At 31.1% G+C, this 72,089-nt stretch overlaps 7 protein-coding genes across 9 annotated transcripts in view; 5 read left to right on the top strand and 2 right to left on the bottom strand.

Annotated features, from left to right (window-relative positions):
- LOC114186826 (cleavage and polyadenylation specificity factor subunit CG7185) overlaps positions 1–556 on the bottom strand; it is a 4,783-nt gene extending 4,227 nt beyond the window's left edge. The window contains exons 1-2 of one of the 2 annotated variants that reach the window (XM_028074864.1): positions 408–556; positions 1–268 (exon numbers count right to left, since the gene is read on the bottom strand). The exon at positions 1–268 is cut by the window's left edge and continues 2,030 nt beyond it. In XM_028074864.1, the coding sequence (XP_027930665.1) occupies positions 1–251 (251 nt within the window). In that variant the 5' untranslated portion in view covers positions 252–268; positions 408–556. Of the gene's footprint in view, positions 272–407 lie in introns of both variants that reach the window. The other variant, XM_028074865.1, reaches the window with a different exon arrangement.
- Positions 557–8,527: 7,971 nt separating this feature from the next.
- Positions 8,528–9,367, top strand: LOC114187368 (arabinogalactan protein 1-like). The gene has a single exon (XM_028075610.1). The coding sequence runs from the start codon at positions 8,661–8,663 to the stop codon at positions 9,216–9,218; it is 558 nt and encodes a 185-aa protein (XP_027931411.1). The 5' UTR covers positions 8,528–8,660; the 3' UTR covers positions 9,219–9,367.
- A 7,032-nt stretch (positions 9,368–16,399) lies between these two features.
- On the top strand, positions 16,400–18,708 carry LOC114186997 (4-coumarate--CoA ligase-like 1; the record flags this gene model as incomplete). The annotated part of the gene is made up of 6 exons (XM_028075094.1): positions 16,400–16,831; positions 16,940–17,524; positions 17,647–17,839; positions 17,950–18,095; positions 18,254–18,321; positions 18,459–18,708. Coding segments are annotated over 6 exons (1,674 nt in total), but the record flags the coding sequence as incomplete, so codon positions are not given.
- Positions 18,709–30,296: 11,588 nt separating this feature from the next.
- On the top strand, positions 30,297–31,943 carry LOC114188913 (fasciclin-like arabinogalactan protein 1). The gene has a single exon (XM_028077582.1). It carries the CDS (start codon positions 30,399–30,401, stop codon positions 31,653–31,655), a length of 1,257 nt encoding a protein of 418 aa, XP_027933383.1. The 5' UTR covers positions 30,297–30,398; the 3' UTR covers positions 31,656–31,943.
- Positions 31,944–34,897: 2,954 nt separating this feature from the next.
- Positions 34,898–40,249, bottom strand: LOC114186985 (nudix hydrolase 2-like). Of its 2 annotated transcripts, none has more exons than XM_028075080.1 (9): positions 39,539–40,249; positions 38,520–38,711; positions 38,096–38,161; positions 37,591–37,728; positions 37,379–37,456; positions 37,236–37,286; positions 37,098–37,132; positions 36,894–37,002; positions 34,898–36,566 (listed from the first exon to the last, which is right to left on the bottom strand). In XM_028075080.1, exons 1-9 carry the CDS (start codon positions 39,632–39,634, stop codon positions 36,372–36,374), a joined length of 960 nt encoding a protein of 319 aa, XP_027930881.1. In that variant the 5' UTR covers positions 39,635–40,249; the 3' UTR covers positions 34,898–36,371. The 2 variants fall into 2 exon arrangements, with proteins under 2 accessions (XP_027930881.1, XP_027930882.1); XM_028075081.1 differs by lacking the exon at positions 39,539–40,249 and adding an exon at positions 39,352–39,515 and having other exon boundaries at positions 38,520–38,716.
- Positions 40,250–50,002: 9,753 nt separating this feature from the next.
- On the top strand, positions 50,003–62,096 carry LOC114187061 (NAD-dependent protein deacetylase SRT1). The gene is made up of 14 exons (XM_028075183.1): positions 50,003–50,282; positions 51,740–51,769; positions 51,878–51,970; positions 52,896–53,015; positions 53,137–53,237; positions 55,981–56,089; positions 57,217–57,296; positions 57,958–58,036; positions 58,731–58,784; positions 59,716–59,812; positions 60,359–60,441; positions 60,908–60,975; positions 61,188–61,290; positions 61,491–62,096. Exons 1-14 carry the CDS (start codon positions 50,184–50,186, stop codon positions 61,812–61,814), a joined length of 1,440 nt encoding a protein of 479 aa, XP_027930984.1. The 5' UTR covers positions 50,003–50,183; the 3' UTR covers positions 61,815–62,096.
- Positions 62,097–69,057: 6,961 nt separating this feature from the next.
- LOC114186554 (nuclear transcription factor Y subunit B-5-like) overlaps positions 69,058–72,089 on the top strand; it is a 4,786-nt gene continuing 1,754 nt past the window's right edge. The window contains exon 1 of the mRNA XM_028074488.1: positions 69,058–69,231. Coding sequence (XP_027930289.1) covers positions 69,177–69,231 — 55 coding nt within the window. The 5' untranslated portion in view covers positions 69,058–69,176. The remainder of the gene's footprint in view (positions 69,232–72,089) is intronic.

Raw genomic sequence — 72,089 nt, forward strand, 5'->3', positions numbered from 1 at the left:
ACTGGCGGGGGCGGCGGGGGCGGCGGAGGCTTCTTCTCCTCGACATCATCGTTTCGGAAGCCCGAATCCTCATTTTTGCGCAAAGACTGAAGGAACCCTTCTCCGACGTTGACATCGTTGTAAAGATCTTCATAATCATCATCTTCCTCTGCCATGAAACCATCGTCCGCGACTGCGGATATAGCTTCGTTACGGTGAAACTGATCCATGGGATCGCCGCTCTCACCGTACCCTCCCTCGCCTTCATCCATTGTTGTGGTTTTTCCCCCTTCTTAACCAAAAAAGTAAATGAAAAAAAAATCACGATTTTTATTTTAGGGTTTTCATGGACGAGTGAGATCAGGAACGAAGAAACGCATTGGATCAGAAAGCAGAGTATAGAAGGGAAACACAGTGAAAGATCTTACCCGGGCATGTGGTTTTGTGCAGAAGAAGAAAACAGAACACAAACCCTAATATGGGAACTTCTCAACTATTCCAATCCTTTTGTTATGTTTTTCATTGCTCTGTGTAAGTGAGTGCACTTTTACATCAAATTCTGAATTTTCTCATTTTTGTAACATGATTTATTCTATTTAAGAAGGATTGTTTTGAATAAAGATGCAAATTTGGTATGCTGAAATAGAAGGTAATTAAAATGTTTTTTATTTCTACAATTTTGTATTTGATTTAATAGATTTAAAAGCAACTTAGATCTGAAAAGAATTTATGTAGTACTTAGTGTTATCAATGTAATTTTATATAATAAATAAATATATAAAAGAATAAGTCTTATCTTGGATGAAGAGAAGATACATTTTCTTGCAAAGTTATGAAACAAATTTTATAATTGGGACAAGTTACAATTAGCATGAGTGAACCATTTGAACAAATTTGTCAATTCTGATTGAAAAGTAAGGATTAAAACAAATATAAGTTATGTAATTTGTAGCATATTTTACATATTAGATCAATTAAGTCAGATTTTTGTTTTAAAAATAATGAAATTTAAGATGAAAGCTATTACAATAAAGAAATTGTGAAGTAATTGTTATATCATCATGTGTTGGACTTTCCTTCCTCCTGAAGAGCTGATGATAGAAGTTTACATTCATGTACAATCATCTTAAATTTAAATTCAATAATCTATATATTGAAAGACAAAAACAATATAAAATTTACCCTTTGGCCTCAAATTCATTGATATAATATTATTAGAATTTATCATCACATTTAAAATATTATTCATTCTAGAATTTTGATACGTGAAACTATTAAGTATACCAAAAATAATATAATTAAATTGTGTCTAATCATAATCATATGTGAATAATTTAAACAAATCAATACATGTTTAAAATATAGAAGAAAATCGTTTAAGCGATGTAATCTTCCTCAAATGATATTTTCTATTGAAATAAAAGTTGTTTTTTTTATCTCCTTCAAATGATATTTACTCGAGACACTCTTTGAAAACTATCTTTATATTTTACTAGACTTACAACTTTATAAAGGAAAGAGTTTAGGTGGTGAAGAAGGAAAGAGGTTCTTATAAATGGTTTTGGAGTCATGGCTATAAGTGAAAGAGGAGAACCATATACCATCATTGGAATTTATAACATTGAGGATTTCATTTTATGTGACAAAGCAAAGCTTACAAAATCCGAGTGGATGCATAAATTCAGATAATTGAATCTAGGTCATATATGCGTGAATGGATGAGAATTTTTCTATGATATATGAAATTAATATTTGCTAATTTGATTGAATTAAATCTTCTTATAATAATTGTATACGAATGTTTAAGTTATCATTAACTTACCCTTCTTTATTTGTTGGTTGTTGTTAAGACTTTGGCAAGTGTACCAAGTCGCGCAAGTAGTAATCGATAAGGCCGGGATATCGTTTCCCAAGAGACTCGTGTATACTAAATATTTGCGTAATTAGTGACTAATTTAAACTAATGAATATATTCATGATTCGGGTTTTTATATGCAAGAAAGTAAATATTTTATAAACAATTAAAATTTAACTTGGATATTTGAAGACTCTAGAAAATGGTAAAGGCTAGAAATGCAATGGATTGATATTGTTGGAGTTAGACTTCACCTACTTCACTCTCATGTATATTAAGCAATAAAACTCTTCTCCATTAATTACTAATGTCAACCCACAAGTTTACTCAAACTCTAATCCCTTAGTTGAATGAGCCTAGGTTTCCTTATTTAGAGTCAATTCCTTGAATCCCTAAATAAACAAACCCGCTTTACAAATTAGGGTTTAAGACAACTAATGGGTCAAGTTCCATTCCTAGATACAAGTTCCATTAGGTATCTTGTTCCAATTCAAGGTTTCAAGAGATATTTTCCAATACCTAATGATCCAAATATCATGCAATGAATGGGTAAAACAAAGCAAGCTTTAAATGCATAAACAAAGATACTAGAAATCAATGGAAGAAGCATATATATATTCAAACCATTCGAAAATACATAAGAGTTCAGTGGCTACATCTAACCCCAACAAAAATGGGTTTAGCTCTCCATTGTCATGGAGAGCTCAAGCTTACAAAATGGGAATGGAAGAGGGAGGAGACACAAAGAGGAAGATGGAGTTGTTCCCACAAGCCCTAGCAGACCTCCAAGCGCTCCAAGACGTGTTGTTCGAGCTCCAAAGTGTCCAATATCCGTTTCCCCTCGCGAAAACAGAAGAAAAAGAGCCAACTTGCCATATCAGCGAAAACGGGCGCCTGGCGGAAGGGTCTCACCACCAGGCACTAGCCATCAAACAGTGGGCAAATTCCTCATATACCGCCCGGCGGTGGCCAGGTGCCGCCAGGCGGTGACCAGTAGTGGCGCCTGGCTGGCGCTTCTCTGGCGCCTGGCGCTGGCGGCCTGTTGCGCCTAGCGCTGTCTCTGTGTCGCCGGACGCTTCCTGTTGATATTTTGCTCTTCTCCTTGCTATTCCGGGTCACTCATTTATCTGGACTTTTGGAGCAAAGCTTCCAATCTACAAAAAGGATACAAAAAATGGGGATTAGTGGTATATTTGGATCAATGCAACTCACAATGTATTTATTTACAAAAGAAAGGTAAAATTGAGGATTAAGTAGGTTAAAAGCTTTGGAATAGATGATTTTGCTAATGATGTTAGGAACAAGGCAATAAAGGAAAGAATAAAGGAGAGAAAAATAGACACAGAGAATTTAACGTGGTTGGGCTACAATGTGTATGCCTACGTCCACGACTACACTAGGCAAGAGTCCCAGGTAAGGGTTCCAGGTAAGCGTGTCCCGTTAAGAATAACGGCGGTACAGAAAAGGGCAGAAAAGGAGTACTCGTGGTTGGGCAGCTTTCGCTGGAGAGGGAGTGTACCAATGTGGTTGAAGGGACTCACCCTTGAGGGGGAGATTGTTAGGAATCCAAGTGTGAGTCTAAGTCCCACATTGACCAGAAATGAGAAAGTAGAGCACTATATAAGAATAAAGACCCATAAACCCATTGCCTTAAGGTTTTGGGTTGAGAGTGGTGTCAGTGTCTTATGTGGTTAGGCTCAAATCTCATTGGTGTTGTTCTCCCCGGTGAAACCCCCTCTGTAAAACCTAACAAGTGGTATCAGAGCCGATGGTTAATACCGGCTCAGACGAGTACAGTACCAGTATGGTCCTAGTATCGAAAGTCTTCCTGACAGTGTGGGTCAGGTAAGCGTGTCCCGTTACGAATAACGGCGGTACGAGAAGGGGTACTCGTGGTTGGGAATGCTTCCGCTGGAGGGGGAGTGTACCAATGTGGTTGAAGGGACTCACCCTTGAGGGGGAGATTGTTAGGAATTCAAGTGTGAGTCTAAGTCCCACATTGACCAGAATTGAGAAAGTAGAGCACCATATAAGGATCAAGGCCCATAAACCCATTGCCTTAAGGTTTTGGGTTGAGAGTGGTGTCAATGTCTTATGTGGTTAGGCTCAGATCTCATTGGTGTTGTTCTCCCCGGTGAAACCCCCTCTGTAAAACCTGACAAGTGGTATCAGAGCCGATGGTTAATACCGGCTCAGACGAGTGTAGTACCAGTATGGTCCTAGTATCAAAAGTCTTCCTGGCAAGAGTCCCAGGTAAGGGTTCCAGGTAAGCGTGTCCCGTTAAGAATAACGGCGGTACAGAAAAGGGCAGAAAAGGAGTACTCGTGGTTGGGCAGCTTTCGCTGGAGAGGGAGTGTACCAATGTGGTTGAAGGGACTCACCCTTGAGGGGGAGATTGTTAGGAATCCAAGTGTGAGTCTAAGTACCACATTGACCAGAAATGAGAAAGTAGAGCACTATATAAGAATAAAGACCCATAAACCCATTGCCTTAAGGTTTTGGGTTGAGAGTGGTGTCAGTGTCTTATGTGGTTAGGCTCAAATCTCATTGGTGTTGTTCTCCCCAATGAAACCCCCTCTGTAAAACCTGACAAGTGGTATCAGAGCCGATGGTTAAAAACCGGCTCAGACGAGTGCAGGTCCCTGTATCGAAAGTCTTCCTGGCAAGAGTCCCAGTCAAGGGTTCCAGGTAAGCGTGTCCCGTTAAGATGAACGGCGGTACGAGAAGGGGTACTCGTGGTTGGGAATGCTTCCGCTGGAGGGGGAGTGTACCAATGTGGTTGAAGGGACTCACCCTTGAGGGGGAGATTGTTAGGAATTCAAGTGTGAGTCTAAGTCCCACATTGACCAGAATTGAGAAAGTAGAGCACCATATAAGGATCAAGGCCCATAAACCCATTGCCTTAAGGTTTTGGGTTGAGAGTGGTGTCAATGTCTTATGTGGTTAGGCTCAGATCTCATTGGTGTTGTTCTCCCCGGTGAAACCCCCTCTGTAAAACCTAACAAATGAAATATAGCTTGGATAATGGTAAAAATTAACATTATCAGTTGTGTGTGTCTCTTTTGCAATGATCGCTTTTATGGCATGAACAGATGAGTTTCAGGTGGTGATGACGCTAGCTAATAGGTTGAGGGATGTTTTTGGAGTTTTCTTTTTTAGATATGTACATACTTGTATGATGGACATACTCTTGTCTAATATTTTAAAGGATTTTAGTAACTAATGTATTTTGAATAACTTTAAATATGTGACACATAGTAAATTATTGTATTAATTTGCTTACATTTCTTTTTGTCATACGATTGGTTTGCTTAATATTTAACTTGTAGGAACCTAAGAGAGTAGAAATAGTGTATCATTTTGGGTTGTTACAATAAGAATTAAGAAAGAACTTATCCAAAACAAAATTCATACTGATGCTTTCAATTTTTTTCTATCTTATGGATTGAACATTTAAAAGGATGGAAAAGAAATTCAGCTTTGGATTTCATAAAGGAAAATGGAGAAATTAAAATGCTTGTAGAAAAGAAATAGAAATCAAAACGTTTCCCGAATTAAAAATAATTTCTAAAATTTCTAATTGTTACCCAATTTCACTCCTTAACTTCTTTTGTTGTTGGAGTCTAAAGGAAATGTATAGAACTAAAAGTATGTTCACATTATTTAATCATTCAAATTCATCATTTTCTCCTAACTCAAAAATATATCTTCTTTGATTTGCATAGAACTTGTATTTGTTCATAGATTCATAAATGCTCTCATTCCATAAACTTAAACACAAATAACCTATATACTTAAAATTAAAAACATGTATACCCTACAACCATGTATTACATCAACTAATATTTAGACACACATTAAATATAATTACTACTAAGTAATCGGTAACATCCATAAAAATAGAAATTCAAAGATGAATATTATTAGGAATTACAAAAGGTGATATCAAGACATGAATTCACACAATTTAACATTTCATGATATTACATACAATCGTCCATTTTAACTTTTAGAGAAGTTGACAAAATAAAGTCTTACAAAACAAAGATATTTATAGAGCAACTTATACATAACATCATAACTATAGATGTGTAAAAGACTAAACTAGCTTTGTATTTCAACATCCCCATATAACATCAATGTCGCTCTTCCTCAGATCCCACATTCACTTCTACTCTCGTGGAAGCCACATTCATAGCAAAAGATTGTGGATTTGGCTCCATGATGTAGAATTCGCACCAAAAAGTTTTATAGGTGACATGTGAATTTTTCCACAACCTTTGAATTTGGCTATAGGATACAAAATTCAAACTAGTGAGTTCCACCATTTTAGATTTATAAACAAGCAACCACAATTTAATTCATCTAAACTTAACCAAACAGAAAGTTACCCACAAAAGTTTTAGCAATATTATCTCAATTTTACCCCAAGTCAAACATGTATATTTCAATCAAATCATTTAATAGACCTTCGACCATCATTTATACATAAAAGAGATCAAAGTCAACTTCCCTTCCCTTTATTGGTGCTATGTTCAATTGTACTTACACCCTATACCTCTCAAATGTGCTTAAACACATAATGAACTTAGATTAATAATAAGTATACTACTAGAATCACAACATATCAAGGAAGACAGAGAACCCGCCCATAACCACATTCAAACCCCAAAATCTCCTTACATGTAAAATATAATCTGACTCAAGAATATGGCAAAGATGAAATTGACATCAGAAGAGAAATTGTCCACTAAAAAATGTTGCCCTTATTGTGAGGTTTACTGTGATATGCTTGATTCTTGAAAAAAGAGAGGAGAAATAGTCAAAATCGATAAAAAGGAGGAAATGAGCTACATGATGGGAGTCTAAGAGAGAAATAATGAAGGTTCTTCCAAAAATATGAGAGATTAATCAAATTTTTGAAAGAGAGAATAAAGATTTTGAAAGGAAACTAAGTTTAGAGAGAAGAGACTTTTCTTTTTCCAAAGGAGGAAATTGGTTCTTACATAATTATTTCACACACTTATACTGTAATCTAAAGCACAATTCTTATAGCATCACACAATACAATATAAAAAAAAGACTAATAAAAAAAATTAAAGAATAAATTACAACAATGATTTAGATTTTTTTTTTTAACTATACAAACAATTTTATATTCTTTCTATTACTTTCTTAATATTCCTTTGGAAATATTACACAAAGGTCTTTTATATACATTAAATTAGGGGTAGCAATATGGGTCGTCGGGCCAATCCATAGGTCCGCAAAAATAACGTAGGTTGGGTTAGGATAGTGAACTTGCAGGCCTACAATGGCCCGACCCGTCGAAGCCCACAACCCGCACAGACTGACCCACAAACCTGCATAAAAAAAAACTTGCACTTGTGTATATCAGTTACTTTTTTCTGGACTTTTGCATTAATGTTCTAAATTCTTGTATGATTGGAAAAGACAAGTATTATGTATTGTTTAATGTAGTAAAATTTGAAGAATACATCTTGTATGTCAAGGTACGAATATGAATATGATGACAATGTTGAATTATCAATTTATCATCAACTCTCCCAAAGTCTTTGCTTTAATAATTTTGTGAACTTCTTAAAATTCTCAAATTTTTTGAATATTAAAAGTTTTATCATAAGAATTAAAAAAAATTAAAACATTAAAAAAGTGGGCTAGTCCATGGGCCCGCACTTATGCGAGGCGGACCAAACATTTAAGTCCACATTAAAAATGTGCGACGGAGCGAGCTGGCCCACATTATGTGGACCAAATGCGTGTCGGGCCTAAACAGGTCGGGTCGATCTGCATTGTCACCCCTATATTAAATTAACCTATTGAATTGTTAAAAAAACATTGCATTATACTCCTTTAAAGGGGTGATATTGTAATTGCGAAAATAACATGAGAAGTTTATGTAATTTCCCAAAGCTTTAAGAAAAATTAGTGTAATTTAAATTAAATTAAATTATTTAATATTATTTTAAAGTTAAATTAAATTAATTAATTATTATATGTAATTTTTTTAAAATTAATTACTTATCATATATAAAAGAAACACGGTATTATACTTTAAACTCTAAACCATTAATTTTAAATAATATCTCTAGTTATAAGATTTTGAGATGGTTAATAGTAGGCAGAGTAAGCTTTCTACCAATATTTTGAGTATAAGGTTTTTAACATTATCAATTGATTTAAGCATATTTGATTTAAGCATATTTTCTAACTCGAAACAATCAATTGTCTTTCTAAAAAAATGCCTACTTCAACTTCAACAATAACATTTATCAATTTTATACACTAATCAATGCCTTTATGGTGAGAAAAATTTATTTTCAGTGAATTTTTTATTTATTTACATTTTCTCTTTTAACTGATTTTCATTCCCTATTTCACCTGTAGAAAAGCTTTAGGTATTTTTATACAAAAACCCCAAATTCCAAGAAGTGTTTTTCTCTAAAAGAACACTTTTTTACAAACCTAAACAAAGTAATTGCACCATTATTATTATTACAATATTATTCAAATATGGTAAACAATGGTTATCCAAACTTTTCCGTTTGTTTCACTTTGGGAATCTAAACAAACCAACGGCTATTTTACTGGCTAAACCCTATCAAGCCTCTCCCAACGGTCACATCTTTCTCTCACAACGCTCCACCACCACCCTATATATCTTGCCCCAAACACTCCTTCATCCTACACAGTTCCACGTTTTCGATTTCTCACACTACAAACACTCTTCAACGTTGTTGTTGTTGTTGCAAACTTCACAGATTCCTCGTACCACTCCCAAGTGTCATCTAAATCTTCAAACACCATGATGATAAGGTTACTTTCACACGTTGTGTTGCCATTGCTCTTCACATCTTTATGCTTGGTTCACGCAGGCAATGCTCCTGCCCCTTCACCCAAGTCAACACCATCGCCGGCGCCGGCCAAATCACCTTCTTCTGCCACTCCTCCGCTGCATTCTCTGCAATCTCCTGCAAAGTCTCCAACTTTATCACCGCCTTCACAATCTCCGGTGGTTTCTCCATCTGGGTCTTCCGCTTCTCCGCCCCCGGCTGTGGCTCCGGCAACTCAGCCACCATCTTCAGCATCTCAGGCTCCTAGCCCAGCCAAGGACGTCTCTTCGCCGCCGGCTCCATCTCCGGTGGCAGAGGCTCCAACGCCGGAATCTTCCGCTGGAATTCCCTCAAGCTCTGCCCCACCAGCTGGTTCACCCATTACACTGCCATCCAACGGTGCCTCTCCGGAAACTGCTCCGGCGAGTTCTTCAAATGGTTCAATTGGTGATTTATCAGGTGCAAGTTCAAATGCAGCTTCAATGATTTTGGGTGGTGTGGCATTTTGGATGACTTTGAATGTGATCTAAAGGATGGAAATTTGATTATTCTCTTTGTGTTCCCATTTTTGAACGACCATTTGTTGTACTTGAGCAATTTTTTTAGTTCTTAGGTTATTTCATTATTCTGTAATCGATTTTATGCAAGTTAATGAATTTTTACTAACTCTTTTGTTCAATTTGAAAAGGGTTTTTTGGATTCCGCCAAAATTAGAATAGGATTTTACTTTGATCAGAAAATAAAATAAAAGGCATTGGCACAATCAACGGCGGAACTTAGTGTTGATAAAGGAACTTAGTGTTGATAAAGACCCCGGCTCCCCAATTTTTTTTTATTTATATAATTTTATATACATTTATTTTTCAATATTATAGTATTTTTTTTACATTTATTTTTCAATATTATATTTTAAATATTTTTAAATAAAAATAATTATTTTATTAATATTATTTTTTAAGTGATTACTTATTTAATTATTTTTAAACTTAATTATTATAAATAAAAATTATTTATATTTAATTTTACAATTATAATGATAACAATAATGATAATTTTATTATCATAGAAAAGTAAATACAATATTTTTTATTTTTATAAAAATTTTGGAATCACTCTTTTAGTTTTTATTTTGTTCAAAAGTAATAAGTTGATCTTCAAATTTTTTTTAGTCTCAATTTGGTTCCTATTTTGAAAAAAATGATCCGATTTTGTAATTTTTTTTTCATTAAATTTATTGAATATACATCTCGTGCATGAGACTATAAATTAATAGGTGGTCCGTTAACGACTCGATAACGGGTGGGGACAGAATGTCCAAGAAAGCTCGATAACGAACAGAATGTCCAAACAAATTTTTTATTGTTTTTTTAAACAATGACTATGATACCATATTAAAAATGTTTTTTAAGTTTAACGCAAATCCTGTAATACCTCTCTTTTTATCCTCTTCCAAAACAGAAGCTCACTCTTATTCCTCATTCCTTCCACTCTCCTCTGCAACTCCAAACTCTCTTCCATTCCCTCTCTCTGTGCTGCCATCTCACCATTTCCTTTTTCCTACTCAGATTCTGGAAGAACCAACCAGCAGGAACCTCCACAGCTTCCTCCCTCAAACCTTCATCCCCCAAGGTAGGTTTCTTTTAAAATTGGGTTCGATTCCAACTAGAATCCTCTAGTTACTCGCTGATTTCTGAATCTAATCACGAAATTCTTTCTTCTCCATGTCGTTGTAATGAATTCCTCTAGGTTAAGCTAAAACTCTGCTGTCTTGTAAATCTGCTTGAGTCCACCAGTTAAAGTCTTGGCAAAAAGGTAAGGGAAGCTAACTTTGTAACTCATTTTGGTGTGAATTGAGTTTGGGAGTGTTTTGATTGCATGATTGCTTGTTTAATTGATGTTTGAGACTGCTAAAGTATGAAATTGAGTGGGGATGGCCTTGGGCGAGTTTGCATGTGCAAAACAGGGAGGATTTTCTGGTAGTTTCGCCTAGGCGAGTTGGTCTCGCCTGAGCGAAAATACCAGAAGCTCACCTCTGTCATGGTGCGAAATCTCGCCTAGGCGAGCTGAAGTCGCTTGAGCGAGATAGCCTCTCGCCTAGGCGAGCCTGCTTCGCCTGAGCGAGAATTCGTCCAGAACTTCTCTTTGCCACTGTAAGGGCTCTCGCCCAGGCGAGGGTAGCCCGCCTAAGCGAGATAACCTCTCTAGCTTAGGCGAGACCCTCTAGCCTAAGCGAGATCCCCTGCAGAAAACTGTTTTTCTCACTGTTTTGTTTCCTTGATGCTTGATTGGTTGCTTTAAGATGATGAGGGTTGATAATTGTGTGAGATCTTATTGTATGTTAAACTGTATGCAAATTTTGGGTGTGAGTGTGATGTGAATGGATTATGTTATAGTTAGGATTTCAAGGGAAATCCTAAAGTATGTGGTTTAGTGAATGTAAGGGCATGAGGACTCAGATTGGTGACATCCTGATGCTTCCAGTAACCATTAAGACTCAAATAGAGTGTGATGGATTACGTCGGGGGAAGTAGCAGGAGGTCCTGGTCTATGATTCCGATCCATCATAGAGGTGATGGGATTTACCTTGAGAGTGGTTGGGTGAATACCCCTTGTGCCTAAGACTCTGCAGAGTTTAGGAGCCACTTCAAGTGCAAGTCACCAAGAGCTCCAATGCCACTTACATAATCCGGATATCGAGTCTAGAATGAGGTGTGATGTTATGGCCAGGATTAATTGGATTGATTTTAATTGATTATGTATCAAAAGTATATTCTCTGTGGTAGAATAAAAATACCAATTGCATGATTTACTCCGTGTCCAGTTAGCTTACCCTTTTAGTTTCTTTTGTGTTCTGTGTGTCTTCTATTTTCTTTTGCAATGACCGTCTTTAAATGAATGGCGCGAGCAGATAAAAGTGCAGGTGAAGGTACACCTTTCCCGGACCGACGTTGAGTGAGTTCCTAGACGTTTCCCAGTTGTAGTAGCCACTTGTTTCTCTAGTAAATGTTTAGGATGTTTTGTAACCTTCAGTGAGGTGGGCTGTACATATTGATCAGTGTATGCACTTCTTTGGATGACTGTACTGGTTATGCTGACCTATGTCATTAACTGCTTCTAAATTATTGAAATTTTAAATGTTTCGCTTAATAGTTTAAAAACTATAAAAACGGGATGTTACAAATCCACACAACCACAAAATCTCAGACTTGTAAGGTGAGGTTATATACTATGAATTTGCTTTAATATTTTGTTTTATTAATGTAATTGACATAATCCTAGTATAAACTTTGATGAAAAGTTATTATTCTATTTTAAGAAATTTAACAAATATATTTAAATTGTATCAATTTTTAAAAAATCAAAATCAAAATAAAATTAAAAATTATTAGACCAATTTAATATTTTTAAATAAAAAATAAAAAAAAATAATTTAACCAAAATTTGAGCACAATCCGCGAATAAGAAGATCTACCACCGGACACAATTACAACTTTAGTGTATCTCGCAATATTATTGTTGTTTGATTGAACAAGTTCGTTACGAAGAGAATAAATTGGAATGTTCTTTCTGTAAGAAAATTTAGGTTACTACTGTTTCATTTTTTTTCTTCTGAAATTCTCACTACTTATCTTCTTAACAGAACATAAAATAAATCACATTAAAAGAAATTTAGAAGTAGTTTAAAAGTAGATTGTAATACTTAGATATCTTTTCTAAGATGGAGATGAATGGCCATATATTTATCATGTTCTTTAATAAACTACTCAAATTCTTTCTAATTGACATTATTTTTTTAATAAATGGAATTTTTCTATCAATAACAATAAATTTTTATATTTTAAATAAATGCATCCCATTATCTTTATTTTTTTCCCCAAATGTTGTATTATTGATTAAAACTTAACTAAAAATTATAAAATTTTTAAATTAAATGTTTTAGAATATAAAAACTAAAGATTATAAAAATAGGCAAGTGATAATTTCTTTGACATCACTTTGAATATCAAACAATTAAATAAATGCAACTCGTTTTCTTTATTTTTTTTCCCAAATGTTGTATTGATTAGAACTTAACTAAATAAAAATTGTAAAAATTTAAAATTAAATTTTAGAATATAAAAAAATATAAAGATTTTTTAGTGTTAAATGATCAAACAATTAAATAAATGCAACTCATTATCTTTTTTATTTCCAAATATTGATTAAAACTTAACTAAAAATTGTAAAAAATTAAATTTTAGAATATAAAATCGATTTTTGCAAATTGATTTTTTTTTTTTAAAGAATAGGCAAGTGACAATTTCTTTGACCTCGCTTTCTCTCTCATACAAAAGTTTCACTTGAATAATCAAACAATTAAATAAATGCAACTCATTATCTTTATTTTTTTTCCACATGTTATATTGATTAAATCTTAACTAAAAATTGTAAAAATTTAAAATTAAATTTTAGAATATCAAAACTAAAGATTTTTGTAAATTAAAATTTTCTTAAAAAATTGGCAAGTGACAATTCAAAAGTTCCCACACCACTTGAATGATAAACAATTAACATCTATTGTTTTCAGCATCATTACAATGCTTGAGTAATGTTACAAAAACCAAGTAACGTTTTTAAATTTGATGTGGTATTCATCTCGACCTTTTAACTCGGTTAATTTTATTCAATGTAAGTTATGTTGATTAACCTTAAACTACTTATGGATATATTTTAATAACTTCTCAATTTACTTTAAACAAAATTTAGAGACAATCATAGTTATATAAGGAAATAAAATTTCTCATAAATTAAATAAATAACCTGATATATCTTATTGGTAAATTTTTCGTTCTTTATTCACTAACATTTTTACATTTAAAGAAAATTTAAAATTTTACACTACTTCATTTTTATAAAATCCTGCATTGTATTTGACTTTAAAACATAAAACTAATATATATATATATATATATATATATATATATATATATATATATTACATGTAAGTTTTTTTTCAAAAAAAAAAACAAAAAGTCATTATACGTATATTTATCAAGTCATTGAAAGAATAAAAAAGATATATAAATGTAATTAGAAAAAATCTTATAAATATCAATATAATTTACCCAAAATTAATTTTTTTTTTCATTCAACCTCTTGAAACATCTTTTAAGAATCATGACAAAATTTTGAAACATGGTGATTGATGTAATAATACTCTTACATAATTTTTTAACTAATCTTTTGATTTACAAATATATTTAAAATATTTTTTGTTTGTGAATTTTATACCTTTCAACATTATAAAAGAAAAATATAGTGCTCTAAATAACATCTCATTGATATCCTTTTTAACTATTTTATATGTTTAGGTTTTCGCTAAAATAATATTCAATTCTAAATGTAAAGAGTTAGAAAATAATATTTTAGAATTGATAGTAATTTAAAAATAGTGAGACTTTATTATTTTAATTTTAAAAAAATTTATACAAATAAGAATTTTTATAAACGAATTTCATTACTTTAAACTATACTATCTCTCTAAAAATTACTTTTCTAGAGTTTTCTATTTATCTCCAGGTGTTCTTCTTCTCTGCTCATTTGTTTGACGATGGCCTCTATGATCAGAGCATTGAGTTCTACAAGGGTAGTCGATAAAAATTTATAATAGAGTAAGTTGATTTTCTATTATTTTTCTTGGTCCAATCAGTCCTTTTCTTTGTTGCATGCTTTACTTGCTTGCATGTGAGCTTAGAGTCAGCAATATGAGTTTTTGATTGTCAATGATCATGATGGTATGTCGTGACCATTATTGTGATGTTTCCATGTATAGATAGAGAATCATGTGGAGTTAGAGGCATTTTGGTGTTCTTAGATTGTTTGGATTGTCTTTTACAGGTGAGGGAAGCTAATTCTAGCTTTTGCATGTCAATATTGTTAATTTGTTGTTGTCAACTCATAATTTTGATGTGATAAGTTGTGAATTTGTGATTTACTTGTTTTGTGGTGATGAACTGCATGTTTTACTTGATTAGTTGATAAGTTGATATTGAACTCGTGTAGTATGTTGGATTATGCAAAATTTTGTTTATGTCATTTAAAATTTTGAATGGCTCGTTAAAAATGCTGAATTGAGGTTAAGCTTAGGTAGTATGTTGACTTTTGTGCAAATTTAAGGTTTTGTTTGTGAACTTGAATGCCTATATGAGATTCTTTAATTGAGTAATTTGGCTTGACTGGAGTTAAAAACATGAAATTTTAAATGTTTGAAAGTTTACTAAGTGGGGATTAACTCTAGAGGAGTCAAATAGCTCAATCAAAGTTCAAAGATGAAGTTATGTGTATTGATACACCGTCGGGCACAGTTGCAGCAGTGTGTGGTGCCACTAAGACAATGACCATTGACTTGAGGGCATCGGGTGCCACTTTTAGATTGTTGGGCGCACTCAAATCATGGGTTCTAGAGGGTCGTAGTGCCACTTTACCAGCGTCAGATGCCACTAATTTTTTCTGGTCTGCATCATCTTGGGGAAAATGAGAATCTTGTTTCGTTAACCATTAGGTCGAGCTAAAAATTTGACAAGTCTTAGGCACATGAATTGTTACTTTGACCGGTGGAATTTTTTATTTGATGTCTATATTTAGAAAAGTTATTCTCTTATGTGTTGGCATATTTTAGGTTTCTCTTTTGTGAAAATCATGCTTATTTGTGGTTTTAGTTTAATCTTGGAATAAAATATAAGGTATATGGTTTGTTAATGTATTTGTGTGTATAGATGTTTATGTATTGACGCTATGAGTGTCTGAAATTTGTTAAGTTATGATTTGTAGATGAATGAATTTTTGTATGAGATAGTAGTAATAAGGATGAAGTAAAGTGTCACTTGATTCGGGGAAAGGAATTCCATGGGGAAGTTCCATTTGTTGGTTAGTGTATGCATAGATATGGGAATCCAGGGTAAGGTTATCCTGATTCTCTACTAATCATTCAACTCATATAGAGAAGAATGGTTGAGGTGTTCAGAACGGTAGGAGGTCTTGGTTTGAAGAACATTTTGAAGTTTTAGTGGCCTAAATAGGATTAACCCTGTGGGTAAATGTTATCCATCACAAGTGCTAAAACCACCTGAGGTATTATGATATTAGTGCATGTATCTAGACAATTGAGTCGAGAAAAGTTTTATTTTATTGATAATTATCCATCACATTTATTTTAGTTTTTTTATTGATAATTATTAATCTATTTTTCTCACTTTAAGTGAATTGATTATGAACTAAGTTGACGGACATTAGAAATAATAATAATAAAAAACGTAAATAAGGACTATATCATTCCATTAACGACAAAATAAATCAATAAAATTTTTAAACTAAGATACGAAGTATTTTAAACAATTAACAAAACAAAAACTTTTAATATAAAACAAATAGAAATAACCAAATTTATAATATTCTCTTAAAACTTAATTAACTCGTGAGATAAAAGATGAAGATAATTAAAACCCTTTTAGTATGAATTCATTGGATGAAGATGGCCTAGGAGTGATTGTAGGAAGATTGCAGTTGGGGTTTGTCAATGACATGATTCAACAAATTACCAACAAAAAGCCCCCACGCATGGCAAATTTCCAATGTCACTTCACTTGCAACTCATCTAACCTCACTCACCATGCAAACAGTATGATCACAAAATCTCCTTATAATAATCTCGACCTCATGCAACCTTACACACAACTCAAACATGGGAACCTACGTGGAAACTTTCGCAGGTGGGGAGGAACATGTCTTTCGTAGCCAGTACTCACCTGTTCCTATCCCTGACAACGTCACTCTGCCACAATATGTGCTCCAAAATGCTGAACTCTATGCTGAGAAGGTTGCGTTTGTGGATGCTGTGACTGGAAAAGGGGTGACTTACAGTGAGGTGGTGAGGGATGTAGAGAGGTTTTCAAAGGCCTTAAGATCTCTTGGTTTGAGGAAAGGGCATGTTGTGATTGTGTTGCTTCCAAATGTGGTGGAGTATGCCATTGTTGCTTTGGGGATCATGGCTGCTGGTGGGGTCTTTTCTGGGGCAAATCCAACTTCTCATGTCTCCGAGATTAAGAAACAAGCAGAGTCTGCAGATGCCAAGATATTTGTCACAGATAACACCAACTATGAAAAGGTAACTCCTTCAAATAGATCACCTTCTTTTTCATTGTTATAGTGTATAATTCACGTTCATTTTTATACTAACTACTTAAACTACACCATGGTTATAACAAAAACACAGGTGAAGGGTCTAGAGCTACCTGTTATTGTGGTAGATGATGAGGTTGTTGAAGGTGGCATGAAGTGGAAGAAGTTGCTTGAAGAAGCAGAGAGAGGAGGTGATGATGATTTTTGCAAGGAACCTGTTTCACAGAATGATCTGTGCGCCATGCCATTCTCATCAGGAACCACAGGGATGTCAAAGGGTGTGATGCTGACTCACAGAAATCTGGTGGCTAATCTCTGCTCTACACTCTTCAGTGTGACAAGGGAAATGGAGGGCATGGTGACCACACTAGGCCTCATTCCCTTCTTTCACATCTATGGCATCACTGGAATATGCTGTGCCACTCTTAGGAGCAAAGGGAAAGTTGTGGTTATGGGAAGGTTTGAGTTGAAGAAGTTTCTCAATGCCTTGATCACACATGAGGTCACATTTGCACCCATTGTGCCCCCAATCATTCTCAGCTTGGTCAAAAATCCCATAGTTGATGAATTTGACCTCACCAAGCTCAAACTCCAAGCTGTTATGACTGCAGCAGCACCACTTGCACCAGAACTTCTCAATGCCTTTGAACACAAGTTCCCTGGTGTTTCTGTCCAAGAGGTTGGTGCACCAAATCCTACAATAATTTCTTCAACATGTTATCAACTTTTACATTTTGCAGAATAATTTTATGCTATGCATATGTTATTGTTACTTCCTGAAGTGGTAGTTTTGTTTGGTAGGCTTATGGACTTACTGAGCATAGCTGCATCACACTCACTCTTGCAACCAAAGGATTGGGAAGTGTTCATAAAAATTCAGTGGGATTCATCCTCCCAAACTTGGAAGTCAAGTTTGTTGATCCTGACACTGGTCGATCCCTTCCTAGGAACACACCTGGGGAACTTTGTGTGCGAAGCCAATGCGTAATGCAAGGTGAGAATGGACAAATAATCTAATCTACCCAAAAAAAAAAAACAAACCAGTTTTAAGGTTATGATAAATTAGAGTGTGAATGAACATAAAGTATGTGTCTTTTTCATCAGGTTACTATAAACAGGTGGATGAGACTGCACAAACCATTGACGAGAATGGATGGCTTCACACCGGTGACATAGGATTCATAGATGGTGAAGAAAATGTCTTCATTATTGATCGTATCAAGGAGTTGATCAAATACAAAGGCTTCCAAGTAAGTTCTTTATACTTCACACACTTTCAACATGACAACATAACTTGAGTCCATCGACTTTAGATTCTGAACTGAGATTTTTTGGTATTGTTCTCTGCTACACCTTCAAAATACACTGATATTCATACTTTAAAAAATGTAATTTTGGACACATGCAGGTTGCTCCTGCAGAGTTAGAGGCCATATTGCTGAGCCATTCATCAGTTGAAGATGCAGCAGTAGTGCCGTAAGTAACCAAAATCATGGTCTATTGTTAATATAGTTAACATTGTTAATCTCAACACTTGTGTCGGAATTTTAGTTTTGAAGAAAGTGATTGCAATGTTATGTTTTTGTTTTTTTTTTCTGTAATGGTTGTGTTAGAATACCAGATGAAGATGCAGGGGAAATTCCTGGTGCAAGTGTGGTTTTGAGCCCTGGTGCAAAGGAAAGTGAGGAAGATATCATGAACTATGTTGCCAACAATGCTGCACATTACAAGAAAGTGAGAGTGGTGCACTTTGTGGAAAGCATACCAAAGTCACCCTCTGGAAAAATAATGAGGAGGCTCATCAAAGACAAGATGATTCAAAAGATGAAGACAAGTTCCTCCACACAATCTCAGAATGTCTAAAATCAATGCTCAATTCTGTACTTTACTTTGCACTTCATGTCTCCATTCTCATGGTTGCAAACTTGTTAGGTCATCACTCATTTTATTTTGAAAATAAAATTTGAGACTCTAGTAGATGTAAGCTCTTTGAATTCCCATTTACTTGTCTAAAATTACTTATATACAAAGTTTTTGTGTGCTTGAAAAATTAGATTATTTGTTAACTACAATAATTGATTACGATAAAGATCAGTTTGAGAAAGTAAACTGAAAATTGGTTCTACGATAAATTAAATCATTTTTATTTTTAAATTTTTTGATATATTATATGAATAATTATTTAACTGATACGAAAAATTAAAAGAGAAATAAAAAATAATAATCCTACAAACTTATCTTTTCTGAAAGCAGAGATAAGGAAGAGATAAATCTCTTCATTCAATCATGACACCGTTACAAAAAACAAAAGTGAAGATTTTTCATATAAACAAATGAATCTGTACTATTTCTTTTGTCTTTTCAAAATACATTAATATTTCTGATTTTAAAATTTTAACATATATTTAAAAAAATTTAAGATATTAATATAATATATATCTTCAATAAAAAAACAGTAAAAAAATTTAATAAAAAATCTGAACTCAAAACATATTACTCTAAAAAACATGATCAAAACAAATTTACTGGTATTAAATGCTACTGATATACTACGATTAATAAATTAATAAGATAAAAAGAAAAAGTATGTATTTATTTATTTTTATAATTGTCTTTAATCAATGAAATATTAAATTTGTTTTATTTATTTATTTATTTAATTATTATAATTTATTTGTCTGTTTAATTATTTGGTATTTTTGTATATTTGGTAATTAGCCTGTTTAATTATTTCATTTATATATATATATATATATATATATATGTATATATATATATATGTATATATATGTATATATATATATATATACATATATATACATATATATATATACATATATATATATATATATATATATATAATATTATGTAGTTCTTAATTTAAATTTAAAAGATTCGTTTTTTTTTGAAGTAAGTATAATTATTTTTATACTTTTAAAAAGATAATATTATATATAATATTAAAATTTATCATAATAATAATTTATGACAGTAAATGTGGATGTACTTTAATCTTGTTAATAAAATCTGGAAAATAATTATATGATAAGAAAAAATTTAGAATATTTATACTTCTTAATTTATAAAAATATAAATAAATTAATAATCATAAAATATTATAAAAAAAGTATCACAAAATCAATGACCTAATTTAAGTGAATACACAAAAATGAAAAGCCTTATTCCCTAACGCTGAAGCTTTAAAGCAGCATATCACATGCTGCTGTTGTTCCGCCAAATTAGAATATGATTTTGCTCAAGTAACATCCTCGTTAAGTCATTCAGGAAACGTAGAACACAATCTTTTGTGGCATTGTCAAGGAAGCATGTAAGAAAATTATACATTTTCTATGCAAGATCTGTGGATTACAGCACCTAAATCAATGCTCAGTTTTTCAATGTTTTCGGTGGAATTAGTTCATTAACAACTCCATAATGACGTTTGTGTTGTGTCCCTACCATATGCAGAGGAAGAGAAAGTCATAGATGAGACATGTTTTAAATACTGAATCTTCTACTTTTGCCCAAATCTGCATATCAACATCACATACAATACACTAATAACTAGTATCAATTTTATAATATTATTTACCAAACAATGTTTGTAAAAAGAAAGAAAAAAAACTTATATCAAGAGTCGATCATACACTTTTTTGTAACACTCCCGGAGATCTGAGCTTTAACACTCCTAGCAAACCAGCAGATGCTACCAGTTGCGCTGCAGCACAGCTGGTAGTATCTGCTCACAGCTGGTAGCATCTGTTGCAGTGGCGGAACTTGCTCGATATTTATGGGGGTGCCAAAATATAATTAAAATTTATATATTTAATTTATATATTTAATTATGGATCCGTAAGATTATTTAACTTAATAATAATTGAATCAATACTAAAATTTTTAGTTATATTTTGTTTTTAATGTAAATAATCATATCGTCAGCAAAAAAAATTCATCTTTCGTAATATTTTGCAGTCTTATTTTGATAATTTTCATTGTAGAAAATTATCTTTTTGATATAGTTGTAGAAACAAGAAGAGTTAAAATAAGACGAGACAAATTAAAAAATCAATGAAATAGATGTAATTGACTTCCTATTTTTGTCAAAGATTGATTTTTTCTATTTTCTTCTTCACAGTAGCTTCCATTTTATCACTTTTAAATAATTAATTTATTCTTTTATTTCTTCATCAATATACTTATGTTTAAAAAAAATACTAAAAGATAATTTATCATAATCTAAATAAAAATTGTGATATGTAATTAATAAAAGAAAAAGATATGATAATCAAGTCACAATTAAAAACCAGTTATTAAAAAACACTTAGTGCATTGCTTTTTCTTGATATTTATAAAAATGAATATACCAAATGCTCGTGAGATAAAAAATAATATTAATTATTAAACTAATATTTCACTATCAAATGAGAAAAAAAGAATTACTTTTCTCTTCAATAATAGAAGAAAGCATACAAAAATGAGAGCACAAAATAATGAATTTGTGTTCAACTTTCTTTTTTTCTTCATAAACAAAAGAAAACAAAACAAGTAAAAATCTAAAGTGGATACAATATGTGAGAAACTCAAAAAAACAGTGAGAGACAAAATAAAAAATATCTTCATAAATTTATTTATTTTTTATTAAATTTAATTTTATGTTTTATTATTTATTAACATTTAATGTTATATTTTATAAAATAAATAAAAAGATACCTATTTTAATATTTATCAATTCCTAATATATATTTTTATTATTTAAAAAATTCCAAAACATTAAATTTCTTATACATAATTTAAAAAATTAAAAACAAAAAAAAATTCATATAATATAAATAAAAAAAAATCAAAAACATTGGGGGGGCCACGGCTCCCCCCCGTCCCTTCCTGGGTCCGCCCCTGATCTGTTGGTTTGCCAGGGGTGTTAAAGCTCAGGTTTGAGGTTCGATCCTCCCTGGGAAAAATCCACCTGCTAGTTGGTGCTAGAGGTGATGGGTTGGGGTGTATTGGGCTGCGGACCTAACACAACCGGTTTGAGGGTGGCAGGTGGGATGCCTGGTAAGCCCAAGAGGATCCGGGAGTGTTACAAAGAGTCCCAACAAAGTGCACAACTTTTTATTACTCATCTAGTAAATCTTAGTGAACTGTTGCACTTCTAGTACAGTTACACATAAATATCTTTATTACATTTATATTTAAGTATACAGTATCTCGTCACGATCATATATCAATCAACAATCACATGATTATCCGCATTCATGATCAATAAATATATGTTAACAAAATTTAACGCAATTAAAATAAAAAAATTATATTTATTCATTTTATAAGTTTGCATGTCAAACTACATCCAAATCTAAAAATCGACGAATTTCAATTTTATATAAAAGTTTAAAAATTAAAATCACATTTCATCCTCTCTGATAAATACAATTTTACAAAATACAAATTATATAAATAATATGCATTACATAGAATTTCAGTGCAATAAAAAAGAAATTATTTGAAACAAAATATATATTCCAAATGCATCTCCATAGTAATAATTTTAGTTTAGCAGAATGAAAAAAAGAAAATATTTATGTGATGAAAAGAGAAAAGGACTAATTACCAATTAGATCTAGGAGACAATGGCAAATAGGCAATGATTCCACAGTATTGCAATATTTTAATTATCACTTTCCCCATAATTAATAATAACCTTTTCAGGACTCCATCTTTTTTTTTTTAAAAAACTGCAAAACAATGAAGCTATAACATGCTTACCTTTAAGAGGTGATAAGAAAAAAAAAACTTGAGCTTCACACTTCTGCAACAATAATTTAACAACATTCTTAAATGGTTACATTATCATATTATTTTTAACACATGTGTAACTATGATCATATACTTAATCAAACACCCACACACAACTGGGTTGTATTGATTTTTTTTCTATCAACAATAAAATAAATGAAAAATTAAAAAGTATTTGAAGTCCTTTAAAGAAAAAAATTTACATAGCAAAAGATTTCTGAGTAAGTAACACCCATAAACGGATGACTCTACATTTAATGTAAAAGTAATGAATTGTAGTTATCTTTAACAGCTATTTTAAAATTTATATGCTGGTTTTAACGGATTCCACATGAAAAAAAGTTTTTTTTTTTAATTTTATTTTGATTATGACCATAATTAATGTAAAAAATGGGTGTTTTTTTAAGTTTGGTTTGTTTTGGCATTAAACTAATATGCACCAACAAAATAGTTAATTATACAATGTAAAATAAAATATTTATAAATTTCAATCAAATTATCTATTGTAACTTAAACTAATATTACGAATTAGAACAAACTGTTAAGTATTTAAATAAAATTTAATAAAAATTAACTCTTATTTATATTGGAGAAGATAAATTGTTTTTTTTATGTAGATATTCACTTGACATAATAAAGTCTTGTTTTTGTAAGACCCACTTTAATTTTGTCCTAAAATTTAAGGGACTCTCTTAGTCAGTTGGGCCTAAAACTGGCCCATAAGGCATCCCAAAACCCCTAAACCAGGCTAACCCTCTCATGTTCTGCCCATTTTGCAAAAATCAGTCATCTTACTCCTCTTTTCCCCTCAAACAGTGCTCTGCTAGGGCTCGAAGCTCATTCAGATTCAAGTAAGCTCAACCTCATTCTCTGCTCCACCTCTTGAGTATGCTCCTAAAGCTGTTGGGTTCGTTGTCGTAGGTGCCTGTGCTTTCCACTAGCATCTATCCAGGTGAGGGAAGCTAGGATTTTTCATGCTTTTATAAATAATGTGTCTTTTTGTTTCTGTTGGGTGCTCTTGATAATTTGATGTGCTTTTGATGGTGTGAAAATAATCGGTGTATTGTTTCTGGATGGATTTTTGGCTTTGCATGCGTGAGAGCAGGTGAGATCTGTTATGCTCGCCTAAGCGAGTTGTTTCTCGCCCAAACGGGAAGCTCTCGCCTAAGCGAGGAGCTCTTGCCTAAGCAAGAATGACAGTAACTCGCACCCTTTTATTTTCGAGTGCTCGCCTGAGCGAAGGCCTCTTGCTTGAGCGAGATGAGCTAGCTTGAGCGAGAACTCGAAGTACTCTCTGTTTTCAATCTCGCTTAAGCGAAAGTTTTTCGCTTGAGCGAGAGACCTTGTTGCCTGAGCGAGAGCTCCTTAGCTTGAGCGAGATTGACAATTGTTAAATGCTTGTATGCTCCCATAATTGATTTGTTTACTCTTTTAAAGCATGAAATATGATGCCAACGTTTTATACAACGTGTTTGTGTTTTCTTAAATTTTTTTATGTTTAGGATTTTGTGTTTTTACATGTTGAAATCATTAAAAAGCTGTCAGTTTAGCTTAAGCGAGGGATTTTAGCTTAAGCGAGATCAGTCTCGCTTAAGCGATAATTTCTAGCTTAAGCGAGATCAGTCTAGCTTAAGCGAGAATTTCTAGCTTAAGCGAGACCAGCCTAGCTTAAGCGAGATCAGTCTAGCTTAAGCGAGAATTGCTGCAGAATTTTAATTCCTTACTTTAACTTGAACTTGTGGATTGATTCAATTACTTTTAAAAGCATGAATTGGGCGAATGGGTATGAGTAGAATGGTTTAAGGTCTGTGATTGATAAGTTTAACATGACCTTGGCATGTGACTTGTATGAGATGGTTGGTAATCAAAGTGGCATGGTGTCGGTATGAATTACATTTCTATATTCATGAATTGGGAAGGATGATTTGGAATGGATTCAACATGGAGCATGTATGAGGATGGATTATAAAGGTTGGCATGAGATTTATAAGCATGATAAATATTACTGTTTGTTTGAATATGTATAGTATGTGGTCAGTACGTAATTCCTTGGAATTTCTAGGTGAGATTTCAGGGTTGTGCTTCAGTGGTCGGGACGTAATTCCATGGCCCCTGTTAGTGGGTGTCCATGGTGGTGCCCCATCTATATAATTTGGTAAGGGTTCAAGGTAAGGATTGCATACTGAGACTCTAAAGAGTCAGTTAGTCTCACTTAGAGCGGACTGACTCTTGTGGTGAGAGTAGCAGGAGGCCTGAAACTCATTAAGGGCTAACCTTGTGTGTGGGGGATTGATTCATTGTAACACTTGTAACACATAGCTCGGGGGTGAGCAGCTCGGGGGTGAGCAGAGGTATCCACCACAAGTGCAAGCATCCGCTGAATCCGACCAGGTTATATGTATCCGGATGAGTCGAGTCGAGTCTTAGTGTATTGATTGGAAGGTCATAACATGCTTGGATGATGTATGCATATTGGACTGTGAAAGTATATCTGATTGCATGATAAAATCTTTTTGGCTCTAGCTTACCCTTGCTTGTTTGATTGCCTTGTATGTTGTTCTTCTACCTTTGCGATGATCATCAATTTATTGATGGGAGCAGATGCGAGAGGTAGTCGAGGTCAACAGGGAAGAGATGATTCTGCTACACAGTCTACCTGGGCTAGACTTCATGTTTTATTTGGGCTTTTCTTTAGGGTTAAGGCCCATGTATTGTATTACCCCTAAGGCTTTATTTCGAATATTGGCTATTTCTTACTTCTTTTGGGTTGTAGGCTTTGTAATGAGCTTTAGTATTTCCTTTTAAGTACCTTGGATAACTGTAAGGAGTGACTTTATACTCCGCAACTTGGCTTTTTTTATATTATCCGGTGTAAGATTTCATTTAATTACGTTATTATTTAAATGGGATGTTACAGTTTTTGAAAAAACTGAAACTTTTGACTAGTCTTTAACATTTTATTCTTATAAATCTTAAATCTTAAATCAGTATTATTCACTTAAATTATGACTTTTATCTACATGAAGTGACCATATTAAAATGAATCATATTATCTATTACACAAATCTAACCAATGTATATAATAAAAAGTTCACTAATCAATCCAGTTATCATGTTTTTCTACTAAAGATATTTATACCAATCACAATTATAATTGAATAAAATATACATATAAACTAAAAAATAACTTTAAAATGTGTCTTAAAAAATGTTAAACTTATCTTAGTGATGAACTTTATTTTTAATTTCATTAGTCGGTTTGCATTGCAATGAAGAAAATCTATTTCTATAAAAAAAATTAATTACTATTTTTATTTGTAACTATTTAAACCATTTATTCAGTCTAAATTAGTACTTTAGACCAATTATAACATTTACTCTTATGAACTAAATTAATTTAAATCATATAATTTTAAACTTTCAAACATAAATGAAACATTCTGCTTCAACATGAATGATGACTAAGCGTCACATCAAAAGAGACAACATTTTTCCATTGTTGTTACCAAAATCCTGAAATCAACCATGAATTTAATTTGAACAACAAATAGGGATATAAAACATAAACTTTAATAACATAATTAAATTATATATATATATATATATATATTTATATTTCATAGAACTAATTTTATTTATATCATCTCATTATATATTAAATTTTTATAAATAATGATATTTTAACTAACTTTTAATTTACCATTTTAATTATATTTAAATTATTACATCACATCACTACAAAATAAAAAAATAAATAATTAAAGTAATAAATTAAAATATTATTATTCTCTTTTTCTTGAAACAGCTTTTGTCTGTGAACAAAAACAATATTTTGGAATTATTAAGAAGAAAGAACACATCCATGAATAAAACTACAACGCACAATAAGGAAAGGAGATTGTCGGTGGTGCATGTTTTTGCAACATCACATGCTCCACTCCATCACCCTACACGTGGCATCTCCTGCACCGTTAGCCCAGCTAAGCTTAGTACCACTTTCACCCTTCACTATTGCTCTACTTTGACTTTCCAATATTACCCTCCTCATTCGCTTTATCTACGATCGCTGCCATTCTTTATCAACGGCTGATACTCATCCATGAATCGTTGGTCAACGATCAACCGTGGCTTATCTTTTACGGTCATGATTATGCCATAAGCTACAAGTACTCGTAGCCTATCATATTCGCTTTACGAAACACTACGAAAAGTGCAAACTTTCAGCTTTACAGCGAGTGATTATGATTCTGGGTGCTGTTCATATATTGTCCACCTTGTCTCTTATAAATGTCTCTTTTCATTCAAATTTATATTTATTTTGGGTTAATTATTTTCATTATGGAGGTGCTGTTTAAGTTTTGGATGCTAATTAAATCTATCAAATATTGTAAATATATATTTTAGCTTTTCAATTTTAATGGCACCAATTGAGTTAAGAATATCATAGTTTATAATTTTAGATTATTCATCGGTTGAAATTTATTGACATGACATTAGTTTATATGTCGGCATGAAGAATATAAATTGGAGTGATTGAATATGTCTGATTGATGGGGTTAAAATTTCAGGACTAAAATCTTAGGACCAGTTCGCATGAGTGAATTTATAAATTTTATTGATTTGGAGTGATGGATGTTGTGGTTGAATTGTGTTTCAATATTATGATTAAAGAGTAAATTACAAAATGGATTTAAGATATATTATGAAAAGTACATATATCTTTAGTTGAGGAGATTTGGATGGATGAGGAATGTTTTCAACATTATACCTTTTTATGTGAGTGTTGTGTGAACGAGAGAGTGTAATTTTGTGAGAATGTGTTTCTGAGTGGATGATGGTGATTTGTAAAGGTAGTAACACCGATTATGTAACCGGTGTTGTGGGCGTGTAATTGTGATGGTGTAGGGGAGCAACACATTTTATGTGACTAGTATTGTGTGTGTCTATATAATAATAATAAATATATAAAAATATGTATAATAATAATAATTATATATATATATAATATTAATATATTAAATAATATTAATAATACATAATATATATATATATATATATATATATATATATTGTAATGAAATATAACAATAAATAATAAAATTAATATATAGTAATTAATAATATTAATTATTAATAATAATTTCAAATTATAGTAATTATTACAAAAAAATAATATATAATTTATCTTTTTACTAATTTTTTTATTAAAATTTATCAAATAATAGTTTTTAAATTCATATTATTTAATTTTAATTTTTTTTATCACATCAAATTACAAAATTATTCTATTTTTTCATCAAGGGTATTTTGGTAAATTTCAAATTCTATTTATTTTATAATTTATTTTATAATTTATTTTATCTATCACATCAATCAAATCTCTCACTAACTTTTATAAAACTTATTTCCAAATTCACTCATTTTACCTTCTAAATTCACTCAAAAAACACACATATCCATTCATTCAAATCTACACAAATTCATCTGCATACTCTCTCTCAAATCTATCTACACAAAGGAACACAACCTTAATGTTTACCTATTTACCTAAGGTGGGAAATGTGATCCTCAATACAATTATTGTTTGAATGTGTAAAAAATATTTGTAAATTAGTAAGTATGTTGAGTTTATATTATATCTTTGTAATGTTGGAATAATGCAAATGTTACATGAAAGTATATTACTATGAATGAATACTGCCATTTAAGTATATGGTGATTAGAATGATTTAATTGTGATATTAATATGACATGAGTAAATTTAGTTGCATGTTATTTAAAAAGTTATATTATATTCGAGGGTTTGATATGATTTTAGTCTCCGAATTATGATGTGAAATTGAAATTTATTCAAAATTTTGATACATATTTTTTTCTATAAACATATTTAACCCTTTATAGGTATAACTTGACGATAATAAATGGGTTGATGTGAATTAATAATACATACAAATGACATGAGAAATTGAAAAATGTTTGTATATTTGCACGAACTACCTAACTAAAAAAGACAACTTATAATAAATTACACCATTTTGTTACAATATAGTTCATATTTTTGCATCTTGATGAACAATTATTCAATTCTAATTTAAAGTTTGTAATGTGCTAAATTCATTATAATATATATATATATATATATATATATATATATATATATATATATATATATATATATATATATATAAACGAATATTAATGGAATGTGTTGTCTTTATAGATATGATGTGACGTGACGACAATAAATGTAATCAAGTGAATTGATAAGTAAATTAAAAAGACAAATACAAATTTTTAAGAGACTATCTATGGATCATATCTTACTTTCATTGGGGGACATTCTTATAATAAATTAGAATATTTTGTATATATTTGATATTTATGCATATTAATAAACAATGATTTAGTTCTAGTTTAAGGTTTGTGATATGATAAAAATCGTTATAAGATTATTTATATATATGACATGAGAATTTGAAAAGTGTTTATACATTTGCACCAACTATTTGATTAAGAAGGCTAGACAAATTTTTAAGAGACCTTTTATGAGTCATATGTTACTTTTATTAGGAAACATACTTATAATAAAATTCCGTATTTAGTTAGAACATAGTTAATATTTTTGCATCTTGACGAACAATGATTCAATTATAGTTTAAGGTTTGTGATATGCTATTATCATTATAAGATTGATATAAATGTATATAGTATATCTATTTTAAATAAAAAAATATTATATATATAAGTTTTGAAATTGTGAAGTTACACATTTATTTAATATCGCAAAAACGGTTTAATTTTATATTATTACTTATTGTTCTAATTCTTCTACGATATGTTTCACTTTTAAACCTTGTATATGCTTTTACGGTAATTAGATACAAAATATTAATAAGCTTTGTGGAAGTAAATAATTTATTTTAAAATTTAATTACAATATATTTATGTATAAAAATATTAATTAAGGTAAATAGAAATTTAAATAACAAGCTAAAATGTTTTGTCTTTATATTAACACTATTAAAAAAATATTAATGATGAAGAATAATAATCAAAATAAAACATAAAAAGTAATATTATTCTGTCTCCAGCGAATAAAGAAAGACCTGCTGACTGAAGTCGCGTGACATGCTGCCATGGCTTCTTGCTTCACTCCAATCCAACAGAATCTTCTAGAACCTCCCTACGCACACATGCAAATTCACCTTTTCCACATATTAATTTAAAATTAGAAAGCTTTTAGAAACACAATTTATTACTCGTAAAACAATAATCACAAATAAATTCCGCATACGAATATGTTGTTATTTTTTGAACATAAAAAAGGTGAGAGAAAAGAAAAAAGAAAACGTGTAATATATGTATATATTTTCTAATAAAAAATAGATCCTTCCTATCTTTCCTCCAGGCTTTTCTCTTGATGAAAAATATCAGAACCGTTGATTATGTTCTACCTTCTTTATTTGTACTGTACATTAGTCAATCTAGGGATCAGATCTTTCAGTGTTTTGACTGCAGAAAACACATGCTATAGAGAATCGTTATATTTATAATTTCTGAAAAGAAAAAAAAAAAACATTGGTAAAATTAGACAGAGTTTGTTATTACACTTTGTCAAAGAATGGCACAAACCGTAATAATCTGACACTCGATGGCCTATTCTCTCTTCTCTTCTTATTAGTACCTCTGTCACTCTTCTTCACACTTCACTCTTCGCTCTGTTCTCTGACGCCGCCAGATCTCAGATTCTCGCACTCTTCACAATGCACCACCACCTCCGTCCGGCGATGCTGCCGGTTCTCGCGGCGGCGTTCCTCCTCCTCGCCACCCTTGCCCAAGCGCACAACATCACGCGCATCCTCGCCCAGCACCCGGAGTTCTCCACCTTCAACCACTACCTCACCCTCACGCACCTCGCCCCCGAAATCAACGGAAGAACCACCATCACCGTCTGCGCCGTCGACAACGCCGCCATGGACGACCTCCTCTCCAAGCACCCCTCCATCTACACCGTCAAAAACATCCTCTCCCTCCACGTCCTCCTCGACTACTTCGGCGCCAAGAAGCTCCACCAGATCACGAACGGCACAGCCCTCGCCGCCACCATGTACCAGGCCACCGGCACCGCCCCGGGCTCAGCCGGCTTCGTCAACATCACCGACCTCCACGGCGGTAAGGTCGCATTCGGCGCCGAAAACAACGACGGAACCCTGACCTCCACCTTCGTGAAATCCGTGGAAGAAATCCCTTACAACATCTCCGTTATCCAGATCAGCAAGATTCTACCCTCAGCTGCAGCGGAAGCCCCTGCACCCGCCCCCACGCAGCAAAACCTCACCAGCATTATGTCCAAACACGGTTGCAAAATCTTCGCCGACACTCTTTCTAACTATAGCGACGCGCTTTCCACCTTCAACGACAACCTCGACGGCGGATTAACTGTTTTCTGCCCCCTCGACGACGCCTTCAAAGCGTTCCTCCCCAAATTCAAAAACCTAACCGCTTCTGGCAAACTCGCGCTCCTCGAATTCCACGGCGTGCCGGTGTACCAATCCCTTGCTACGCTGAAATCGAACAATGGACTTCAGAACACCTTGGCCACCGACGGAGCTAACAAATACGATTTCACAGTACAAAACGACGGCGAAGAGGTCACTCTCAAGACGAAGCTCACCACGGCGAAGATCACCGACACCTTAATCGATGAACAGCCTCTCGCGGTTTTCGCCATCAATAAGGTGCTTCTCCCTAAGGAGTTGTTCAAGGGTGAGGCGCTTGCTCCGGCGCCTGCGCCGGAGCCTTCTGCCGCCGACGCTCCTGCGCCAGCGAAGAAGGGGAAGAAGAAGAAGAAGGCTGCTGATGCACCTGCTGCGGACGCGAGTTCCGACTCGCCGGCGGACTCACCCGGGGATGCCGCCGATGACACCGCTGACGACAGTAACGGCGCCGTTAGCGGCGGGAGGTATGGTAATGTTATTGTTGCCTTGGGTTTGGTGTTGGGGTTACCGTTAGTGCTGTGATGTGACCTTGTTTTAAAAAAAAAAAGAGGATTTTTAGGATTTTCTTTTTCTCTTTTGTTTTTTAAGGTAGGAAATAAGGGGATTCGAAGCGATTCCCCTTTGTTTTCTATCTTTTTTTTGTGTGTGTGTTTTAATATTTTTATTTGATTATTATTGTATTCCATATTGTTGTAATTTTGGCGATGAGAGAATGGGAAATTGATAGATTGTTATGAATGTTATAACGTAAACATTCGTTTAATTTTGTCCAATGAGTATGATGATATATGGTGGCTTTATTCACGATAATGTAGATGTTTGGAATGATAACGGAGGCTGTTTCTCATGATAAATCAATGTTTGAACTGTTAAATTCTGTTTCTTCAAATAAGATTTGGGATGTCGGTGTGAGTTTGTGTTTTTCTAATGAACGTTTCGGCTATTGATTCAGTTTTTTTAATGTATAATAATCGAATCGTGTTGTTGAGTTCTGGAGGACTTTTTCTCCTTCAAATTTATTTTTTAATGTCTTAATTTGACGTTAAATTCTATTTTTTTTAAACTAATTTGTTACCTTGAGTGTTTTAGTTTTTTTTTTTTAATAAGATTGGATGAAATGATGTGATTGAGTGAAGCAAAGAGTGAAACCGACACCAAACGCTGTATAGGTTTTTAATTGTAGTTGGATAGTGAGTAGAATTGAAGTTGTGTGGAGAAGGACAAAGGGTGGATCTTTGGCCATGCATGTTTTTTGTCTTCATTGTGTTTGGTGCGACATTTAAATTGGTTGTAGCAGTGGCTTGTGGCTGTTGTGTTTCAAATTTAAACTTCTCATCACAATTTAAAATTCACGAGTTGCAGTTGAATTGGTAAGCAATTTCAGTGAATTTACTAACACGTAGTAAGTACTGTGCAAAAAGTTGAATCTATGTGGTGCAATTCAATTTCTCTACCAAAAGTTGACACTGTGAAGTGATTCATAAACTCGTGAGTAAATGGGTTTAGAAAATCTTCCTTAAACCTAACAAGTAAGTGAATGTTTGGGTTGTGAAACTTGTGTTGAAGAAGACATTGAGTGAATGAATAGAAAAAAGAAAGAGAGGTTAATGTGAGTTAATAAAGTTGGTGAGGAAGCACATGAGAGGTTGAGTGTGTGTTGGCCTAAAATGGGAAGTTAGAGGTGCACTTTACTCCTTTTGCAAGTTCTGGTCCTCACTCATGAGAGCTACTATATATAAAAGAGAAGGGATTTTGCAGTGCAAATGACAGTGAGACACCACAACGTGAATTCTTCCTTTGCTTCTTTTTTTTCTTTCCAATGATACAATGTGCAGTAACTTTTGAGGGCTTGTCTCTCCAGTGTCTCTCATTTCTTCATTGTGAGGAAAGCAACTCAAGTTATTGTCCAATGCTTAAACATTGTATATTATAACAATTCATACATTTAATTAAAATATTATAAATTAATATTTACAGTTTAAATTATCAATTCATGCTATAACATTAAACGAAAATTTGATTGGAAAACAGTAAAACAAGAAGAATCTGAAAAGAGATATTCACAGGGATGATGATCATAGAGAAAAAATTAAAGGACGAACTCAGTATTTAAAAGAGTGTGGAAGTCCTGCACACATTCTCAATAAAAATCTTAAGTCTTATGAGTCTTTTATCTTCTCATTTAGTTAAAATTTAGACTCATATTTAAATTTCTAACACATATTAAACATTATGTATATTTATCTCAAAATTATGTTCATAGATTGTGATGTGTCTACTAATATGACTATTGTGTGAATTTGTCATTAATTAAATTTATTTTTCGGATAATCTTTTATTTGGTTCTCTTAAACAACTTTTAGTCACTTCAAATTTAATTTTTTGTTGTTGTTTTAATTATATATATATATATTTATTTATTTATTTATTTTGGAAGACATATGATGTGAAAGGATAAATGATAAGAGAGTTTTTCATAAAAAAAGTTATAAAATTACAAAATTGTTAAATTAGAAAATTATATGGGACGAACACTAAAACATTCTGACGGGACAATATAACATCTACACCACCAGTTAACACAGTCACATGAAAAATCTAATACGACTGAATTACAAAATTTAAAATTTTTGAAAGCTGACAAAAAAAATTTAATAAAGACTCAAATTGAAAATTTTTAAATTTATTTAGACTAAAAAAAGGTTAAAGTTAGATATTGTTTTATTATGTATTTTATTTTATTATTGTTATAGTTATAAAACACCTCCAAAATTATATTTTGTTATAGAATTAGATAGACTTAAGATTTCATTGTAGTCAATATTAATACATTCAAGACGAATGCATTATGTGTTGAACCAACTTATACGAGAAAGAAGATAATTTCCCTTGACAAACCGTGTTTTTATTGCAGTACAGCAATGATAAACTGAGTTTGTGATGGCATGGTTATTTTTTAATTTAGATTCTCCGCTAGTTTTTTATATTTCGTTATTTTGTTGTATTTTTAAAATACTATTGTGACCATATTAAATTTTTATTTGAATTATTAACATAATATATTTTAATAAGACAATACTAAAATTGGACTCGTTAATTTTATGAAAGAGTAAGTGGTCCATTCCAACATTAATTGCTGAAGGACAATCATGTTCTTCTTTCTTTTCCTTTCTCCCACAAACTACTCTCCTTTTTACCGGATTCACCAACACAGACCACAACTTTTTCCCCTCAAACACTTATCACTTTGCAAGGATCCTCAGGCCACTTTGGCTATTAGTTTGGAACACATGCTTCTATCTACTCACAATTACATCAATTACATACCTTCAATTTCCTACACTAAAAATAAAATTAATTTATATTATACGAGTGAATTCAAATCTCATTTTTTAAAAACTGATTTTATAAAATTAAATTAAATTTAAAGTTTACTTTTTAAAATAGTATTAAAGTCATCTAAAATCTATTCCAATATTTGTTATTGATGAATCCCTTGAATAACCACCTATTAATAGTCCTAAGTTTGAAATATACATGTCTTATAGCGAGATGTGTTAAAAATCCTATGTTAAGTAGCGATAAAGTAAATTTATAGGATATAAATAGACGTGTAAATCTCAATTAGAAACGTTAGACTTAAATCCACATGTTAAGAGTGTTTTCAAGATATATATACACACCTTCTGTCACAACATTGAAGTTCATTAAAGATTTTAAGTATTTGCGTTAATGTATCCCAATCTGCCACATTTATACCACAATTGAAACAAAACTAGATGCTTATTGAACTTTGAACAAATCTGGAGCTGCATCAAAACGTTGAACATCACAGCACAATTTATATAGGAATTGACATATATGTAATACTGCATACATATGATAAACAAATGAAGAGCAACGAAAATCAGAAGAGAAAAATAAAGGAGGAAAAAAGCATCATGAGTGGCACAAGAACTTGCAGAAACATTGAAGCAGAGCGTTGGCCTTCACCATAGGGCACAGGAGTGTAGGGATTTGGAGGAGAAAAAGGAGCTGCAGGAGTGCAGCACTCAACATCTGCAGCAGGAGGAGGAGGAGGAGGACACTTGCTAGGTTTTTTCTCTTTTGGAGGAGGTGGTGCTCCATATATAGAGTAACCATAAGGTGGTGGTGGTGGTGGTGAGGGTTGTTCTTGACAAGGCTCTTCTTCACATTTGGAGCAATTCAAACATGTTATTGGTGATTCAGTAACATCATCTCCTGAAGCTTTAAAGCCATGATTGGATAGATATAAGCAAAGGGTAATAAGAATTGAAAGAAACTTTGTTGAAAACATATTTGAGTAAATTGTTTTCCCTTACAACCAGAGAAAGGTTTAGAAGATTTTGAAAAGCTGAGTTTTTTCTTCATATACCAAGTTCAGATATACATGAGGTTCTAGATTTGTCACCCTTTTGCATACCAGATTGATGCCACATAGCAGAACATTTGTCATTATGATATGGAAGTAGTAAACAAATTGGAATAAGCTTCCATCACTCTCAATGCAGACAAATTCTGAAATTGTTCTCTTTTCCTTTTCAACTCTTTGTAAGTTTTTGTTTCAATGCAGTAACTCCTACACAAGGGATGATAGCAGCAAGGTGGAAGTTTGGACTTTTAACCCACATGAAAACTGTGGGGGTGTAGAAAGAAATAGCCTACAGTAATTTGTTTGGCCCCAGAATTAACCAAACTGGACCCAAAATGAACTCACATGTGTCTACACTCTCTCGCTCTATACAATGGACACAGCACAACCAAAAGAACAAAAATCAGATCCTGAAAACGGGTTATATTATATAAACCAAAGAAACTGAACTAAACAATTCTCCAAAATTCAACATATTCTTGAGCGATTTTCACGTGTTGATTTGCAATTCAAAAACATGTAAAAAGAAACCCTTTTCCATTTGCTTGAATTGTTCACAGTGTTGCCCGAATTATGGATTGAAGAACGAAGGCACAAACAAACACAGGTTCGAAAAAGACAACAATGTAATAATCATCAGACAAGAACAGAGACTCTTCATTTAAGCATCAGATGAAACACATTCAAGTTCAAACAACTAAATTCAACAGTTAAACAGCATTAATCTTAATGATGAAAATTTAATTCAATAATTAGAAAATGGTAATGCAGGAATTCCAACATGTTTTACAAGAAAGAAACATCAAAATCAAGTTTTACGAATGACAAAGGTTGATTTGGAAAACTCAAGAAGTGTTGTCGAGGTCATGGCTGTTCAAATACAGACAATTCAACTCCTCCACGAAATATGATGAGACAGGCCTCGGAGAGAATCCATCATAGCCATTTTCCACCTTTGCCAAGCATAATTCTATCATGTACTTGAAGGGTTCGTGCATCTGATTGAATGGTTGGTCAGCAAATTCCTCGAATGGCATCCACTTTGGCACAAAATTCAAAACACATCAAAGAAAATTTTAGCACCAAGTATACACATTCAAATATGCTCATAATTGCACTAGGGTGATGAGGTAAACATCTAATACCTATGTCAATGTTGTGGAAAGTTAGTGTTTGTATTGGAACACAATGGAGTATGTTCATAAATGAATGTTTGAACATGTTTATTACGTAGATAGTGGTCATATGAATATGATGTTTGAACAAGTAAAGTGGTTGTTCAAAAGTTGTTTTTCTTTTGTTTGAGGTGTTTATGATATAAAAACAGAAGAAAAAAGACATGATTTGACACAGTAAAACAGAAGTACCTGAGCTGCTTCAATTTCCAGATCTTGCTTTTTGATGTCAAAAGAAAGAGGACGCAGCATGCAAACAAAAGATAGATCTGATTTTCCAAAGAATGAATTGTGTGTGTGTCTGAAAATCATAAACATGAGAATTAACAAGTATATTAACAAGACTAAACAGGTATTAACAAGAGTTTTGTTTCCAAATTAGAAGAAGATTCATACCTGAATGCTAGTACTTCCATGAATTCTGTATCAATCTGAACAAGAACAAAACAGACCAAAATAAAAGACATGACTAAAGTAAAATGATACTTACATTGTACAACATGTAGGAATGCCATTTTGTTCTCTAATACTTACTCCTGTCTCTTCTTTCACTTCTCTGATAGCTGCTTCAAAAATCTCCTCACCCTGCAGGTAAGAATCCAAGTTTCAATTTTTGCTGACAGAATAGTACATTATTTTGAAGAATAGATGGAATTTGTCTTTAAAAGTGTGCATACTGCATCAACCACTCCAGTGGGTATTTTCCAAACACCAATGCCATGGAATCCACCTCTTTTTTCCTGAACCACAAGCACCTACAACCCCACCACATCCCAAAACAAAGGTAACAAACAAAAAACAAAGGAATAGAATGCTAGCATGGAACAAGGTTGGTTATTTGTAACAAAAAAGATGATCTGCATAATCATTCTTTGTTCTTGTTTCAGACCTCTTTCTTGTCATTCAAGACAATAGCGCCAACTCCTACACAATGGGAAGCATTTGGAGGTATTGTGCAGCCAGTTTTGGGAATCCAGTAAACTAGCATTAGATAGTTTGGTTCTGCATGGTGGTACCAAAAACCCTCCTGCCAGTATCACCAAATTATTATGAATCATCAATATCAAGATTTCAATCAATTTCCTTAGATTAACACAAATAGAAATTGATGTGGTAATCTTACACCTTAGTCTAGTAGCTACCCCAAATGTCAAATTTTAACAGAAGATGCTTTGAATATGAAGTGGGCTACATAAGACTAACACTCACAATGCATTGCAGGTAAGAGAATAGAGAATATTAGATCATGGCTATAATTTTGTTAAGGTTTGTCCTATTTTACATTATTATCACAAGTTTTTATTAGTACTGAACCTGAGCTGTTGTATGCATGTTGAAGAACCATGCTAAAAATAGTTTACAACACAACTTTAAGAAAATAGGGGGGAAATTACCTTAACAGCAGTTTCAACTAGATTAACAAGCTCGATTGGTAACTTGATCCAAACGCCATCTTTACCCTGAAAGCATTAATGAGGACTTTGAAAAGTGTAGCATTAATGAGGACTTAGAAAAGTATGGTTTGTTTTTGTTTTTGTCTTCTTTTGGATAAAAGCATTCATCCAAAGAGAAGATTCATCTTGAGTTGAAGCGTGTGTCTGCATATTATTTAATGGTCGGTTTTGAGGTGTATGGTGAACAGAATCCCTTAGAAGAACTACATTGGCTTCAAATTTTGACTTGTGTAAAGAGGTGCTCTTTTTGTCAAACATATGATATCACACAACCATGTGCATAAACTACCTATTGCAACTAAAGAGAGAAAGTGGCCAACTATTGCAAGTGGAAATAGGTATTACAAAATGGATAAACTTTCACCTGTTTTTTCCAATGTAAAAGTGAAGATCTAAGCAAAGTAGCAAAAAGTTCGGAGTCCATAGGCTCCTTTAAGTCCACAATGACTCCTCCATGTGCATCATTGGTGGCTGGGAGAATTTTAACACATTCATATCCATTCTCACACAGTCGATCCCCTAATAGTGGCGTTGGACTGGCTGAGACTGACATGGACTAAACTGCACAATACATAAAAAAAATTGTAAAAGTCCAAAAGGAAGTTCTGATAAAATAAGAATTTTGAAAAGTTGAACACTTATGCAGCATCTAGATTCTGGATATAGCACCAAAATTGTTGAATCACAAAGTTGTACATTGTCTAAAACTCACAAACTTGCGCAACTGCATAAGGGGCTCCACCTAAGCTTAACAGTAAAACTTTTGGTGGCAAGATTGTGAATCCATGAATCATAAAATGAACAATAGAATCACTCTTTATCCAAACCACTGAAACAGTTTCAACTTTTGTTTTGAAAGTTCCAAATAACAAACATACTATATTCAAATCAGTGCTTAAAATTGGTTTCAATTCAAGATGGTTCAACTGAGTCTGCTAATTCTAAAAATCCATCACAGAATCTGCATACTTCATGTGACAAAATACTAGAAGTTCTCACTTAAAAAAACACAAAAAATGGCAGATTCTAGAAAACTCTTAAGTCTCAACTGAATCATATTCAGTCTGAGAAAACACAACACCACACCACACCACACCAAAGCCAAGATGGCCTTGGCACAAACAAGTTCCACAGATAACTAGAACCAGCTAGCACACAGCAGTGTGACCAAGAAGAACCACACCAAAGAAGATTACCTTGAGAACAAACTCAAAAAGAGGATGAAGATTAACTGAAAACTTGAGGATTCAAAAGGCTAAAAAGTTTAGAAGTGAACAAAAGGGGACCACAGCCACAGGGAACAAACACAAAGAGAGAGAGCACTAGCTAGTGGAACTTGGAGATTACAAGTAATGAGGTTGCAATTTATAACAACACGCTTACTCTGAGTTTCATAAGTGCGTGGTGACGTGTTTCCACTGCACCCTTTTGTGATCCAAGGCTTTGCCATGTCTTGAATTCATTAGTAGCCGCCCACATTATAAACTTGGTCACTGGTCAGAGTAGTAGTATAGTAGTAGTCATCAGCAACTCTTTGCAGCAGCAGTATGAACAAGTTTAACTCAGAAGCACATGACTTTTGAAAATGTTACATCTATCCCTCTGTTCATATATATTTTTTTCAACAAGTCCGTGTTCGTGGTTCAAGCCTCAGAAGACCATTGACCCTATGTGAACTCTTTCACCAGATTACCCTTTTCTTAAACATGTGATTTTGAAAATGCTATCCCTCTATACACTTTTTTTCTGGCAAGATTGCTTTCAGAGTTCAAACCTCACTTAGAAGACTCGTTGACCCTTCAAGAGACTGTTTTGTCCTCCAAATACTGTTCCTGCTCTTGTTTATATGCGCAGGAATGTACCCTCAAAACGCAGCAGGTCAAGGTGGAAGACTAACAAACTCTGATCGTGTAAGCATATTATAAAATGCTAATACTAGAATGAATCAAACATTAAGCATTAAGCACCGAAACTTCTGTAGAATAACGCGTGTTGAACACCTTTTTGGACACCACACATGTCCCATAATTTGCATACATAGATCTGAAGTTAACTCTCTTGTTTTTCCGAGATGCAAATTTTATTATCTGTAGAACTAGAACTGTTAAAGTTTCTTGATACCCTACTTCTGATATAGCCCAATAAACCAGATTAGGGATGGAAAAAAAATTCCGTAACCGATATATTTGTTTGCTGGTATAAGTTTTAATAACTTTCCTTTTATTAGTTAAATTACTATAAAACATAGTTTTTATAGATCGTTTATTAAAATAAGTAATATTTATAATTATATAATTTATAATTTTTTGAAGTATTATTTTATTAAAAATATAAATAATTTTGAACCGGACTGAAATAAAGAAGAAACATAAATAAAAGAACTATTTTTTAATGACACGAATGAACGAGTTACTCTTGGATAAATTAACAAAAATAAATAAAAAAACGAATGATCAAGTTTAAAAAAAACACACGCAACATGTTATTAAATTTTGCAAGCCAAATACATGTCCATAGACAACAGATTATGCGAGACGGGCCGGAACATGCCATCAAACCAAAATACTCATCTCAACTTACGTTTTTTATGCTGGTTAGCTCACATGGCCCGCATTACATTTGAATATTTGATTATCCATTAACATTAACTAATAGATGGATATAAATATTATAATATTTGACTACAATATCTCTTTACGCTATTATTAATAAATTTTATTTTAGTATTTCTTTTTAAATTGAGGTGATAAAAAAATTATTAGTGAAAGAAATATTATTCATGGAATAATTATTAAAAAATTTCGTATAATTTTAATTTTTTATTTAGACTTATGAAATTGAAATTGTTTTTGTAAGAAATTAATTTTTGTAAAATTTATATTTTGGGGCATTTCGTTTAAATTTGTTATTTTAGAAAAAACTAAATTTACTTGCATTATTTGATTAGGTAATTTGATTTAAATTTTAATTTATAAATATTTTTTATTCATATATATATATATATATATATATATATATATTTTAAAGATTTATTCTTAAATAATTTGATTTATTTTTTTAAATATAAAATTTAAAAATATTTGTGATATATATATGAGTACTTGCAATAGAAAAAAAAGAACACACGAATATAGAAAAAACTCGTAAATATTTTTTCACATATACTCGACAGATATTTTTAGTAATATGAAATTCAAGATTAGTCTAATAAAGAAAGTTGAAAGTCAAAATGGTGGCTCCTTGAACAGTGACAGAAACACTAAGTCAATAGATGGTAACACAGCACCACCACCATACTCAAGAAAAAGAAAGGTAATGAAGCACCACCAACTCCACCACCTCTTTCATATTCAACAACATCAAATTACAAATTTACTATATTCACTCAAAAATTACAACTTTAAACTACCATCAACATATTATTTGTATTTTATTCTATCAAAATATTCTTACAAAATATTGGATTTATATATTTTTCATATGAGATCGGTCATCCAAAATTATAATTCTATAGGTATGATATTAATTTTACACGTTAATATCACTTTTAATTCATAATTTTAATAATCTTAAGACAATAAATTAATAAATTTTTAAGTGTATATAATATTTAATTTTATTTATTTTATCTGATACAAAATTTTTATTCACATTTGATTTTATACATCAAATAATATTTAATAAATTACCTACCTGAAACTGGTTTGGGTAATTTTTACATGTGACTATATTATAATTTTTTTGTTCTCATTATACACAAAAAAATAATAATAATACTTTACAAATAATAAACTTATTTAAATATGTATTATGAAATTACTTAGAACTTAAGTAATTAAACTTATATTTGATCAATCTTATTTATATTTTATATCTATATTATTATAAAAATAAAATTTTCTTTTTGATGTACATTTTTTTTTCAAATTTACTCTTTAAATATCTTTTTTATATCAAAATAATTATTTTACCAATTTTATCTTTTAAGTGACTTTTTTATAAATTTAATTCTTTTCTTTTTAATTTGATCATTTTCTCTAAAATTTTAAATTAAAATAATTATTACAATAAAAAAATCTAAAAAATAGACGTTATCTATAATAAAATTATAAAAATTATTTAAATTTAATTTATAATAACGATAATAATTTTATTATCTTTTATTATCATAATATATATATATATATATATATATTAATATTATGGACACACTCATTATGATCATTAATTGATATATTGACTTTCAAGTTAAGAATATTCTTTGAACTGCCTAATAAGTTATTAAATAATATGTTATCATCTCCAATTATCTCACATCCATATCACATCGTTCCATAGCAAACCAAAACCAAAATCAAACAGTAAAATAATCATTATGTATTCTATCCTCTATCCTTTATTTTTTAATGTTCTCAATCTTATAACTAGACCTCAAAGTTCAGAGTTAATACTACGCAAACACTTTTTATCAGTATAATACAGAGGAGGAATATTTTTATCTATGAATACCTTATTACCGACAAAGGTTACTTTAAATTTTGATATCATGTTTTTTAGTACATTTATCACAAAGATTTAATAAAAATAAGACATAGAGACTATTTTGACATTAATTCTAGCACTTGAATTTAAAATGATAGATTGGTAATTTGTTTAACATATTCTTCAACTTATTTCTTTTTTCTTTGACGTAAAACTTAATCTTGTACTTAAATACTTTAACAATTATGTGTTTAATATTACATATCAAATTGTTCATCTTAATAATAACTTAAGAGACATATCAAAATAATATATAATGTATTGATCTTATTCTTAACATTATTTTCAACTCAAAATCTGAAATTAACATAAAATATAAAATCTGTTATTTACCCATTGAAGTAAAGTAATTTTACTTCTTCATACATGCTCAAGGTCTTCATTTATTCAGCATGAAATTGGGTCCACTTTTGAATTCACAACAAAGTGAGAAAATATAAAGAAATTAAAGAAATAACGTATTTAACATTCTAACTATGAATTACCATGGAGATTATATTCACTAAATTAAAATTAATATTAATGGTTCCAATTAATTACATATATGTCATTAGTTTTAATTAAAAGGAAAAAAAGAAGGTAAAAGTAATAATTAAAAGTTATTAGTTTAAGGTTTGGTGTGACATGAGTTTGGTCGCTGATCATTAACACAACTTTCTGACAGTTGATAAGTTGAACTTCCAAAAACATCCCAAATACTTTGTGTCTGTAACAAAAAATTATTAATTGCTTCAATTTCTTTTTTCTGATAAATGTTTCCTCTTAAATTCTAAACTCTAAATCAATACTTTTATTTTAGAGATAAGAAAATAATCGTTATATTGACTGTATCTCCAATATAATATCACTGTTGACAAATCTTATTTAAGAAAAAATTATAATCTTACAATTAATATATTTTAATAAATTTTATTGTTAATTGACAACTCTACAAATAATATATCATTACCAAGAGTTATACTTTAACGCAATCATTCTTTAATATTGACTCTTTATATATATATATATATATATATATATATGTGTGTGTGTGTGTGTGCGCGCGCGCGCGGGGACGTGTGAATTAGTATTGAACACTTATAATCCTAAAGTTCTTCTCATTATAATTTATACCTAATTTCATAAGATAAAAAATGTTAAAATAAAAGAGAAAATCGAACAAAATTAAGAGAGAGTGGATTAGTTTGAAGTCATGGTTTTGATTTTTAAAACTTTTCAAACTACTCAAAACTCGTTTTTAATAATTCCTTTGCATATATTAAGTTATAGTAATACATATCGATTGTTTTGAAAGTGTGTAAAAATTATATATTTCTTAGTAGTAACGAAATAAAAAATAAAGAATAGTGAAAGTTACCTTAAGATACAGATCCAACATCAAGTTGCAATTATCTGAAGTGATTATAAATTATTATCTTAAAATGATTATTACAGCCATAAATATAGAGTGAAACATGCAATAAAACCGTTAATAAAATAAAAAGACACTTCATTTGAAAAACATATAATAGATAAGAAAATATCTCTCTTGAAAAATTACAAGAGATGAAACCACTTTTCTCAAATAATCATAAGGAATGAAACACATCTTCCTTAAATCCACAAGAAATGAAAACACACATATCTTGATAACCACTATAGATGAACTGACCTTCCTTAGAATAACCAAATATATGAATCAAGCTCCAAAACTCTAGAAATAGTAGTAACACCTCATCCCTCAAAAACACACTTGAAGAATCTTAAAAGCCACTTTTTAAAAACTAGGTTAATCTAGAGCCAATTTTCGCAATCTAATTTCTGTATTTGAAAACTTAGAGCTCTGTTTGATTGATATAAGAAAAATGTGTTTTGGCCTATTTCAAAACTAATCGATTATTCCATTCAAACTGATAGTACTTTTTACGAAAATTTCAAAAGTCATCAAGGTATTAATGAGGTAGATGCGTTGCAACTACTCATCATTTAAACTCTCTCTTCTACTCATGTAATAGGGAAATAATATTTCCAAGACTCCAACACAATTGTCTACAAGATGTAAAGATGCTTTTAGTATCTAAATATTCTTGAGAACTTAATCTCTTTCTTCATAATTTAATGTTGGATACCCACCTTTATCTTAAATCAACAACAGAGTTTCACCTCCTCATCTTCCACTAATGTTATAATAATGGTGCACTTTAGGTTGTTTATTTTAATTTAAATCAATTTCGCATTCGTTAAGAGACAACTTGAACTAGTTATATCATAACTAGTATTATTGGCTACTCACAAAAACAATACTAAAGTTGCATTGGAAAAGTAGTATTATATATGGGTATATGCTGATATAAAAAAATTGTAAATATTTTTTCAGATATATTTAATACCCGCGCCGACTCATTTCATAACACAAATCAATAACAAAAATATTATGCAACTATCAATAATTACTTGTATATAGCATAAATATTATTTTATATTTTTTTTTGGAATAGGGTATTTGTAACATATTCATTACCTTTTTATTAAGATGATAATGGGCAGGATGGGGAGGGTTTCATTATCTCATCTTCACTTATAAGTACAAATTTATAATTATTCTTAATAAAAGTTCATATTCACTCCTATCTTTAGTAGATATAAAATTTTTGTCTCACTCATCCTCACTGTTTAACATATATACCTCACTGTTTAACATATATACCATATTGTGTCTATACCAAATTTCATATGGTTTGAATATATGTTAATTAATTTTTATAAGAAATTCACATAAAAAGAAACATGATATTATCATATATTCAATATAAAAGAAATATTGAATTTGTGTTTCTCTACCACTATAAAGCACTTAACACAAACCATAGGTGAAAACATGACTAGAACTAGTATTGGAAAAAAAAGCTCAAACTACATTTCTAAAACTCCCTCTAACAACCCCAACTCTTTTATACGTACACCCTCAACATCTATTGATTGCATAACCTACCAACTACTTGTTTTCTTTACGCTTCTTTTCCCAAACTTTCAGAATTAAAAAGAGAAAAATATATTTGATATAATCATGAGTGTGCACCATCATCATTCTATCAAGACTCTTTTTGTTCTTAATACTTCTAATTTCATAAACATCTCTACAATCTAAACTTAAACACTTATACACACAAGACACAAAAAACCCATAACCCTAAGGTCATCATAAGGACGAACTACTTTGATACAAAAAATGTAACATCCCATTTTAATAGGATGATACTTCTAAAATAAGATATTTCATAATAATATTCAAAAGCAGATAATTCAAGATATATTGTATGTTTTACAGTCTTCTAAAGATAGAACTATAATAATGTAACAAATATACCTCCCAAGCTCCCTTGATTTTAAATCTATCTTGAAACCATACCTAACATAATCTAATATTTTTTTTCACATCTCATACAATTGACTCCTCATCGATAAGAGATGTCTTTGCACTTGCATCTTCATTTGCTCACACAATTAAAGTGATCATTCCAAAAAAGAAGAAGAAAAACACAACACATAAGAAAACTAACAAACACGAGAAGGAAAGCTAATTGCAAAAGAAAACATCTTATATCAAATACTTTAATTACAACATAACATTATTCAGTTTCAATAGACATCACAACATACATCATGAATTAAAGGACACTTTTATACTCAATTATCTATATATATGCATTGAGGTAGGATTGACTGGAGATGTGCACTTTTGGTGACCTCTACTGCTTTATAGAGCCATTACCAATGAGTTTCACCTTGCCACACACACACACACGGTTAGTCCTTTCCCCAACTTAGACCAAGGGAAAGCTCCTAGATTATGATCTCATACTACTCTTACCATATAACTCATTCTACTTTATATGAATGTGAATAGTTATTAGAGGGTCAAGATATCTCCTTGTTTGAATCCATACATCAATGCATCATTTAAATAAACATACATAAAAAGGATTTCCTTCATGTTCCCCTATATTCTCATTAGTTCATATCATCAACATACATACTTGATACTTTACATCACATTCTCTCGAGTATATTACACAACAACTTAACAACACATATACAAACTATTTGGGATTTTACAAATAAAAATACAGCGGTCAAAAAACTCTGAAAAATATGTTCTTACATCAAATTAAATATAATTGAATCAGTAATGAAATACAAAAGGAAACAACTCAATCGAGTAACTATGGAAAAAATTATGCATCAAACAAATAATAAAGGTCAAAGTTGTCAACAACCTAAACTACATGAATTTTATGCAAAAAAATATCTAACTACAAACGTGTAATCGAAGATCAAAATGGTCAAAGTAAATAATAATATGTTTAAGATTAATTGTCAAATTTTCAGTTTGATCTGACGATTAATGAAATAAGAATCCAAATTTTTTAAGATGATTCAGAACAAAAAAATCCAACTCTGACAACGAAGAAGATTCCTCGTCTAACAAAAAACTTCTCTACCAAAATTAATTTTGACACTCACTCAACTCATCGAGCTATTTGCACGTTAGCAAGTCTACATAACCTAGACAACAAAAATCCTACAATTCACATTTCTAGCCCTACCAAAAACCAAATCCATTGCGCAAACACATTAAATTCGTGTTTAACTGTTTTGGAATTGATGATAGGTTTTATTTCCTCGTCATCCAATTTGTGTTTGTTGTATGAAGAACATACTTTTTTTTTTCTCTAAATTATATAGTCCATAAGGTTCAAGTAAAATAAATTCAAACAGTATCAGATTCCACTGACGTAATTTGAAAAGGCTTAGGAACACAGTTGCAACGACCAAGTAAACTCACCAATGTGCTACCCAGATTTTCATTTTTCAAATTCTCTGCTCGATGTCAATGAATAAGGACAATTTTTTGTTGGGAATTCAAATAAACACATTATAAGAAAAAAATAAAAAAACTTCATAAATCTAGATTTGAAATTGAAATTGGGTTTCGTACTTTGTTTCATTTGTATTTTTCCAATAAGTTTTTCCTTAATAAACCTATCAGTTGAAAATTGTTTCCTTAATAAATATCCATCAATTTCTAAAGCATAATTTGCTAAATTCGGAGCCAGAAAACGTGGCACCATCACATCTACAAATCGATGATGAAAATACTAGCATATAAAATCACATTTAATAAAAGATAAAAATTGATGAAATGTTTAAAAAAAATAAAATGAAAATATTCTTTTAACATTATTTCTATCTTTACACTTTTACATGTTTACTTCAATTTTAAATAGTAAAACATAAACTAATTTTTTTTCACCTATTATGTTTTATATGAAGAAATAAATTAAGTAAAACACAATACACAAGTTTTCAATTATTTTGGTACAAATAATTTGTTTTCACATATAAAGAATGTTTGAAATATTATAATTAAAAAATGTATATATTATTTTCTTTTCAAGTTTTTATAGTATAATTAATTGAATTATTATTTTTAAATATGTGTAACCCACTTTAAAAGTTTAAAAATGTCCTTTTATATATATATATATATATATATATATATATATATATATATATATATATATATATATATATATATACTTTTTAATACCCAATATTGATCATCTTATATCAATGTTGCTTTTTTTTTTCGCAGTAATTTACCGACTTTCTTTTATAATAATTACTTTAAAGATGACGTACCAGACATTTTAATTTTTTTTTTCTCATTAAAAGTTATACAAATGTAAGAAAAAGATAGTATAATTTCAAGATGTAGTCATCATATATATATATATATATATATATATATATATATATATATACTTTTTAATACCCAATATTGATCATCTTATATCAATGTTGCTTTTTTTTTCGCAGTAATTTACCGACTTTCTTTTATAATAATTACTTTAAAGATGACGTACCAGACATTTTGATTTTTTTTTTCTCATTAAAAGTTATACAAATGTAAGAAAAAGATAGTATAATTTCAAGATGTAGTCATTATTTGCGATGTGGAGAGTAATGAAAAACAGAAAAAAAAAGAAAAAACATAAAGTTATGAAAGTTATAGATAGTTATTACAATAAATGTGTAAGAGAAATAAAAAGAGAAATGAAAAAAAAAAGTGTGTGTATGACATTCATACTTTTACTTTTTATTTTTATCTTATTGAAATTTTATCTAGTAATGAGTCGAGTACATTACACCACATGAAAAAGAGAGAGTTGGGAATAATAATATTCACTCTGTTGTATAAGAATAAATCAATTAAACAGTTCATTTAAAATTCATGAATAAATGATGCATAAATAATATTAATACATATCATTAGGATGTCAATGGATAGATACGGTGGTAGTTCTCCCGTAATTTATCTATCGGATAAATATCATTTTTGTAATCATATTTAATATTTATACAGTATCCATTATATAAATATTTGCATTTTTTTTAATATTTACAGATATTTACGGGTATCGACCGGTAGATATTTATGAAAGAAAAATTTAATATTTAACAATAAATTTTAATCATCAATTCAAATAAAAATAATGTATAGCATTTATAAAGTTAAAATAAAGTGTAAATAACTTATTTAAATAGTGTTAAAGGACCATTTACAAATAAATGAATTTTTTTTAAAATCAATTGATAAAAAATAACACATTCAAAATATCAATGTATTAATATTTTAATTATTTTTTAATTTAAATTAGAGTATAACGGATACATATATCATGGATACGAATACTATAATATCTGTATCCGCCCTGTTAATATATGAATATATCAAATATCCATGCTCATTACTCGTGGATATCCAATTTTAATATTTATTTTCTATTCATTACGTGTTTTATCCACAAATACATGCAGGTTTTTGACATAAAGTTAAAAACTTCTTTTAAATTTAAAGTATCTAAAATTGTAACGATCTTAACATTATTTTATATAAAAATATCTTTGACTTGATACCAATATATAAATATTCAAAATTTAAATAAACTAAAATTAATTAATAAAATTTTCAGAAAGTAAAGTATTATAAATAAAAAAATCTTGGTAAAGAAGTGAACTGATCAAATGTATTTTAAGTCGAATAAAACACCCAACGAAAGTAGAATGACTTGGCTGACAAAGTCTTACAATTTTTATGACAAAAACATTGTTTCTTAGCCTGTATTCGATTTTTTTAATGAAAAAAATTGAAGACATCCTCGTCGGGTCACTATTTACAGTAATGAATTTTAAGAAATATTAGAAAAAGATTTTATAATTAAATGTTGTAATGTGCTTTATAACGTTGCAGGGAATGATACATTGTGTACGAGAGTACATTGGCCTTTTGGGGTCTCCTTAAAAGAAACAATGCTTCTCTTTCTCTCTCTCTGTATTCGAAGAACAAAAACACATTTCTTCTCAATTTCCTCTGAGAGGGAAAGAAAGTGAGGGACTTGTACTGAATTTCTGGCAGCACAGCACATTGGGTCACCAAACAACTATGTCTCTTGGGTATGCCGAGAAGCTTTCCTACATAGAAGATGTGGGCAACGTTGGAATGGTCGAATACTTCGACCCATCTCATGTTTTGCGAGAGAAAGTGTGTTCCTTGTCTCCATTATCCTTCTAGAATATTCTATTCCTTGTAATTGTTCTAACTATTGCTTGCCCTTGTGCCCTTGTTGCATGTGATAACTTCGTTGGGTGATGTTGATCTCTCTTATGCAGCTTGTGTCTGCAGGGTGCTACTTGAAGAGGCCTTTCTTTGCCATGAATTTATGCTTGTGTTTGTTGTTGTTATGTGCTGCTAAAAAGAATGGTTTTAATTTAGTGGTGCTTGTTGATTAGGCTGAAATGGATGGAATTTAGAGTTGTTTATGTGATTACATGCATGATTGAGTGTTTGTAATACTGTATTAGGGTGACAAATAATCTGAACAAAAGTTTAAATTGTCGCTGCGGATGCGATTTTGCTGCGATCCTTGACATTGCATGAAATTGCAGGTAAATGCGACTGCAATTGTGGTTGCGGTGAGTCCAAAAACCTTGGTGGTGCGGCTGAGATCGCCGCTATAGATCATTTTTTAAAACCGTGCTTTAGAATAGGTGAACTGTATGAGGGGTTTGATGTAGTGAATATGCTTTGAAACATTTAAATGTTTATCAGGAGGGTGCTTAGGTATTTTTCGGATTGTGTTTCACGTCAATGTGGGAAAGCTTTATGATAGACATTGGTCGGTTATGCTGAAGATGATTAATAATGATGGTGCTATTGTGTGTAACTGTTAGACATTAGTGTTGTCTTGCATAAAGTTCTATGCTTACTGATTACTTTTCTCAGTATGGTTTTCATCAGAAAGGGAGGTGCCATTTGGGTTGTCTGGCCAAGGGAATTTCAATTTTCAACCACCTACTTAGGGGTTGAATTTCATTGGAAATTTTCCATTGAGGATATTGCTGGCGGTTGTTTAGGCTTTTCATTTTTGTTTGCAGTTTTCCTCTTTTTCTTTTTAAACAACTCTGGCCTGGTAGATACCAGGGTTGTCACCATAGTTTTCACCAGCTGGGACATTACAATATATAGTTTCATTATCAGATGGTTTTAGTACCACAATCATTAGAATTGTTAAGCATGAGCACTTGTTTAGATGGGTGATGTTCCCATTCCTAGTGGATTTTCTGTGGTATTTATCCACATGTGTGCAGTGCTTTGTCCATGCAGATATGTGTATTCGTACATTTGAGTCATTTTATCAATATTGGTTTCTTTTATTATGCTGGATAGTCATTAATCTTATGGCAATTCCTTTATGTTGTTTCTTTTAATCATTTCACTTGATTTATTTTTTCATCAGCTAGGTTAACTTTCGTTCAAACTTTCAATTGTTTTCTTATTTTAAATTAGAATATAGCATACCAATTTATCACCTAGTGAGAAGTTTCCTTCATTTTACTTAAAGACTAAAGAGTATACATTGGGTAAAAAAGGGGAGTCATTACCTACCCTCAACCGAAGTCGATGCTTCATATGCTAACGTAACTTTTCTTTCTTGGCAGATAGATCAACTTGCTATTATGATAAAAAAGGTATTGCTTGCTGCTACTAACTAATGTTGATATTGGAGAGTTTTCTTTCTGTACTTAGGTTTTTATATAATCCTTGCTTTTTAATTCGTTTACTTTTTCTTCCTGCAGAGTAAGCATCTAGTGGTGTTTACAGGTGCAGGAATATCAACTTCATGTGGTATACCTGATTTTCGAGGACCCAAGGGAATATGGACGCTTCAGGTGATCATTTTGAAGCTTGGAAAGATTTATACTATAATCAAAATTAAAATGTTATTCCTTTTGGTGATTCACACAGTGTGAATGTATGTTTGACTATCTCAGCAATTTTTATCAGATTTTGAATGTAAATACTAGTAAGAACAATGTTGTTAATTTTTTGTAGTTGCAATATATTTACTATGAAAATTTTCTCCAATTCTTAAAATTAGGATTGTAAACTCATATTATTAGTAGAGAAGTTGCTTAACCAGTTGGAAGTGTACATATTTTTTTGTAGTGATGTGAAAAGAATAATAAAGTGCATTTGTCTAGAAGTCACCGCTTCTTTTATTCCAATACATAAAAGACCACGGTATATTCTAACAATTTCAGTTTGATTTGAATAGTATTTTCTAGTCAAGAACATTTGTTGCCAAGTTTATATGAATTGAAATAAATGTTCAAGAACGTATCCCATCACGATAGGAACTTCTGTACGACTTGAAATTTTTTTTTGGGAATTGGGATATGAGAAATTCTTACTTATGTGCCCCTTAAGCTTATGCTTGCTTAAATGAACGTTCAAAGCAGCCAATATAAGTATTTATTGTTGTAGCCGCAGTTGCACTTGATTATCCTCTTCACAGTTTACATGAATTTGTCAGCTACCCTAACAATTAGTGTCGTCTTCTATGGTGTCTGTAAGGAATTTGTTCTCCAACAGAAAGAAAGATTGTGTTTGAACTTTGAATTTATATATTTCTACCACAGCAAGAGGCACACCATAATATAATAACTAATATAATTGGGGCAAGCTATTAAAAAACAAGTCAAATTCTATTATTCTTTGCTTGTACTCATTCTTTCTAAAATCAGACTCTTCTTTTCTTTTTGTTTATGAATTTCACATGGAGATCTGCTCATCCGATTCTCCTTGTTGCTGCAGCGAGAAGGTAAAGCCTTGCCTGAAGCATCACTGCCATTTCATCGCGCAGCGCCAAGTTTGACACACATGGCTTTGGTTGAATTAGAAAAGGCTGGCATTTTGAAGTTTGTCATCAGTCAGGTAGGGTCATTGTGTTTTTTCTTTTCCTATGTACATTCTCACTTTCTTTACATATGTAAAACTTTTAGGTAATAGTTTGTTAATTGTTTGTTTTAGCCACCATTTTATTTTCTTATGATAGAATGTTGATGGTCTCCATCTTCGATCTGGAATACCAAGGGAGAAACTAGCTGAGTTGCACGGGAACTCCTTCATGGAGGTGTGCCCTTCTTGTGGAGAAGAGTAAGTTTTGATTGCTCATTAAGTTCTACTTTTGCATAATCTTCCTCTCAGTGAGATTTTATTATTCTTGCATATTCAATCATATTTTGTCCATGATGAGTATTTGTAATACAGATGCAAGTACTAGACAAAAATATTCAAGGTACTTGATTGAGAGATCTTTTGAAGATCTCTCTTCAGATTCATGTATGTTTGTGTGTGTGTGTGTGTGTGTAGATTTGTATCTTGCAATGCAAGTGCATAGAGAGAGAAAAGGAGACAAAATAAAGTTCACTCTTAGGACTCCATGACATACAGGTACAACACAAAACTTTTTTACTACCTCAAGTTGGTGCATATATATTGTATGTACCAAGCTTGAAATATATAAATTGAATATAAATTATGATTAAGGATTTTATCAAAATATCTGTTAGTTGTTTATTGAAACTAACAAACTCAGTACAAATTTTCTTGAATAACATTTTTTCCTGAACAAAATGACAATTTGTGTTTGGTCCTCATGAGACACAAAGTTGGAAACAATGTGAAGGACTGCTTGATTATGATACACCATCATTCGCTGAGTTTCGTAAAATTTTAGTTTTTTATGAAATTGTTTTTCCATACAAGTTCAAAAGGGAGTATGTCATTGCCCTTTATTCAACTTTAGCACTTGACTGGATTTATTTCTTGCTTTTCCAACAAATAATAGCCCCTGCAATGAAAATACTATATCCGGTAGTGGAACATTTATCCATAAGAGATCTGGAGATTTCCTTTATCTGTATATAATAGACCATTTCCTAGAGATTTTTTGAGGTGTTTGAGGATGCAAAGGATGACATTTTTGTGATTAATACGAGGAATCTACATAAAACTGACTAATTACACCAACTGCAAAGACATGTCAGGTTCAGTAATAGTGAGATAAATAAGTTTTGCAAGAAGTCTTTTATATCTCTCTCTGGGTCTGCAAAATATGCACTTTGTTCAGCCATTAATTTTTCTTTTGAATCTATATAACTATCCATGGGTCTATAATCAATCATGGGCGCTTCTTGTAGGAAATCTAAAGAATATTTTCTTTGAGAAATTGCATTACCTTCATTTGATTCAGTCACTTTAATGCCAAAAAGGTATTTGAAACGTCCAAAGCCTTTGGGTTGAAAGTGATTACAAAATTGCTTCCTTAGTTGGCAACATCATTCTCTGTAATGATTATGTTATTAACATACACAATTAAGTAAGAAGAACATGGCTAAATTTTCCAAACAAGACACGTGAAAATTGCTTAAGACCATAGATAGACAAATGCAATCTACAAACTAACATAGATTCCCCCAAGTAGCAAACCTGGAAGGCTATTCCATGTAGATTTCCTCCTCCATATCACCATAAAGAAAAACATTCTTGATATTTAATTGACGGGTATACCAATGGCGAATATCTGCCATGGCAAAGAAGAGTTTGACAATAGTCATCTTTTCATTGAAGATGTATCACCATGATCAAGACCATCTATCTAAGTGTATTTTTTGGCCACTAGTCTAGCTTTAAGATGATCTATTTCACTATTTGGCCAAACTTTAATAGCATAAATCTATTGACATCCAACTGTCTTCTTCCCAAGTGGAAGAACTAATTCTTGTGTTCTGTTATGGTTAAGAGCTTGCATTTTAACAATCATGGCTTGTAACCATCTAGGATGATCAAGTACTTCATTCACATTTTTTTAGGAATCATATAGAAGACACAAATGAAATAATCGACAAATAGAATGAGACAGCTTATTATAGCTTAGAAAATTGTAAATAGGATGCTGATTGCAAGTAAAATGAATACCTTGAGCAATGAGCCAACCTAAATCTTCATTATTAGGAACCATGGTATTGAGTAATGATGGTGAAGGACTTAGTGAAGAAGATTTACCATGTAAAATTGAACTGGCAATTTGTGTCCTATGATGGTAGGTGACAATAGGTGGTGATGGTGGTTAAATGGACATGGAACTTTGAGCATTACTTTGATTTAGGGTGTTGTGAGCTGGTGATACCAAAGTTCAACTAATGGAATAGGTAAGACTTGTTGGAAAATGTCATCATCTTGTATGAAAGAAGGAAATAAAAGAGTCTTTTCAAAAGGGGTGACACTATAGACATATAATACCTTTTTTGTATGATAAACCCTGTTTCTATACCAACTTGAGAAAAATATGTGAGAAAAGGTACTTGAGAGATCTTTTTTAGATCTCTCTTTACAACAAAAGTACAAAGAGAAAGAGAAAAGGAAACAAAAATTGATAATGTAAACTATTCTAATACTAGTATATATCAGCAAACAAACACAACTAAATTTCTTTCATCAATAAAGTTCTATCCGGCAGTTTCAATTTTTTAATCATATTAATTTTTTATTCTATTTTTGTAGCGTCTGCTACATACTTGGCATGGTTTTGTCTATTTCTGTTGTTTAGTCAATCATGTGACAACTTTGGTTCATATCTATTTTAGTCATTACCATATGCGTTGTTTTCTTTAATATTTAGTTTTGCACTCAAAAATTCTATCTATCAAGAATATCCAGCTATTGCACAGATGCTACACGGCCACCCCTTCTGGGTGACCTTTTATATTATGTTTTTTTATAGTTTTGGTTTTTTGTTGTTTATTTTATGTGACAGACTAACAGTAGCACACTGTCATTTTCTAAACATTATGTAGAAAGAACTGTAATCTAATTTTATAATTGGAACCTCTTTAAGGTACTTTCGGGATTTTGAGGTAGAAACTATTGGTTTAAAGGAGACATCAAGGCGTTGTACGGTTGCCAAATGTGGGACAAGACTTAAGGATACTGTCCTTGACTGGGAGGTACTAGACTGTTCATTTTCTTGATGGTAATTTGGTTGATTCCCAACAATAATAATTTTGGCTGCAATTTGTCACATGGGTTTTATTGTTTTCTTTGGTATTGGAATAGAATTTCAAACCAATGGAATTGTCATAAACTGTACTGCAACATAGTTTGATGGAAGGCTTTTCTTTAAATGGATATTTGGCCGCAAAATCAAGACTACATAAGTAATGCACTTTGTTAGAGAAACGAGTAAGTGTTTTTGCATGTTTATTGTGTCCTTGCTTCATCTATAGGCGATGGGAAAAGAGTATTATAACTGCTTGTTACCTTCAAGATATTGAAGAACTGGAGACAAATGCTTTTCTGCTGTTTTTTTGCTGAGACTAGATACAATTATGCCCCCCCCCCCCCCCCCCCCCCACCCCCCCCATTTGATCTTCCCTGAACTCAATGATGAATAAAAACATGCATGTGGGTCAACTGTTGATCATGTTGCGAGGAATATTGATTTGCTAACTGTTGTAATATTTTTGAAAACTTCATATAAATGAAAACTGGTTTCTGTTTAAAATCAACTAACTATGAAATAATCTGTCTTTTCTCCATTTTTCATGTTGCTACCATTGTCCTTTTCCTGGGCTGCTTTTAAATTTGGATTCGTGACATAATGTTTCACTATTTTGGCTTAATTTTAATTCATTGGTGAACATCATAAAAAATAATGAGTGATTGGTAGTTGTCAAAGTTTTGCGAACTTGCTTGTTTGAGGTTCTTTGTCTTCCCCCTACTAACATTATTGTTTTTATTGGTTTGTCATTAATGCCAGTCTTTCACCACCAGGTCTCAATTATATAATAGATGATAAGTGATACCATATTTATAAACTCCAATGAGAAAGACACATAACACAGTCTCTCGCTGAAAAGTAGAATAGTTTTATTCTGGGGTTCTGGTTGAAGTTGTACATTGATTCTTATTGTCCTTAGCCAAGCTCACCATTAAGTGGAACTGACTAGCTGTTGATTCAGTTGTCAATGATTTTGAAAGTTATTGTGTCCAGGGAGATGATTATGGACACATTGATATACTTTTTCGGCTGCATAGCGAATTTTTCCCTTTAAACAAGTTTGTGTACGTGCAGGATGCATTGCCTCCAAAGGAGATGAATCCTGCTGAGAAGCACTGTAAACAGGCAGATATAGTGTTATGTTTGGGTACAAGGTAATAACATGACTTTTGTTTTTTCTTATCACTGCCACAGTTTTATTTTTCTCTTTCATCTATTATTTTCAGTACTTTGCCATCATTATGCCTATTTATCTCTCCTCACTTGTTTGACCACACTTGTAGGAGCTTAATTGCTCACTATTAAATGGATAAAAGTAGAACAAGTCTTTATATTTTAACATAATAAACATTGGCTTTAGTTTTTTGGCAAAAGCTTTGCTGCTCTTGTAAATCCGGAGTGTACCGAGAAACTGAGTTCTTGCATTAGAGTGGTCAGTGAAAAGCACCCTCAGGTTTTGCTTAGTCTTTTCCTAAATGAACAGCCCAGATACCCCTCCTTAACATAGTTATATGTATAATCCCAGTTAGTATGTCTGGTGAAGTTCAATGGGTATCTTACTAATTTGGAGGGCCATTTTGCAGCATAACTGGTACTGAAATGGATTTTTATTGTTAGTTTATCACCACCAAGTGGCCAAATTATGCTGGCCAGATTATGATAGCGATATGTTTAACACGCTCAAAAATAAATCTTGCGGCATATTTCATGTCTTCGAAGGGAATATAAATTAGTCGTGCATGATCAACTTTTCATACCTTTCAAAAATGTATTGCTTTGCTATATTTTTCATGTGGTATATAAATCTCAATGCAGTTTGCAAATAACTCCAGCGTGCAACTTGCCTCTGAAAGCACTTCGTGGTGGGGGTAAAGTTGTTATTGTAAATCTCCAGGTATGTTGCTCCTTTTTTCTTAGTTTGCTTCTTCGTGTTGATTAATTTTGATACCATCTCCTAACTTCTACAGTGAAATTCTTTTTGCTGTTTAATGAGATTAAGAGCTCTTACTTTTCTACCCTTTTCTTTGCAAATATGAAATTATAATAGTTAAAGAAAAAAAATCGATGTTTTGCTTTGAGGGAACAAAGGCTCTACTACTCCACTTATTAAAAAAATCGATGTTTTGCTTTGAGGGAACAAAGACTTAACAGTTACTCATTTCTTGGGGTTAAGTTAATTGCTGTTGAATCTAGTTGCGTGGTTCTGGTTTGCATCATTCTCTAGAATATTTTACGTTATTTTAAATTTGATCCCTATGATTGTTTCATCAGTCGCTGCGATCGTAGTTCTTGGTTGTACCATGTAATAGATCTTTGGCTTGGCTGTTACAATCAGCTTGTGCATGTTGCAAAAGTAATCTAGAGCGCCCTAATTTACTGGCAATTTCATTAATTCAAAATCAACTATGGCCAGTGGTCAAGATATGCTGCCTTAAAATTCTAGGATGTTTATGGTTGTTAGAACTGTGATGGTATCAAACTTTAAATATGTGTCTGCATTCCAAGCTTCAGAGCTTTTTCTATAATACTTATATGATTGTTTGTCCACTATTGTTTTCATTTAAACTATAAATGCTTGGACTCTACAGAAAACTCCAAAGGACAAGAAAGCCAGCTTAGTCATACATGGGTTTGCAGATAAGGTATTTGTTCTGAATCCTTGATTATAGATGTTTTCTTTTCCATTGTTTTGTATTAAAATCTTCACTAATTTTAAGGTTGCAAAAAATGCACTGGTAGACACATGTACATGTAATAAAGTTGCCTTCACTCTGACAGGTTCAGTCGGAGGGTTTATACAGGAGAAATAAATAAAGGAGGCAGTTATAACCTCCTGTTGTTATATAACAGATTATTATATATAGTCTGTGGGAGGCTGTTGTTAAGTTTAGTTTTTGGAGTTTTGGAGGAAAAAGGGGTTTGGGAGAGCTAAGGTCCTCTCGAAAGACTTTTCTACCTAGGAGGCATTGTTGTAATCCTGTCACATTGACATAACAGTTTGGTTCTTAATAAAAGTCATTCAAGAACTTGTCCTGGAGGTTTCTGTAATTACTGATTGACCTATCACACTCAGACTACAATTCAATTCATTTTAGTCTTTTAGAGTTCGATGGAGTTGTATGTTATGGGCTTCATTATAAAATTAAACTAACACAGATATGTAGAGACTAAGCACCAGTTTATCCTACCTTAAACTTCTATCGATATAACTTGTAATCTTTTTAGAATAATGCTACAGAAATTATTATCTAGTGACATTACTAGCATTCCACGAGAATAACATTAACAATACAATCATGGAGCTCTGTTTTCCTTTAAAAAAGAAGAAATTAAGTAATCATTCAGCTCCTTTTGACCATGTTTCTGAATTCCTTTGTGGTTCAATTTCTTAATGTACATGACATGTCAATTAATTCTTATCTATTTTCTTTATTTAAGAAATTTCTTTTGTTTTCATATCCTAAGATTTTCAGGTTGAGGTAGATAATTGGTTTGGTTTTTAAAATTTCCATGAAGAATAAATGTAGATTTGCTTTAATGCATTTTGACATGCATTAATTCTTACTGGAGCAGGTAATTGCGGGTGTCATGGACCAGCTTAATATGCAGATTCCTCCATTTGTCAGGATTGATCTTTTCCAGATTGTTCTAGTGCAAGCTTTGAGCAATGGTAACTGATGTTTGATTGTTACATCTCTGCATGTTATCGAATTCAAATGCATTCAACATATTAATTCACATTCACACTATTGATTCATCAATGCTCAATGGTCCTATCAAAGCTGTGAAAATCATAAATTGTATTCTTGGATCTTTCTAGCAAACTCTTGGATAAGTTTCACTTCATTTTATATTAAGATGGGAGAATATTGAAGTTGTTAATGAAGCTTTCAAGCTTCAATAAGAGATGTTCTATTGTTTTTTATTGTAATTAGCATTCTTCTAAACTAAAACCAACTGCCTCCTGATTTCTCAGCTGTGTTGAAATCACTGGACAAAGCTTCATTTTGACATAATATTATCAATGTGTCATCTTATTTCACATACTTTCTGTCAACTCGTTTGATGCTGTATAAAAATTGGTTTCCTTGTTCATAATCTCACAATTTGTGGCTGAACACATCGCACAACGAAAATACTAATATACTGGAATGACTAGTTATTACATGAGGCATTGATACATATCTCTTACATAGTCTGTTAACTTGCATGGCAGATAAAAGATATGTGAACTGGACTCTCCAGATTGCCAGTGTTCATGGACAAAGAGCCGCATTGCCTTTCATTGAGTCTGTTGAGGTGAATCAACATATTCAATCTCTTTTTACTCTAACTTGGGAATTTCTTTAGAGATGTGATAGAATCATTCATTTTTCCTTCACCCAACAACTTAGGTTTTGGGAAAAATGTTTCTTTTTTTGTTGCAGAGAGAGTGGGGGGTTACTATTTCAGGATTTTTTGCTATGAAAGTGGTTTTGCCTACTACATTAAGGAGGGCCTTGTACTGAGTTTAATACATTACTTGATTTGGAAATTGAAATTTATTCTAAAGTTCTGTTTATCCCTTTTTCTAGTCTCCTTTATATTTCTCTGTCTCTCGATCCTTCCAGTTTCCTTTTAAGGGAGAGTAAGAATGAAGCTTTCTAGTTCATTCTTCCTGAACTCGTGACTAGCATAGCTTCCTTCCCTTCACCAATCTCATGTTTTGTGAAAAAAAAAAACTGAAGAGCTAGAAATTGATGAGTTATCTGTCCTTGTGCTGCAGATCTCCTTCTTGGACAGGGAAGATTACAAAGCAGCCATTCTAGATAAGCAACCATTTCGGCTTAAAAGGTTTTTACCGACCATACAATGTGCTTCCTTGTGCCATTAATCAAAATTTTCCTCAATTTTGTTGGTCCTTACGAGCTAGATCTGATAAAAGCTGATTTGAAAGAATTGTGAAAATCTAGAATTCTGGAAAAGAAATCTTCATTTCTTTGTGTTGCTTAATTTTAAGTTCTCTCAATAGAGCTTGCCTTACATTTCGTTGACTGATATCTCAGGAGAACAGCATATAACAAAGCATTTGAAATGGTTCTGAAACTCAACTTCAGTGATGGTTGCGGTTGCTCATCCCTTGAAATTGATGTCCCGGTTGATTTTAAGGTGAGATGTGTTGCTTAACTTTTACCTATCTTCTCTTATGATGTCTCACTTTCCACTCTATAACTATGGAGGTTGAATCAAAATTTTCCTTTTCTCATTGTTTCTTTGATGTCCAAAGCTATTTTCTTTCATCCAAGAATGATTTTATGAATAAAACTTGTCTGGGCCAGATCTTTGACTGAGAAAATTCATGGTGGCAGGTTTCAACTGACTGCTTTGACTTTGATAAGGACTACATATTCCAAAAGCTGAGAGACAAGGCAGTTCTTGAATCAAGATGTGGTCAGAATGGTGTTATTGAGAGAAAGACCATTTTGACACCTAGAAGTGATGTCACTACCTATGCCATTGTCACCAATGTTGTTCAGTACAGCAAAACATGTAAAGCAGCCCTTGATTCTCTAAGTAATGGTGATCTTAAAAAAAGAAAAGGTAGTGTGACAGGTACAGGGTCATCTAGGAAGCGTTCAAAAGGGTCTTCCAAGTGTAAATCCAGATCAGGTAATATTAGGGATCATATGTAGGTTTTGTAGGAAAAGCATTAGAAACTCACCAGAGACTGAGTGAATTTTGTTAGATGTTACACTCAGTTTCCCCTAAATGGTGTTCCTGATACTAAAATGCTTTTGATACCATATCACTAATATAGCAGGTGTTCTTGGTGTGGCTATTGGAATGTTTCTTTCATGAAAATTCCAGACAACTTGATGTGAATGATAGTTGTACAAGGAAATTTAGTTTCAGAAATGCTCAACTTATGTAAAAATGTTCTTTTTGTCCTTTATCCAATAGGGTGTTCTTTTTTACCTTTAATCTTTCTAAACTTGCCAAATTGATCTTATTTGGAGTTTGAAATGCAAGTGGAAATTGCTGCTTGTTCATGCTGAAACTTGTCAATATTTTTTGTTAGGCAAATGTTAACCATTGTCCTGATGGTTGACACTAGTTAAAAAATTATATGTATTTTTTTTATTGAGATGTGTAAAATTATTTAGAACAAATTATTTTTAAATTTTTAACCATTGTCTTATGGTACTGGTTAATTTGACCCATTTTATTAACTGGTTAAGTACTCAAACTCTACTATGTTCTTAATGGTGAATAATCATGCTTATGTTCTTCCTATTAAATCCTCATTATGTGGAACTTGTTCATCCTTTTTTGGGTACTCTCTTGTCTAAAACTATATTTGTCTAAAAACTAAACAAATAATAATAAAATGATGATGATAATGAAGTAATTAACAAAAGTGTAGGATGCTTTAAATGTCAAGGGTTAGTCAATGGAGAAAAATTATCTGATTAAAATAAGAGAAATCAAGAAAAGAGATTAAGCAAGAACAAAGAATTTAAAAAGATGAACATCTTTCTAATAAGTATTAAATATGTTTTCGATCCTTGCATTTATACATTCGGCAGTAATTCCTATTGGAAGCATCAATTTTCAATTAATTAAGGATAAATGTTAGTTAATTAAGAAGTTATATTTCTATTAGTGGTGAAGGATGATCAAGTGAGATAACTCTTACAAAAAAAATTGAAATTAACTTTTAAATAACTACCTCATTCTTCCTTTTGTTACTATTAAACCTGATTACTATAAATATTATACTGTATTTCTTTTCAGAAGAAGAAAAGAAAAAGTCAATAAAGATGAAGAATAAAATATAGAATATTTAAATATAGAATAAAGTGTTTGAGTCCCATTTGATTTATCAATATAATCAATATTTAAAAGCAGATTAGAGGTCCAACTATTCAAAATTCTAGTTTAAAGTTTAATGTTTCAAACATATGTTTGAACTAGTATCAATAAACAATGCATAATAATTATTTAGCAAACTGTAAGCCAATAAATATAGAAATAAAACATCATTTTGTAAAAGCTACTAATATTCAAAACACAAAAGTCTATAACAAACAAGTCATAACACGTATATGGTTTGCGATATATATATATATATATATATATATATATATATATATATATATATATATATATATATATATATATATAATATAATATAATATAATATGTATAGCTTATTTAATCATAAATATCTTTTATATTGATATTCCTTTATCCTATTATAACTATTTAAATATTTAGAATTATCTGTTGACGTGTAAAACATGGTTAACACAATTAATGTAGTCATAAGTTTAAGCAATAATTAAGAATGAGTTGCTCACATCGTAAAATATAATTATTATAATTATGTAAAATTAGCCTACAATCAAGAATAAGTTGATATAATTTAACTTTTTTTATCAACAAAAAATAAATAAATAATTATTATAAAGTATTTGTAAGATGCTCTAATCCTTTTAAAAAATGTGCATAATATTTTTCTCTATTAGAAGTACAAAAGACGTAATATCATGAACTATTACAAAACAACTTCCTACAAGATGGACTAAATATATACCTCATCATAATCCTATCATTCATCATATTACAAACCTTTCCTTTAAGTATATTTTATAACTATTGAAATTCTTAAAGATAGATTGATTACAACAAGACTTGTAACTCAACTACTTCTACCAAATTATGCATTAAACATATTTACCAAAGATTAATATATGACATAAGACAAAGATACGCTTGTTGATAGAGTAGTTCTAGAGCCGTCAATTTAGCTTAGTCCACAGGATTTGGTCCTAATTCACATGGGTTGGGGCCAAATAATCCTATAGGACCAAAAAAGTCCCAATTAAAAAAGTTCACATGGCCAAAAAGTTTATAATAGTCTTGTGGGTCAAGGTTAGTCCATGAGTTTCCTTTTTAATCATAAAAAATATATTATTTTTTAAAAATATACTATTAAACTTTCGGCTTAGGGGCTTGCCTCGATAATCAACCTTGGACCATTCATCTCGTCAATTGACCCAACCCGACAAATATCGATCGGTCTCAGTCGTCAGACCGACCCGACCTGTCTCTATCGTGGGCACAACTCTTCACAACAATGGGCTTGGTCTGACCCATTTCGAACATGGGCCTATGCCGACTGTTTCGACTATCGACCCAGACTGGCCCTACTCGGTCGTCGGCCTGGGTTGATCCACTCGACAATCGGCCCATGTCGTCCTGTCTTGGCTATCATCTCAGGTCGACCCATCTTAGTTGTGGGCCTAGGCTGGCCTGTCTCGTCTTTTGGCTCAGGCTAGCCTGTCTCTTCCGTCACCCCGACCAAGCCTTTTTCGGCTTTTTGTCCAAACTGTTCCTGCTCGTCTCGATCATTACGATGGCCCATTTCGACTTTCGGGTTAACCCTCTCGGTCTTTGGTCCAACCTGACCCGATCATCCAATCTCAACCTTCGTTTGGGTCAATCTAAGATGAAATGACTCCATCTTTGACTCAAACTCAAAATATTGTTTTTAAGAATTAGTTAAAGGATTTTAGTGGACCAAACTCACATTGACTCTGGTCTTAACCCACTTGAGAAGGGGTTTTGGGAGTTGAGACTTTCTTTTGGACCCTTCATTTGAAGACATCCTCAAAGGGAGCTTGACAAAGAGTGGGCTAGAGATGGCTCATGGGCCATTGGTCAAATTAACGTCTCTAAGTAGTTCACACACAAAGTTAAGAGTTCTTTTATACTTTAAAGTAAAAACCTCTATTTACATCTATCTCTTATGTTATCATTAAAATTAATGAAGTTTGAATATCTTCTTTACTCAATAGTTGAAGTGTTCAGTACACATTACATTACACAAGTCAACTACCATTTAGGTAATTTTATCTTTTATTGATTGCATTCAATGTAATACAACACTTCACCATACTGCATATAAATCCATATCAATACTTGTATACATACACGTACATATACATGTACGATATTCATATAATTTAAACACAAATAAATCATTTGAACAATTAAGATTTGAATTAAACTGCACGCAAGTATCGCTTGAATGATTTTTTTTTCCATTTGAGTGATATTTCTTAAAGAAAATAAAGAAAACTTCTCATATATATATATATATATATATATATATATATATATATATATATATATATATATATATATATATATATATATATATATATATATATATATATATATGTGTGTGTGTGTGTGTGTGAGTGATATTTCTTAAAGAAAATAAAGAAAACTTCTCATATATATATATATATATATATATATATATATATATATATCTCTGTGTGTGTGTGTGTGTGGTGTGTGTGTGTGTGGTGTGTGTGGTGTGTGGTGTGTGGTGTGTGTGTGTGTGTGTGGTGTGTGTGTGTGTGTGTGTGGTGTGTGTGTGTGTGTGTGTGTGTGTGTGTGTGTGTGTGTGTGTGTGTGTGTGTGTGTGTGTGTGTGTGTGTGTGTGTGTGTGTGTGTGTGTGTGTGTGTGTGTGTGTGTGTGTGTGTGTGTGTGTGTGTGTGTGTGTGTGTGTGTGTGTGTGTGTGTGTGTGTGTGTGTGTGTGTGTGTGTGTGTGTGTGTGTGTGTGTGTGTGTGTGTGTGTGTGTGTGTGTGTGTGTGGTGTGTGTGTGTGTGTGTGTGTGTGTGTGTGTGTGTGTGTGTGTGTGTGTGTGTGTGTGTGTGTGTGTGTGTGTGTGTGTGTGTGTGTGTGTGTGTGTGGTGTGTGTGTGTGTGGTGTGTGTGTGTGTGTGTGTGGTGTGTGGTGTGTGTGTGTGTGTGGTGTGTGGTGTGGTGTGTGTGTGTGTGTGTGTGGTGTGTGTGTGTGTGTGTGTGTGTGTGGTGTGTGTGTGTGTGTGTGTGTGTGTGTGTGTGTTGACTCATTCTTTATGTTTTAATGGTCAATGACTTCAACCAAAGAAAGATGCCAGAGAAATGTGTGTGTGTTGACTCATTTTTTATGTTTTAATGGTCAATGACTTCAACCAAAGAAAGATGCCAGAGAAAAATATGTATGTGTATGTATGTGTGTATGTATGTATGTATATATGTAGGTAGGTAAGTAGATATATATGTATGTATATGTGTGTTGATATGCATGAGAAAACAAATTAAGGTGATAGAGAAAAACAAAGAACTCATTAAAATATTAAAGGTAAATATGCTTTTGGTTCCTTAACCTTCATGAAAAATTAGAATTAGTTCATCTTGGAAACATTAGTTCAATTTATTTAGAAATGTTTGGATTTAGTCCTTTTAATCAAATTTTATTAAATTTATTTGACGTTTAAAAAGATACAAAAGTTGACTTATTCTTTCTCTTTTAGTGGTCAATGACTTCAACCAACAAAAAATACTAGAGAACAATATAAAAAATGATTAAAAAATTTTATGAAAAAAGATATAAAAGACACTTTACATGATATGAATTTTAGATTAATGATAAATTTAAAGAAACAATTAATAAAATTATTTTTATTAGTTATAAATGTCGCTTTTAATCTAAATTTAAGTTTCGCCTTGTAAGCAACTTCTCATTTAAATTAAAATTAATTATAAATCTCTTGCGTTTACTATTATCATTTTAAGTTTACTAGGATTATTTTAAGAAAAACATTAAAGCAACACGATACATATCAAGTAATTTTAACAAAATCTTGTAAAATAAGATTTTAGAGTTTAAGTTCTCTACTAATTTTTTTATATTGTCTCTTTGTTGTATCTTAAAAAAAAATATATTTTTTAATATACTTTAAAACATTAAAATCAAGGTACATTAATATATTTTGAAGGTACAACACAGATATAATATAAAAACTCGAACAAAGAATTTGAATTTGAGTTTTTGTCATACAATTTTTTTTTACAATTTGTATGGTTTTTTTCCTTCTCTTTTTCATGTGATTTATTTTTAGGTTTAATTAAATTTCTTCTCTCTTATAAATTTAAAATTTTCAAGTCTTTATTAAAATTTTATGGTCTAAGTACTAAGCTTTTTTATACTTTTCAAATGAATTTTCATTTATAATTTTTTTTGAAGTGGGTGACATTATTCTTATATTATCCCTAGTAGATGAAAGGTTTATGTTATTGAACACTTCAATTGAGAGTGTTAAACATTCTCATGTGAAAAAAAATATACAATAAATAAAAATATTAAAAAATAGTATTAAAATGTGAGACATAAAAAGTAATTAATTGGCATACATCATTTAAACATAATTGCATAAAAGTTGTGATGAGATAAAAAAACATCTTGGGAATGTGAATGATATGACAAACCAAACAATTAAAAGAAATAAACAAAAAACAGAAAGGGTTGTAGTGTGTGTATATGTGTGTGTGTATATATATATATATATATATATATATATATATATATATATATATATATATATATATATATAAAGTTACTTAAAAGATTGTGAGTATTTTAAAAAATTTAAACGGAAATGAATATTATAGTGGGTATGAAGATAGGAATGAGACAAGTATGTACATCTCATCCCAATATTCAATTGAAAAACTCGAATATTCTCTATACTTATACTCATACCCAATTAAAATAAAAATTCTCCATTAAAATCATTAAAAGAGGAACATAATCTGACAATATCCACGAAACAAGTTTATTTATCATGTTTACTTGTGTTAATCTTTGAAGGACAAAACAAGGTACGGTAATTATAATAATTAAATTTAACAATACTAATAATACTTATTATTATTATTATTATAAGAAAATCTTTTAATACTTATCAAATACTTATGTCGAGAAAAATAACTCACTTGAGCATACTTCACCCATGATAACATATCTTCTAAATTAACAAACTTTTATCCTTAATGAAAAATTTAATAAAGATGATGTTTCATAGTAGTTATCTAGAAATGAATATACAATATAAAAAATTATTTTAATGGTAAAAACAAAAATGGGACTGTATATTTCCAAATAACCCAAACACCTTATTATTTCATTTTTTTATTCACATTTCTCAAAGTTATTCCTGTGTCACTTTTGTCGGCCTTTTCTCTTTTCTTTTCATTAGGAACCAAAAGACAAATTTAATATTTATTTTGATTGTTCATTTTTTTTCTTTTGTAATATAGAGAGATAAACATGTATAACAAGTTATTTTAGATTTAACAAAAGTAAACAGACAAAACAAAAGAGAAATTCCTTCATCATTCAGTTTGTTCTCACAAAAAAAGAAAATTATGTGTTAAAGTAAGATTAGTCGAGTCATTAGTTGCATTTAACCATTCTCCCCAATGGTAAAAAAGGAAATAATTTTTATGATCTTAGAGAAAAGAAAAAAAAAAGATATTTCCAAGCGTTGTAGAACAAAACAAGAAGATATTGTAATTATAAAAAATATGTAAATACAATAAATAGTCTTTGAAAGCAATAAATAGTGAAGTTATTTATCTATCTTCTTGTCTTTCAATATAATTAAAATTTTCAGTATTCCTTTGAATGCGTCAAATTAGTCAAAACTTAATTCTAAAAGAAAAATTAATCCCAACACTTTAAATCAGTCAAATTCCTCCATCAAAAACAATAAAACTTTTTTTTCTTAGATGAGCATTAAATATAAAATTTAATTTAATTAAAACGTGTAGAACTTTACAAATTTAGACACGTCAAAATTTGGTATGTCAATTAATCTTTAATTTAACAATACTAATTGAGAAACAATACACGGAATTAATTAATTACTTTTTCTGAATCTTAAATCAATGAAAATATTTACTCCGATAATAAATTCTACCAAAAAAAATTAGGGTGAAAATAAATTTAGCATTATTTATATTGCATTAATCATAAAAAACCTACAAGGTAACTCTTTACACAACCAAATACTGTGTTTCTCATAACTATGCACTTATAAATATTCAGTAGTTGAACTTCCATGGTGTCAGATTGAAGCATTGAACCTCAAAAATCTGACCCCTTTTTTTGTGGTTTTTAAGGAAGAAAAAAATTTAGTGTTTTCAAAGGCTATGGAGCATGGAGGTTCCTTCTTTCACATTGATCAACATGTGAAATCAAGTTCTGGTAAGTTCTCAACACACCAACAAAACTTCTTATCACAAATAATATGAGTTTTTTTTCTTTTTTTTTTTTATGTATATGTATCTATGTTTGCAATAACCTTTATAAGATACCATTCTAATACTTTTTTTTTCATCATATTCAATCAAAATTTATATAGTTTTGTTATCATATATTTCTACTATTGATGAGCATAGTTTTCGTATACCAAGGGATTGGGTTGAATTTAAGGAAATAATTATCTAATTCCTCTTTTTGTTCTAATGATCTAATTTCATGTTCATTAAATATGCATGTATTTGCATATTTTCAGTTTATGTAAAAGTTTAAGTACATGATCATTAAAGTTTTATTGGTTAGGTTTGTGTACACTTCATATTTTATGAAAAATTATTTAAGAAAATAAAAGTAAAAGTTTATTCTTGAGATATGTGTAATTTTTGATTTAAACTAAACTAATTTATCTTTTCATAAGGGGTATATGTTAACATGTTATAATTTTGATTATCTAAACACAAACACAAAAATTGTAACTTGTTTAAATACATTTATATAAAAAAAAACGAGTTAAGTCACATTAAAAATAATGGTTATTGAAATTTATCTTTTTGGATCTTACACTATAAGAAAAATTGATATTATCAACGGTCAAAATCTGTTGATAATGGTCAAAATCTGTCGTTAAATCAACATTATCGACGAATTATCGATGGTCACTGTAAAACTTTTGTCGGTAAAAGAAATTATTGTATATAATTATTTGTGATTGCGAGGAATAGAAGAGATGTGAGAAAATGAAATAGTTGGTGAGATTTTGAGTAATGAAGTAGTATAACTTTTATAAAATATCATGTAATTATTTGACACCTTTTAAACATACTTTTGACAAGTGTTTGACATTCACAGGATTCAAATAAATATTAGATATTCATTCAACTTCATTTGAATATGTATAAAAAGAATAAACAAATTTGTTTTTGCTAAACATTTTTCTAACATTGTTATCCTAATAAAGTAAGAAGAAATTAAAACCGAAACAATTTATACTATAAACTTAATGCTTTTAATACATTTTATGATGCTTCTTTTCATAAGACATAACCAGTTATTTTAATTATCATGAGATATATATGTTTTAAAAATTTTTGTGAGGTTATTAAGAAACTTTAAGTATGATCATTAATAAGTTATATATGATTTAATGGTTAAATTTGTAAAAGGAAAATTATTTAAGAAAATAAACATTTTTCTCTTGAAGTATACTTATTTTAATATATTATATTTATTTGTTTATTTTTAAAGAGTGTTCTAACATTTATAATTTTAGATTATCTAAAACACCAAAATATAATTTGTTAAAATATCTTTATTTTTTAAAGAAATAGTATTTGAAAGACATCAAAGACTCGTTTGTTTCAATCTCATTTGGATATGTTTAAAGTGCATAAACAAACTCTTACTTTTTACTAAACATTTTTTAAACATTGTTATCTTAATAAAGTAAGAAGAAATTAGAAATGGAAAACTTATACTATAAACTTGAGCTTGTAATATTTTTATGATGCTTATTTTCATGAGACTTAACCAATTATTTGAATTACTATTGTGAGATATATGTTTTAAATTTTATTGTTAGGTTATTAAAGAACATTAAGAACATGATCATATATTAAGATGTTATCACATTATTTAGTGGTTAGATAACTTAGTATTTCATGAAAAACTATTTAAGAAAATAAGTATTTTTTTTTCTTAAAGTATACTTATGGTACTATATACTCTTTGTTATTTTTTTTTAAAGAGTATTCTAACATATTATAATTTTGGATTATCTAAAACACATAAAAAATACATAACTTGTTGAAATATCTACTTTTAAAGAAACTATATTAAGTGTAAATTAAAAATAATGGTTATGGAGATTTGTCTTTTGATATTAGTTGTTCAAATAATAAAAATAAATAAACTATGATAAATGAGAGGTTTTTCCTTTCAAATTTATTTTAGTCTTAGATGTTTAATGAAAAAAATTATTGCATATAATTATTTGTGGTTGTGAGGAATAGAAGATGAGATGTTAAAGAAGGAAATTGTTGATGAAATTATAATAAAAACAACTGATCAAGAGTTTCGAAAATTTTATATTTGTCTTGTTTAATTACAAATTGTTATATATAAGTATTTGTCATTGTGAGGAATAGTAAATATGAATGTAAAGGGAAAAAAATATTGATAAAGTTATGAGTTATAAAACATAGAGACTTTTTAACACCTTATGACACATGTTTGATATTTTTATATTTATATCACTTTAGAATAGTATAGGGTATTGTTTTGTTCCACACTTTTTTGAACACGTTTTTCTATAATTGTTTAATATTTTAAAGATTATAGAATAGTGTGTAATAATATGTCACAATGTTTGATACTTTTCTTAATACATGTTTAACATTCTTTAGCATTGTCATATTATATATATATATATATATATATATATATATATATATATTTATATTAGACATTTATCCAAACTAATTTGAAGTTGAGTAAAGAAAGGAAGTCTAACTGTTTTTTTAACTAAAGTTTTCTTTAGACATTATTATCCTACCAAAAATAAGAAGAAATTTAAACAAAAACAACTCATTTTACAAATTTTGTTACATCTTGATACTTTTTATGGTGTTTTTTTATAAGCATCAACCAATTATTTCAATTATTAATAAGATATTTCTTAAATTTTATTCTGAGAGTCTTTAAAAAAAGTGTTTTTATAGTGTGAATTATATAGATTTGAAGTTTCATTTGAGTTTGGTGTCATAATCATGTACAATGTCTTGTATTATTTAGTTTTAACATATATG

This window comes from Vigna unguiculata, chromosome 6, assembly GCF_004118075.2.
Source record: "Vigna unguiculata cultivar IT97K-499-35 chromosome 6, ASM411807v1, whole genome shotgun sequence".
Taxonomy (NCBI): domain Eukaryota; kingdom Viridiplantae; phylum Streptophyta; class Magnoliopsida; order Fabales; family Fabaceae; genus Vigna; species Vigna unguiculata.

Excerpts from the sequence above, each read along its gene's own strand:
- LOC114187368 (XM_028075610.1), top strand. The coding sequence starts at position 8,661 with ATGATGATAAGGTTACTTTCACACGTTGTGTTGCCATTGCTCTTCACA.
- LOC114188913 (XM_028077582.1), top strand. The coding sequence starts at position 30,399 with ATGCACCACCACCTCCGTCCGGCGATGCTGCCGGTTCTCGCGGCGGCG.
- LOC114186985 (XM_028075080.1), bottom strand. The coding sequence starts at position 39,634 with ATGTGGGCGGCTACTAATGAATTCAAGACATGGCAAAGCCTTGGATCA. Across the intron at positions 37,729-38,095 it reads TAGTTGAAACTGCTGTTAAG|GAGGGTTTTTGGTACCACCA; the intron begins GTAATTTCCCCC and ends TGATACTGGCAG. Across the intron at positions 37,287-37,378 it reads CCACTGGAGTGGTTGATGCA|GGTGAGGAGATTTTTGAAGC; the intron begins GTATGCACACTT and ends TCTTACCTGCAG.
- LOC114187061 (XM_028075183.1), top strand. The coding sequence starts at position 50,184 with ATGTCTCTTGGGTATGCCGAGAAGCTTTCCTACATAGAAGATGTGGGC. Across the intron at positions 53,238-55,980 it reads TGCCCTTCTTGTGGAGAAGA|GTACTTTCGGGATTTTGAGG; the intron begins GTAAGTTTTGAT and ends AACCTCTTTAAG. Across the intron at positions 60,976-61,187 it reads CAACCATTTCGGCTTAAAAG|GAGAACAGCATATAACAAAG; the intron begins GTTTTTACCGAC and ends CTGATATCTCAG.